The 72089-nt window shown below is 43.0% G+C and overlaps 1 protein-coding gene across 1 annotated transcript; it reads right to left on the bottom strand.

Annotated features, from left to right (window-relative positions):
* Positions 1 to 35786: 35786 nt before the first annotated feature.
* Positions 35787 to 63307, bottom strand: LOC122935388 (G-protein coupled receptor family C group 6 member A-like). Its single transcript, XM_044291159.1, has 6 exons — positions 63189 to 63307; positions 58514 to 58811; positions 55493 to 56350; positions 53418 to 53624; positions 47688 to 47805; positions 35787 to 36838 (listed from the first exon to the last, which is right to left on the bottom strand). The coding sequence occupies exons 2-6, from the start codon at positions 58793 to 58795 to the stop codon at positions 35787 to 35789; spliced, it is 2517 nt and encodes an 838-aa protein (XP_044147094.1). The 5' UTR covers positions 58796 to 58811; positions 63189 to 63307.
* Positions 63308 to 72089: the final 8782 nt, after the last annotated feature.

The following is a 72089-nucleotide window of genomic DNA, read 5'->3' as shown; positions in this document are numbered from 1 at the left end:
AGGCCTCAAATTTATATCCTGCTAAATCTCTCGTTAACGCTGTCCTGTTGTGGCTGGGAAAGTTATTTAGTGTCCGTCAAAGCACATTTTTTGTTCTGGGTTTAAATACAATTCCCAATTTAACAATTTCATAATTTAGTGGTTTCTGCTATATCAGAGCTATTTGAAATCTATCCCTAAAAGGGTATATAATATTCAAGGTGCACATTGGGTCATTCAGAATAACTTCACACACACCCGCTACTGTGTATTTCCAAGTCTAATTCTGTCACTAAACCCATACCTGTCACCCAGCGCCTAAATACTAGGCCTCAAATTTATATCCTGCTAAATCTCTCGTTAACGCTGTCCTGTTGTGGCTGGGAAAGTTATTTAGTGTCCGTCAAAGCACATTTTTTGTTCTGGGTTGAAATACAATTCCCAATTTAGCAATTTCATAATTTAGTGGTTTCTGCTATATCAGAGCTATTTGAAATCTATCCCTAAAAGGGTATATAATATTCAAGGTGCACATTGGGTCATTCAGAATAACTTCACACACACCCGCTACTGTGTATTTCTAAGTCTAATTCTGTCACTAAACCCATACCTGTCACCCAGCGCCTAAATACTAGGCCTCAAATTTATATCCTGCTAAATCTATCGTTAACGCTGTCCTGTTGTGGCTGGGAAAGTTATTTAGTGTCCGTCAAAGCACATTTTTTGTTCTGGGTTGAAATACAATTCCCAATTTAGCAATTTCATAATTTAGTGGTTTCTGCTATATCAGAGCTATTTGAAATCTATCCCTAAAAGGGTATATAATATTCAAGGTGCACATTGGGTCATTCAGAATAACTTCACACACACCCGCTACTGTGTATTTCTAAGTCTAATTCTGTCACTAAACCCATACCTGTCACCCAGCGCCTAAATACTAGGCCTCAAATTTATATCCTGCTAAATCTCTCGTTAACGCTGTCCTGTTGTGGCTGGGAAAGTTATTTAGTGTCCGTCAAAGCACATTTTTTGTTCTGGGTTTAAATACAATTCCCAATTTAACAATTTCATAATTTAGTGGTTTCTGCTATATCAGAGCTATTTGAAATCTATCCCTAAAAGGGTATATAATATTCAAGGTGCACATTGGGTCATTCAGAATAACTTCACACACACCCGCTACTGTGTATTTCCAAGTCTAATTCTGTCACTAAACCCATACCTGTCACCCAGCGCCTAAATACTAGGCCTCAAATTTATATCCTGCTAAATCTCTCGTTACCGCTGTCCTGTTGTGGCTGGGAAAGTTATTTAGTGTCCGTCAAAGCACATTTTTTGTTCTGGGTTGAAATACAATTCCCAATTTAGCAATTTCATAATTTAGTGGTTTCTGCTATATCAGAGCTATTTGAAATCTATCCCTAAAAGGGTATATAATATTCAAGGTGCACATTGGGTCATTCAGAATAACTTCACACACACCCGCTACTGTGTATTTCCAAGTCTAATTCTGTCACTAAACCCATACCTGTCACCCAGCGCCTAAATACTAGGCCTCAAATTTATATCCTGCTAAATCTCTCGTTAACGCTGTCCTGTTGTGGCTGGGAAAGTTATTTAGTGTCCGTCAAAGCACATTTTTTGTTCTGGGTTGAAATACAATTCCCAATTTAGCAATTTCATAATTTAGTGGTTTCTGCTATATCAGAGCTATTTGAAATCTATCCCTAAAAGGGTATATAATATTCAAGGTGCACATTGGGTCATTCAGAATAACTTCACACACACCCGCTACTGTGTATTTCTAAGTCTAATTCTGTCACTAAACCCATACCTGTCACCCAGCGCCTAAATACTAGGCCTCAAATTTATATCCTGCTAAATCTCTCGTTAACGCTGTCCTGTTGTGGCTGGGAAAGTTATTTAGTGTCCGTCAAAGCACATTTTTTGTTCTGGGTTTAAATACAATTCCCAATTTAACAATTTCATAATTTAGTGGTTTCTGCTATATCAGAGCTATTTGAAATCTATCCCTAAAAGGGTATATAATATTCAAGGTGCACATTGGGTCATTCAGAATAACTTCACACACACACGCTTCTGTGCATTTCCAAGTCTAATTCTGTCACTAAATCCATACCGGTCACCCAGCGCCTAAATACTAGGCCTCAAATTTATATCCCGCTGAATTTGAATACAATACATTGGGCCAAATAATATATTTGTTGTTGTGGTGAACCATAACAATGAGAAAAACATCTAGTAAGGGACGCGGACGTGGACATGGTCGTGGTGGTGTTAGTGGACCCTCTGGTGCTGGGAGAGGACGTGGCCGTTCTGCCACATCCACACGTCCTAGTGTACCAACTACCTCAGGTCCCAGTAGCCGCCAGAATTTACAGCGATATATGGTGGGGCCCAATGCCGTTCTAAGGATGGTAAGGCCTGAGCAGGTACAGGCATTAGTCAATTGGGTGGCCGACAGTGGATCCAGCACGTTCACATTATCTCCCACCCAGTCTTCTGCAGAAAGCGCACAGATGGCGCCTGAAAACCAACCCCATCAGTCTGTCACATCACCCCCATGCATACCAGGGAAACTGTCTCAGCCTCAAGTTATGCAGCAGTCTCTTATGCTGTTTGAAGACTCCGCTGGCAGGGTTTCCCAAGGGCATCCACCTAGCCCTTCCCCAGCGGTGAAAGACATAGAATGCACTGACGCACAACCACTTATGTTTCCTGATGATGAGGACATGGGAATACCACCTCAGCATGTCTCTGATGATGACGAAACACAGGTGCCAACTGCTGCGTCTTTCTGCAGTGTGCAGACTGAACAGGAGGTCAGGGATCAAGACTGGGTGGAAGACGATGCAGGGGACGATGAGGTCCTAGACCCCACATGGAATGAAGGTCGTGCCACTGACTTTCACAGTTCGGAGGAAGAGGCAGTGGTGAGACCGAGCCAACAGCGTAGCAAAAGAGGGAGCAGTGGGCAAAAGCAGAACACCCGCCGCCAAGAGACTCCGCCTGCTACTGACCGCCGCCATCTGGGACCGAGCACCCCAAAGGCAGCTTCAAGGAGTTCCCTGGCATGGCACTTCTTCAAACAATGTGCTGACGACAAGACCCGAGTGGTTTGCACGCTGTGCCATCAGAGCCTGAAGCGAGGCATTAACGTTCTGAACCTGAGCACAACCTGCATGACCAGGCACCTGCATGCAAAGCATGAACTGCAGTGGAGTAAACACCTTAAAACCAAGGAAGTCACTCAGGCTCCCCCTGCTACCTCTTCTGCTGCTGCCGCCTCGGCCTATTCTGCTGCTGCCGCCTCGGCCTCTTCCTCCGCCTCTGGAGGAACGTTGGCACCTGCCGCCCAGCAAACAGGGGATGTACCACCAACACCACCACCACCACCTCCGTCACCAAGCGTCTCAACCATGTCACACGCCAGCGTTCAGCTCTCCATCTCACAAACATTTGATAGAAAGCGTAAATTCCCACCTAGCCACCCTCGATCCCTGGCCCTGAATGCCAGCATTTCTAAACTACTGGCCTATGAAATGCTGTCATTTAGGCTGGTGGACACAGACAGCTTCAAACAGCTCATGTCGCTTGCTGTCCCACAGTATGTTGTTCCCAGCCGGCACTACTTCTCCAAGAGAGCCGTGCCTTCCCTGCACAACCAAGTATCCGATAAAATCAAGTGTGCACTGCGCAACGCCATCTGTAGCAAGGTCCACCTAACCACAGATACGTGGACCAGTAAGCACGGCCAGGGACGCTATATCTCCCTAACTGCACACTGGGTAAATGTAGTGGCAGCTGGGCCCCAGGCGGAGAGCTGTTTGGCGCACGTCCTTCCGCCGCCAAGGATCGCAGGGCAACATTCTTTGCCTCCTGTTGCCACCTCCTCCTTCTCGGCTTCCTCCTCCTCTTCTTCCACCTGCTCATCCAGTCAGCCACACACCTTCACCACCAACTTCAGCACAGCCCGGGGTAAACGTCAGCAGGCCATTCTGAAACTCATATGTTTGGGGGACAGGCCCCACACCGCACAGGAGTTGTGGCGGGGTATTGAACAACAGACCGACGAGTGGTTGCTGCCGGTGAGCCTCAAGCCCGGCCTGGTGGTGTGTGATAATGGGCGAAATCTCGTTGCAGCTCTGGGACTAGCCAATTTGACGCACATCCCTTGCTTGGCGCATGTGCTGAATTTGGTGGTGCAGAAGTTCATTCACAACTACCCCGACATGTCAGAGCTGCTGCATAAAGTGCGGGCCGTCTGTTCGCGCTTCCGGCGTTCACATCCTGCTGCTGCTCGCCTGTCTGCGCTACAGCGTAACTTCGGCCTTCCCGCTCACCGCCTCATATGCGACGTGCCCACCAGGTGGAACTCCACCTTGCACATGCTGGACAGACTGTGCGAGCAGCAGCAGGCCATAGTGGAGTTTCAGCTGCAGCACGCACGGGTCAGTCGCACTACAGAACAGCACCACTTCACCACCAATGACTGGGCCTCCATGCGAGACCTGTGTGCCCTGTTGCGCTGTTTCGAGTACTCCACCAACATGGCCAGTGGCGATGACACCGTTATCAGCGTTACAATACCACTTCTATGTCTCCTTGAGAAAACACTTAGGGCGATGATGGAAGAGGAGGTGGCCCAGGAGGAGGAGGAGGAGGAAGAGGGGTCATTTTTAGCACTTTCAGGCCAGTCTCTTCGAAGTGACTCAGAGGGAGGTTTTTGGCAACAGCAGAGGCCAGGTACAAATGTGGCCAGCCAGGGCCCACTACTGGAGGACGAGGAGGACGAGGATGAGGAGGAGGTGGAGGAGGATGAGGATGAAGCATGGTCACAGCGGGGTGGCACCCAACGCAGCTCGGGTCCATCACTGGTGCAGTGGCTGGGGGGAAAGGCAGGACAATGAGGATACGCCTCCCACAGAGGACAGCTTGTCCTTACCCCTGGGCAGCCTGGCACACATGAGCGACTACATGCTGCAGTGCCTGCGCAACGACAGCAGAGTTGCCCACATTTTAACCTGTGCGGACTACTGGGTTGCCACCCTGCTGGATCCACGCTACAAAGACAATGTGCCCACCTTACTTCCTGCACTGGAGCGTGATAGGAAGATGCGCGAGTACAAGCGCACGTTGGTAGACGCGCTACTGAGAGCATTCCCAAATGTCACAGGGGAACAAGTGGAAGCCCAATGCCAAGGCAGAGGAGGAGCAAGAGGTCGCCAAGGCAGCTGTGTCACGGCCAGCTCCTCTGAGGGCAGGGTTAGCATGGCAGAGATGTGGAAAACTTTTGTCAACACGCCACAGCTAACTGCACCACCACCTGATACGCAACGTGTTAGCAGGAGGCAACATTTCACTAACATGGTGGAACAGTACGTGTGCACACCCCTCCACGTACTGACTGATGGTTCGGCCCCATTCAACTTCTGGGTCTCTAAATTGTCCACGTGGCCAGAGCTAGCCTTTTATGCCTTGGAGGTGCTGGCCTGCCCGGCAGCCAGCGTTTTGTCTGAACGTGTATTCAGCACGGCAGGGGGCGTCATTACAGACAAACGCAGCCGCCTGTCTACAGCCAATGTGGACAAGCTGACGTTCATAAAAATGAACCAGGCATGGATCCCACAGGACCTGTCCGTCCCTTGTCCAGATTAGACATTAACTACCTCCCCATAACCATATATTATTGGACTCCAGGGCACTTCCTCATTCAATCCTATTTTTATTTTCATTTTACCATTATATTGCGAGGCTACCCAAAGTTGAATGAACCTCTCCTCTGCCTGTGTGCTAGGCCTAAATATATGCCAATGGACTGTTGCAGTGGTGGCTGACATGAAGCCTGATTCTCTGCTATGACATGCAGACTAATTCTCTGCTGACATGAAGCCAGATTGTCTGTTACGGGACCTCTCTCCTCTGCCTGGGTGCTGGGCCTAAATTTATGACAATGGACTGTTGCAGTGGTGGCTGACGTGAAGCCTGATTCTCTGCTATGACATGCAGACTGATTCTCTGCTGACATGAAGCCAGATTGTCTGTTACGGGACCTCTCTGCTCTGCCTGTGTGCTAGGCCTAAATATATGCCAATGGACTGTTGCAGTGGTGGGTGACGTGAAGCCTCATTCTCTGCTATGACATGCAGACTGATTCTCTGCTGACATGAAGCCAGATCGTCTGTTACGGGACCTCTCTGCTCTGCCTGTGTGCTAGGCCTAAATATATGCCAATGGACTGTTGCAGTGGTGGGTGACGTGAAGCCTCATTCTCTGCTATGACATGCAGACTGATTCTCTGCTGACATGAAGCCAGATTGTCTGTTACGGGACCTCTCTGCTCTGCCTGTGTGCTAGGCCTAAATATATGCCAATGGACTGTTGCAGTGGTGGGTGACGTGAGGCCTCATTCTCTGCTATGACATGCAGACTGATTCTCTGCTGTCATGAAGCCAGATTGTCTGTTACGGGACCTCTCTGCTCTGCCTGTGTGCTAGGCCTAAATATATGCCAATGGACTGTTGCAGTGGTGGGTGACGTGAAGCCTCATTCTCTGCTATGACATGCAGACTGATTCTCTGCTGACATGAAGCCAGATTGTCTGTTACGGGACCTCTCTGCTCTGCCTGTGTGCTAGGCCTAAATATATGCCAATGGACTGTTGCAGTGGTGGGTGACGTGAAGCCTCATTCTCTGCTATGACATGCAGACTGATTCTCTGCTGACATGAAGCCAGATTGTCTGTTACGGGACCTCTCTGCTCTGCCTGTGTGCTAGGCCTAAATATATGCCAATGGACTGTTGCAGTGGTGGGTGACGTGAAGCCTCATTCTCTGCTATGACATGCAGACTGATTCTCTGCTGTCATGAAGCCAGATTGTCTGTTACGGGACCTCTCTGCTCTGCCTGTGTGCTAGGCCTAAATATATGCCAATGGACTGTTGCAGTGGTGGGTGACGTGAAGCCTCATTCTCTGCTATGACATGCAGACTGATTCTCTGCTGACATGAAGCCAGATTGTCTGTTACGGGACCTCTCTCCTCTGCCTGTGTGCTAGGCCTAAATATATGCCAATGGACTGTTGCAGTGGTGGCTGACGTGAAGCCTCATTCTCTGCTATGACATGCAGACTAATTCTCTGCTGACATGAAGCCAGATTGTCTGTTACGGGACCTCTCTCCTCTGCCTGGGTGCTGGGCCTAAATTTATGACAATGGACTGTTGCAGTGGTGGCTGACGTGAAGCCTGATTCTCTGCTATGACATGCAGACTGATTCTCTGCTGACATGAAGCCAGATCCTCTGTTACGGGACCTCTGTCCTCTGCCTGGGTGCTGGGCCTAAATTTATGACAATGGACTGTTGCAGTGGTGGCTGACGTGAAGCCTGATTCTCTGCTATGACATGCAGACTGATTCTCTGCTGACATGAAGCCAGATCCTCTGTTACGGGACCTCTCTCCTCTGCCTGGGTGCTGGGCCTAAATTTATGAAAATGGACTGTTACAGTGGTGGGTGACGTGAAGCCTGATTCTCTGCTATGACATGAAGACTGATTCTCTGCTGACATGAAGCCAGATTGTCTGTTACGGGACCTCTCTCCTCTGCCTGGGTGCCGGGGCCTAAATATCTGAGAATGGACTGTTCCAGTGGTGGGTGACGGGAAGCCAGATTCTCTGCTATGGAACCTCTCTCCAATTGATTTTGGTTAATTTTTATTTATTTAATTTTTATTTTAATTAATTTCCCTATCCACATTTGTTTGCAGGGGATTTACCTACATGTTGCTGCCTTTTGCAGCCCTCTAGCCCTTTCCTGGGCTGTTTTACAGCCGTTTTAGTGCCGAAAAGTTCGGGTCCCCATTGACTTCAATGGGGTTCGGGTTCGGGACGAAGTTCGGATCGGGTTCGGATCCCGAACCCGAACATTTCCGGGATGTTCGGCCGAACTTCTCGAACCCGAACATCCAGGTGTTCGCTCAACTCTATTTAAGAAATTAAGGTCAGTCAGTCCGAAAAATTGGGAAAACTTTGAAAGTGTCCCCAAGTGCAGTCACAAAAACCATCAAGCGCTACAAAGAAACTGGCTCACATGCGGACCGCCCCAGGAAAGGAAGACCAAGAGTCACCTCTGCTGTGGAGGATAAATTCATCTGAGTCACCAGCCTCGCAGGTTAACAGCAGCTCAGATTAGAGACCAGGTCAATGCCACACAGAGTTCTAGCAGCAGACACATCTCTAGAACAACTGTTAAGAGGAGACTGTGTGAATCAGGCCTTAATGGTAGAATATCTGCTAGGAAACCACTGCTAAGGACAGGCAACAAGCAGAAGAGACTTGTTTGGGCTAAAGAACACAAGGAATGGACATTAGACCAGTGGAAATCTGTGCATTGGTCTGATGAGTCCAAATTTGAGATCTTTGGTTCCACCCACCATGTCTTTGTGCAACGCAGAAAAGGTGAACGGATAGACTCTAATGCCTGGTTCCCACCGTGAAGCATGGATGAGGAGGTGTGATGGTATGGGGGTGCTTTACTGGTGACACTGTTGGGGATTTATTCAAAATTAAAGGCATACTGAACCATCATGGCTACCACAGCATCTTGCAGCGGCATGCTATTCCATCCGGTTTGAGTTTAGTTGGACCATCATTTATTTTTCAACAGGACAATGACCCCAAACACACCTCCAGGCTTTGTAAGGGCTATTTGACCATGAAGGAGAGTGATGGGGTGCTGCGCCAGATGACCTGGCCTCCACAGTCACCATACCTGACCCAATCAAGATGGTTTGGGGTGAGCTGGACCGCAGAGTGAAGGCAAAAGGGCCAACAAGTGCTAAGCATCTCTGGAAACTCCTTCAAGACTGTTGGAAGACCATTTCAGGTGACTTCCTCTTAAAGCTCATCAAGAGAATGCCAAGAGTGTGCAAAGCAGTAATCAAAGCAAAAGGTGGCTACTTTGAAGAACCTAGAATATGACATATTTTCAGTTGTTTCACACTTTTTTGTTATGTATATAATTCCACATTTGTTAATTCATAGTTTTGATGCCTTCAGTGTGAATCTACAATTTTCATAGTCATGAAAATAAAGAAAACTCTTTGAATGAGAAGGTGTGTCCAAACCTTTGGTCTGTACTGTATCTTCTGCTCTATCATGTGCCTGGAGCTTTGCAGGAAAGGACGTCTGCCTAATTGCTCTGTAATGTGGCAGGAATTTGGCTTCTGCTCTGTCTATCTTCTGCTGTGTGGGGACTGACTAGTTGAGGAGCAATTTGGCTTCTCCTGGGTCTCTGGACTGCACTCACAGCTATCATCACAGGGTATGCTTCTTCCTGGAGTTCTGGAGTTGTCTGCTTGCTTCTTCCAGCTGAGGCTGCAAGGCTCAGGCTGGGGATGATGATCAATTGTCTCAGCCGAGACAAGATCCTGGCTTGGATCCCTATAACTGGGAGCTCCTACACGCACAGCCTTCCCCAAGCAGAGGTGGTTTACACATTAACTCAATTTCCTTCCCTCCCCATGAGGCAGGATATGGGCGCAGCCCACTTCTGCTCACAGAAGGGGGAGCTGAACTGGAATGTACTATGGCAGAAACACTAAACTGGCTCTAATCCCTGCTAACGCATTGCTGCCACCTGCTGGTGAACATGGAAATCACAGCAATATACAATTAACAAAGCTTTCAATGCACATTTGTGAGGGTATAATATGAAATTACACAAGATGACAATGTAAATGCTCTTAACAGGTTGTAGTGGGGTAAAAAACTTTAGTAACACAACTCGGGGGTGATATACAGGGAGTGCAGAATTATTAGGCAAGTTGTATTTTTGAGGATTAATTTTATTATTGAACAACAACCATGTTCTCAATAATCCCAAAAAACTCATTAATATCAAAGCTGAATATTTTTGGAAGTAGTTTTTAGTTTGCTTTTAGTTTTAGCTATTTTAGGGGGATATCTGTGTGTGCAGGTGACTATTACTGTACATAATTATTAGGCAACTTAACAAAAAACAAATATATACCCATTTCAATTATTTATTTTTACCAGTGAAACCAATATAACATCTCAACATTCACAAATATACATTTCTGACATTCAAAAACAAAACAAAAACAAATCAGTGACCAATATAGCCACCTTTCTTTGCAAGGACACTCAAAAGCCTGCCATCCATGGATTCTGTCAGTGTTTTGATCTGTTCACCATCAACATTGCGTGCAGCAGCAACCACAGCCTCCCAGACACTGTTCAGAGAGGTGTACTGTTTTCCCTCCTTGTAAATCTCACATTTGATGATGGACCACAGGTTCTCAATGGGGTTCAGATCAGGTGAACAAGGAGGCCATGTCATTAGATTTTCTTCTTTTATACCCTTTCTTGCCAGCCACGTTGTGGAGTACTTGGACGCGTGTGATGGAGCATTGTCCTGCATGAAAATCATGTTTTTCTTACCTTGCAGACTTCTTCCTGTACCACTGCTTGAAGAAGGTGTCTTCCAGAAACTGGCAGTAGGACTGGGAGTTGAGCTTGACTCCATCCTCAACCCAAAAAGGCCCCACAAGCTCATCTTTGATGATACCAGCCCAAACCAGTACTCCACCTCCACCTTGCTGGCGTCTGAGTCGGACTGGAGCTCTCTGCCCTTTACCAATCCAGCCATCTGGCCCATCAAGACTCACTCTCATTTCATCAGTCCATAAAACCTTAGAAAAATCAGTCTTGAGATATTTCTTGGCCCAGTCTTGACGTTTCAGCTTGTGTGCCTTGTTCAGTGGTGGTCGTCTTTCAGCCTTTCTTACCTTGGCCATGTCTCTGAGTATTGCACACCTTGTGCTTTTGGGCACTCCAGTGATGTTGCAGCTCTGAAATATAGACAAACTGGTGGCAAGTGGCATCTTGGCAGCTGCACGCTTGACTTTTCTCAGTTCATGGGCAGTTATTTTGCGCCTTGGTTTTTCCACACGCTTCTTGCAACCCTGTTGACTATTTTGAATGAAACGCTTGATTGTTCGATGATCACGCTTCGGAAGCTTTGCAATTTTAAGAGTGCTGCATCCCTCTGCAAGATATCTCACTATTTTTTACTCTTCTGAGCCTGTCAAGTCCTTCTTTTGACCCATTTTGCCAAAGGAAAGGAAGTTGCCTAATAATTATGCACACCTGATATAGGGTGTTGATGTCATTAGACCACACCCCTTCTCATTACAGAGATGCACATCACCTAATATGCTTAATTGGTAGTAGGCTTTCGAGCCTATACAGCTTGGAGTAAGACAACATGCATAAAGAGGATGATGTGGTCAAAATACTCATTTGCCTAATAATTCTGCACGTAGTGTACATATAAGCACTAAATGGTCAGGCAATATACGTAGTCAGGTAACAAACCGAGATAAGGGCAGGCAGAGTTTGTGTGTAACCAAGAAACTAGTCTGAGTTCAGGATCGGTGGCAATGGATCAATAAGCAAAACAGGCTAAAATCAAGACAGACAGCAGGGGAAGTTCAGTACACAGGCAGTCAGTCAAGATAGCGCACCTTCATTGGTAACTAGCGAACTACAGTAGGAAACCTAAAGTTTAGGCACCCTTGCCTAGGGGAAGGTGTCTTAAATACCCAAGTAAAACCAGCCATAGGCTGGGGGAGAATTTAGATGTGCATGCCCTGACTCTATAAGAGGCTGAGAAAAAGCATTTGCACGTCCTATGGAAAAGACCTGGAGATCTTCTCACTGGAAATCCGGCCGCAGCCTGCCAAGTTATTTAGGTTGCTGGCGTCCAGGACCACTGCAGCTGAAGGCAAAGTATAAGTGGGACCGGACCACCGGGACAACAGGGAGGCTGGCTGGGTGAATAGCACTGTGTCCGTGCCTGCAAGGAGGAGTGGGGCAGCGATGGGCACAGGCAGGGCCGATGCAAGGACTTTTGCCAACACAAGCAAAGCTACACTTTGGCTCCCCCCCCCCTCGCATCTCACCTGGACCTGGTCCCGTCTGCAGAAGCTGGCCTCTGTGTGGTCCTGGTATCTTCTCTCTGCTTCAGACAATCGCTGGTTTGAGGACCGTATTTTTGCCCTCTAAGACAGGTTTTAAAGGAGGATAATAAGAAAAAAATATTTTCTATTACACCTCAGGTCAGACCAGCAATCAGACCCCCAATGTTAATCAGACCTCAGCTAACAGCCCCAATCAGACCCCCAATGTTAATCAGACCTCAGATCAGACCCCCATGTCAGACATCAGCCCCCATCCATCAGCCCCCCATGTCAGCCATCATGCCCCCATGTAAGCCATCATGCCCCCATGTAAGCCATCATGCCCCCATGTAAGCCATCATGCCCCCATGTAAGCCATCATGCTCCCATGTAAGCCACCATGCCCCCCATGTCAGCCATAAGCCCCCCATGTCAGCCATCAGCCCCCCATGTCAGCTTTCAGACCCCCATGTCACATTTCTCCCCCTCCATGTCAAATCACCCCCCTTTGTCACATCAGCCCCCATGTCACATTTCTCCCCCTCCATGTCACATTTTTCCGCCCTCCCCCAGGGTGCGCCCTAAGGCAGCCGCTTGGTCTGCCTTATGGTAGCACCGGCCCTGGGCGCAGGTTGTCATCGCAACAGCTAAAAAGAGAGAGCAGTGCAGTGAAAATCTTAGCATGGGGCTGATTCAGTCAGCCCAATTGAATGTGAGGAGATTCAGCCATCCTAGGAGTCTAGGGGTATGTCAAGTGAGTCTGTGGAAAGCCATCTGCTGCCTTTATAATTGTAACGTGTTCAAGAACTGTGCCCTCGACTTGTGGAGTGAACTGTATCTGCTAAGCATAAAAACCTTTTATATACAGGAAAAGACGAACAGAAGTGGAATTCATATAATCAGTAGGGATGAGCGAACCCGAACTGTATAGTTCGGGTTCGTACCGAATTTTGGGGTGTCCGTGACACAGACCCGAACCCGAACATTTTTGTAAAAGTCCGGGTTCGGGTTCGGTGTTCGTCGCTTTCTTGGCGCTTTTTGAAAGGCTGCAAAGCAGCCAATCAACAAGCGTCATACTACTTGCCCCAAGAGGCCATCACAGCCATGCCTACTATTGGCATGACTGTGATTGGCCAGTGCAGCATGTGACCCAGCCTCTATTTAAGCTGGAGTCACGTAGCGCCGCACGTCACTCTGCTCTGATCAGTGTAGGGAGAGGTTGCAGCTGCTGTTAGGGCGAGATTAGGCAGTGATTAACTCAACAAAAACACTTAATTTAGTGATCGATCTACAGCTGTGGATCATTGAACTGCTGCTATTTAATTGCTCACTGTTTTTAGGCTGCCCAGAGCGTTTTTCTGTCACTTTTTTCTGGGGTGATCGGCGGCCATTTTGTGTCTTGTGGTGCGCCAGCACAAGCTGCCACCAAGTCCATTTAACCATCAATAGTGTGGTTATTTTTTTGCTATATCCTACATCAGGGGTTTGGCAGTGCTTGATATTTTATTGAGGGGTGAAATACAATTGCCAAAATAGCAGTACCCTAAATCTGGTGTTTCAGCTGTGGCTAGCCAATTGTAATACTGTCTGCTGTCTGGCAATGGATATATTTTTGTTCTGGGTTGAAATACAATTCCCAACTTAGCCATTCCCTAAATCAGTGGTTTCTGCTGTATCAGGCCAACTTTAAAACTATCCATAAAAGGGTATATTAGATTGAAGGTGCGGATAGGGTCATCCTCAATAACTTCACACGCTACCGTGCATTTCCAAGTTTAATTCTGTCCGTAAACGTATACCTGTCACCCAGCGCCTAAATAATAGGCCTAAAATTTATATTCAGCTAAATCTGTGTTTATTGCTGAGGCTGGTCAATTCATTTAGTATCAGCCAAATCACAGTTTTTGTTATGGGTTGAAATACAATTCCCAACTTAGCAATTCCCTAAATCAGTGGTTTCTGCTGTATCAGGCCAACTTTAAATCTATCCATAAAAGGCCATATTAGATTGAAGGTGCGGATAGTGTCATCCTCAATAACTTCACACGCTACCGTGCATTTCCAAGTCTAATTCTGTCCGTAAACGTATACCTGTCATCCAGCGCCTAAATAATAGGCCTAAAATTTTTATTCAGCTAAATCTGTGTTTATTGCTGAGGCTGGTCAATTCATTTAGTGTCCGCCAAAGCACAGTTTTTGTTCTGGGTTGAAATACAATTCCCAAATTTAGCAATTCAATAAATCAGTGGTTTCTGCTGTATCAGGCCAACTTTAAATCTATCCATAAAAGGGTATATTAGATTGAAGGTGCGGATAGGGTCATCCTCAATAACTTCACACGCTACCGTGCATTTCCAAGTCTAATTCTGTCCGTATACGTATACCTGTCATCCAGCGCCTAAATAATAGGCCTACAATTTATATTCAGCCAAATCTGTGTTTATTGCTGAGACTGGTCAATTCATTTAGTGTCCGCCAAAGCACAGTTTTTGTTCTGGATTGAAATACAATTCCCAACTTAGCAATTCCCTAAATCAGTGGTTTCTGCTGTATCAGGCCTACTTTAAATCTATCCATAAAAGGGTATATTAGATTGAAGGTGCGGATAGTGTCATTCTCAATAACTTCACATGCTACCGTGCATTTCCAAGTCTAATTCTGTCCGTAAACGTATACCTGTCATCCAGCGCCTAAATAATAGGCCTACAATTTATATTCAGCTAAATCTGTGTTTATTGCTGAGGCTGGTCACTTAATTTAGTGTCCGCCAAAGCACAGTTTTTGTTCTGGGTTGAAATACAATTCCCAACTTAGCAATTCCCTAAATCAGTGGTTTCTGCTGTATCAGGCCAACTTTAAATCTATCCATAAAAGGCCATATTAGATTGAAGGTGCGGATAGGGTCATTCTCAATAACTTCACACGCTACCGTGCATTTCCAAGTCTAATTCTGTCCGTAAACGTATACCTGTCATCCAGCGCCTAAATAATAGGCCTAAAATTTATATTCAGCTAAATCTGTGGTTATTGCTGAGGCTGGTCAATTCATTTAGTGTCCGCCAAAGCACAGTTTTTCTTCTGGGTTGAAATACAATTCCCAACTTAGCAATTCCCTAAATAAGTGGTTTCTGCTGTATCAGGCCAGCTTTAAATCTATCCATAAAAGGGTATATTAGATTGAAGGTGCGGATAGGGTCATTCTCAATAACTTTACACGCTACCGTGCATTTCCAAGTCTAATTCTGTCCGTAAACGTATACCTGTCATCCAGCGCCTAAATAATAGGCCTACAATTTATATTCAGCTAAATCTGTTATTATTGCTGTGGCTGGTCAAGTTATTTGGTGTCCGTTAAAGAACAGTTTTTGTTCTGGGTTGAAATACAATTCCCAACTTAGCAATTCCCTAAATCAGTGGTTTCTGCTGTATCAGGCCTACTTTAAATCTATCCATATAAGGGTATATTAGATTGAAGGTGCGGATAGGGTAATTCTCAATAACTTCACACGCTACCGTGCATTTCCAAGTCTAATTCTATCCGTAAACGTATACCTGTCATCCAGCGCCTAAATAATAGACCTAAAATTTATATTCAGCTAAATCTGTGTTTATTGCTAGGCTGGTCAATTCATTTAGTGTCCGCCAAAGCACAGTTTTTGTTCTGGGTTTAAAATACAATTCCCAACTTAGCAATTCCCTAAATCAGTGGTTTCTGCTGTATCAGGCCTACTTTAAATCTATCCATAAAAGGGTATATTACATTGAAGGTGCGGATAGGGTCATCCTCAATAACTTCACACGCTACCGTGCATTTTCAAGTCTAATTCTGTCCGGAAACGTATACCTGTCATTCAGCGCCTAAATAATAGGCCTAAAATTTATATTCAGCAAAATCTGTGTTTATTGCTGAGGCTGGTCAATTCATTTAGTGTCCACCAAAGCACAGTTTTTGTTCTGGGTTGAAATACAATTCCCAACTTAGCAATTCCCTAAATTAGTGGTTTCTGCTGTATCAGGCCAACTTTAAATCTATCCATAAAAGGGTATATTAGATTGAAGGTGCGGATAGGGTCATTCTCAATAACTTCACACGCTACCGTGTATTTCCAAGTCTAATTCTGTCCGTAAACGTATACCTGTCATCCAGGGCCTAAATACTAGGCCTACAATTTATATCCAGCTAAATCTGTCGTTACTGCTGTGCCTGTATTAGTGTAATACGGTACCTAAAAAAGATAGCCAGATAGTGTTAGGTGTCTGTAAAAAAAGGCCTGAATTTGAATTCAATACATTGGGCCAAATAATTTTTTTCTCACTGTGGTGAACAGTAACAATGAGGAAAACATCTAGTAAGGGACACGGACGCGGACATTGTCGTGGTGGTGTTAGTGCTGGCAGAGGACGTGGCCGTTCTGCCACAGCCACATGTCGTAGTGAACCAACTACCTCAGGTCCCAGTAGCCGCCAGAATTTACAGCGATATTTGGTGGGGCCCAATGCCGTTCTAAGGATGGTAAGGCCTGAGCAGGTACAGGCATTAGTCAATTGGGTGGCCGACAGTGGATCCAGCACGTTCACATTATCTCCCACCCAGTCTTCTGCAGAAAGCGCACAGATGGCGCCTGAAAACCAAGCCCATCAGTCTGTCACATCACCCCCATGCATATCAGGGAAACTGTCTGAGCCTCAAGTTATGCAGCAGTCTCTTATGCTGTTTGAAGACTCTGCTGGCAGGGTTTCCCAAGGGCATCCACCTAGCCCTTCCCCAGCGGTGGAAGACATAGAATGCACTGACGCACAACCACTTATGTTTCCTGATGATGAGGACATGGGAATACCACCTCAGCACGTCTCTGATGATGACGAAACACAGGTGCCAACTGCTGCGTCTTTCTGCAGTGTGCAGACTGAACAGGAGGTCAGGGAGGAAGACTGGGTGGAAGACGATGCAGGGGACGATGAGGTCCTAGACCCCACATGGAATGAAGGTCGTGCCACTGACTTTCACAGTTCGGAGGAAGAGGCAGTGGTGAGACCGAGCCAACAGCGTAGCAAAAGAGGGAGCAGTGGGCAAAAGCAGAACACCCGCCGCCAAGAGACTCCGCCTGCTACTGACCGCCGCCATCTGGGACCGAGCACCCCAAAGGCAGCTTCAAGGAGTTCCCTGGCATGGCACTTCTTCAAACAATGTGCTGACGACAAGACCCGAGTGGTTTGCACGCTGTGCCATCAGAGCCTGAAGCGAGGCATTAACGTTCTGAACCTTAGCACAACCTGCATGACCAGGCACCTGCATGCAAAGCATGAACTGCAGTGGAGTAAACACCTTAAAAACAAGGAAGTCACTCAGGCTCCCCCTGCTACCTCTTCTGCTGCTGCCGCCTCGGCCTCTTCTGCTGCTGCCGCCTCGGCCTCTTCCTCCGCCTCTGGAGGAACGTTGGCACCTGCCGCCCAGCAAACAGGGGATGTACCACCAACACCACCACCTCCGTCACCAAGCATCTCAACCATGTCACACGGCAGCGTTCAGCTCTCCATCTCACAAACATTTGAGAGAAAGCGTAAATTCCCACCTAGCCACCCTCGATCCCTGGCCCTGAATGCCAGCATTTCTAAACTACTGGCCTATGAAATGCTGTCATTCAGGCTGGTGGACACAGACAGCTTCAAACAGCTCATGTCGCTTGCTGTCCCACAGTATGTTGTTCCCAGCCGCCACTACTTCTCCAAGAGAGCCGTGCCTTCCCTGCACAACCAAGTATCCGATAAAATCAAGTGTGCACTGCGCAACGCCATCTGTGGCAAGGTCCACCTAACCACAGATACGTGGACCAGTAAGCACGGCCAGGGACGCTATATCTCCCTAACTGCACACTGGGTAAATGTAGTGGCGGCTGGGCCCCAGGCGGAGAGCTGTTTGGCGCACGTCCTTCCGCCGCCAAGGATCGCAGGGCAACATTCTTTGCCTCCTGTTGCCTCCTCCTCCTACTCGGCTTCCTCCTCCTCTTCTTCCACCTGCTCATCCAGTCAGCCACACACCTTCACCACCAACTTCAGCACAGCCCGGGGTAAACGTCAGCAGGCCATTCTGAAACTCATATGTTTGGGGGACAGGCCCCACACCGCACAGGAGTTGTGGCGGGGTATAGAACAACAGACCGACGAGTGGTTGCTGCCGGTGAGCCTCAAGCCCGGCCTGGTGGTGTGCGATAATGGGCGAAATCTCGTTGCAGCTCTGGGACTAGCCGGTTTGACGCACATCCCTTGCCTGGCGCATGTGCTGAATTTGGTGGTGCAGAAGTTCATTCACAACTACCCCGACATGTCAGAGCTGCTGCATAAAGTGCGGGCCGTCTGTTCGCGCTTCCGGCGTTCACATCCTGCCGCTGCTCGCCTGTCTGCGCTACAGCGTAACTTCGGCCTTCCCGCTCACCGCCTCATATGCGACGTGCCCACCAGGTGGAACTCCACCTTGCACATGCTGGACAGACTGTGCGAGCAGCAGCAGGCCATAGTGGAGTTTCAGCTGCAGCACGCACGGGTCAGTCGCACTGCGGAACAGCACCACTTCACCACCAATGACTGGGCCTCCATGCGAGACCTGTGTGCCCTGTTGCGCTGTTTCGAGTACTCCACCAACATGGCCAGTGGCGATGACGCCGTTATCAGCGTTACAATACCACTTCTATGTCTCCTTGAGAAAACACTTAGGGCGATGATGGAAGAGGAGGTGGCCCAGGAGGAGGAGGAGGAAGAGGGGTCATTTTTAGCACTTTCAGGCCAGTCTCTTCGAAGTGACTCAGAGGGAGGTTTTTTGCAACAGCAGAGGCCAGGTACAAATGTGGCCAGCCAGGGCCCACTACTGGAGGACGAGGAGTACGAGGATTAGGAGGAGGTGGAGGAGGATGAGGATGAAGCATGTTCACAGCGGGGTGGCACCCAACGCAGCTCGGGCCCATCACTGGTGCGTGGCTGGGGGGAAACGCAGGACGATGACGATACGCCTCCCACAGAGGACAGCTTGTCCTTACCTCTGGGCAGCCTGGCACACATGAGCGACTACATGCTGCAGTGCCTGCGCAACGACAGCAGAGTTGCCCACATTTTAACGTGTGCGGACTACTGGGTTGCCACCCTGCTGGATCCACGGTACAAAGACAATGTGCCCACCTTACTTCCTGCACTGGAGCGTGATAGGAAGATGCGCGAGTACAAGCGCACGTTGGTAGACGCGCTACTGAGAGCATTCCCAAATGTCACAGGGGAACAAGTGGAAGCCCAAGGCCAAGGCAGAGGAGGAGCAAGAGGTCGCCAACGCAAGCTGTGTCACGGCCAGCTCCTCTGAGGGCAGGTTTAGCATGGCAGAGATGTGGAAAAGTTTTGTCAACACGCCACAGCTAACTGCACCACCACCTGATACGGAACGTGTTAGCAGGAGGCAACATTTCACTAACATGGTGGAACAGTACGTGTGCACACCCCTCCACGTACTGACTGATGGTTCGGCCCCATTCAACTTCTGGGTCTCCAAATTGTCCACGTGGCCAGAGCTAGCCTTTTATGCCTTGGAGGTGCTGGCCTGCCCGGCGGCCAGCGTTTTGTCTGAACGTGTATTCAGCACGGCAGGGGGCGTCATTACAGACAAACGCAGCCGCCTGTCTACAGCCAATGTGGACAAGCTGACGTTCATAAAAATGAACCAGGCATGGATCCCACAGGACCTGTCCATCCCTTGTGCAGATTAGACATTAACTACCTCCCCTTAACCATATATTATTGTACTCCAGGGCACTTCCTCATTCAATCCTATTTTTATTTTCATTTTACCATTATATTGCGGGGCAACCCAAAGTTGAATGAACCTCTCCTCTGTCTGGGTGCCGGGGCCTAAAAATATCTGACAGTGGCCTGTTCCAGTGTTGGGTGACGTAAAGCATGATTCTCTGCTATGACATGAAGCCTGAATCTCTGCTATGGGACCTCTCTCCTCTCTCTGGGTGCCGGGGCCTAAATATATGACAATGAACTATTCCAGTTTTGGCTGACGTGAAGCCTGATTCTCTGCTATGACATGAAGACTGATTCTCTGCTGACATGAAGCCTGAATCTCTGCTATGGGACCTCTCTCCTCTGTCTGGGTGTCGGGGCCTAAATATATGACAATGGACTGTTCCAGTTTTGGCTGACGTGAAGCCTGATTCTCTGCTATGACATGAAGACTGATTCTCTGCTGACATGAAGCCTGAATCTCTGTTATGGGACCTCTCTCCTCTGTCTGGGTGCCGGGGCCTAAATATATGACAATGGACTGGTCCGGTTTTGGCTGACGTGAAGCCTTATTCTCTGCTATGACATGAAGACTGATTCTCTGCTGACATGAAGCCTATATTTCTGTTATGGGACCTCTCTCCTCTGCCTGGGTGCCGGGGCCTAAATATATGACAATGGACTGTTCCAGTTTTGGCTGACGTGAAGCCTGATTCTCTGCTATGATATAAAGACTGATTCTCTGCTGACATGAAGCCTGATTCTCTGCTATGGGACCTCTCTCCAATTGATATTGGTTAATATTTATTGATTTTATTTTTATTTTTATTCATTTCCCTATCCACATTTGTTTGCAGGGGATTTAACTACATTTTGCTGCCTTTTGCAGCCCTCTAGCCCTTTCCTAGGCTGTTTTACAGCCTTTATAGTGTCGAAAAGTTCGGGTCCCCATTGACTTCAATGGGGTTAAGGTTCGGGACGAAGTTCGGGTCGGGTTCGGATCCCGAACCCGAACATTTCCGGGAAGTTCGGCCGAACTTCTCGAACCCGAACATCCAGGTGTTCGCTCAACTCTAATAATCAGCATACAAAATCCAAGCAGTAAAAGGTCTCTATGCAGACTTCTGTTTGTCTCTTTCTGCATATTACATAGTAACATAGTACATAAGGCCGAAAAAAGACATTTGTCCATCCAGTTCGGCCTGTCATCCTGCAAGTTGATCCAGAGGAAGGTAAAAAAAACTCTGTGAGGTAGAAGCCAATTTTCCTCACTTTAGGGGATTAAAAATTCCTTCCCGACTCCAATCAGGCAATCAGAATAAATCCCTGGATCAATGATCTCTCTCTAGTAGCTATATCCTGTAATATTATTACACTCCAGAAATACATCCAGGCCCCTCTTGAATTCCTTTATTGTACTCACCATCACCACCTCCTCAGGCAGAGAGTTCCATAGTCTCACTGCTCTTACCGTAAAGAATCCTCTTCTATGTTTGTGTACAAACCTTCTTTCCTCCAGACGCAGAGGATGTCCCCTCGTCACAGTCACAGTCCTGGGAATGAATAGATGATGGGATAGATCTCTGTACTGTCCCCTGATATACTTATACATATTAATTAGATCTCCTCTCAGTCGTCTTTTTTCTAAAGTGAATAACCCTAATTTTGATAATCTTTCAGGGTACTGTAGTTGCCCCATTCCAGTTATTACTTTAGTTGCCCTCCTCTGGACCCTCTCCAGCTCTGCTATGTCTGCCTTGTTCACAGGAGCCCAGAACTGTACACAGTACTTCATGTGTGGTCTGACTAATTATTTGTAAAGTGGTAGGACTATGTTCTCATCACGGGCATCTATGCCCCTTTTGATGCAACCCATTATCTTATTGGCCTTGGCAGCAGCTGCCTGACACTGTTTTTTGCAGCTTAGTTTGCTGTTTATTAAAATTCCTAGATCCTTTTCCATGTCTGTTACTGAGTGTTTTACCATTTAATAAGTACGGGTGACTTGCATTATTCCTTCCCATGTGCATAACTTTACATTTGTCAGTGTTAAACCTCATCTGCCACTTATCTGCCCAAGCCTCCAATCTATCCAGATCGCTCTGTAGTAGTATACTGTCCTCTTCAGTGTTAATTACTTTACACAGTTTAGTGTCATCTGCGAAAATTTATATTTTACTATGCAAGCCTTCTACAAGATCATTAATAAATATATTGAAGAGAATAGGGCCCAATACTGACCCCTGAGGTACCCCACTAGTGACAGTGTCCCAATCTGAGTATGTACCATTAATAACCACCCTCTGTTTTCTATCATTGAGCCAGTTACTTACCCACTTACAGACGTTTTCTCCCAGTCCGAGCATTCTAATTTTATATACTAACCTTTTATGTGGTACAGTGTCAAATGCTTTGGAGAAGTCCAGATACACGACATCCATTAATTCGCCACTGTCAAGTCTAGAACTTACCTCCTCATAGAAACTGATTAAATTTGTTTGACATGACCGATCCCTCACGAAGCCATGCTGATATGGCGTTATTTGGTTATTTCCGTTAAGATGCTCTAACATAGCATCTCTCAGAAAACCTTCAAACAGTTTACCCACAACAGATGTTAAACTTACCGGCCTATAGTTTCCAGGCTCTGTTTTTGGACCCTTTTGAATATTGGCACCACATTTGCCAAGCGCCAATCCTGTGGGACATTCCCTGTCAATATAGAATCTGCAAATATCAGAAATAAGGGTCTGGCTATGACATTACTTAATTCCCTTAGGATACGGGGGTGTATGCCATCCGGTCCTGGCGATTTGTCTATTTTAATCTTTTTAAGTCGCTGTTGTACTTTTTCCTGGGTCAGACAGGACACTTTTAATGGGGAATTTATTTCAACATTCGGCATGTCATCTGACAGTTTATTTTCCTCAGTGAATACATTGGAGAAAAAAATATTTAACAACTTTGCTTTCTCCTCGTCGCTCTCTGCGACTCCCCCCTCATTACTGTTTAACGGGCCAACACCTTCAGATTTATACTTTTTAACATTTATATAATTAAAGAACATTTTAGGGTTAGTTTTACTCTCTTTGGCAATTAATCTCTCGGTCTCTACTTTGGCCGCTTTTATTTGTTTTTTACATGTTCTATTTTTTTCCTTATAGTTTTTCAGTGCTTCCGTGCTACTCTCCTGTTTTAGTGTTTTATATGCTTTCTTTTTGTCATTTATTGCTTTCTTTACAGTTCTGTTTATCCACATTGGTTGCTTTTTGTTCCTTAACCTTTTATTCCCATACGGTATGTACCTCTCACAATGAGATTTTAGGATGCTTTTAACCACTTCAGCCCCGCTAGGTGAAACCCCCTTCATGACCAGGCCACTTTTTACACTTCGGCACTACACTCCTTTCACCGTTTATCGCTCGGTCATGCAACTTACCACCCAAATGAATTTTACCTCCTTTTCTTCTCACTAATGGAGCTTTCATTTGGTGGTATTTTATTGCTGCTGACATTTTTACTTTTTTTGTTATTAATCAAAATATAACGATTTTTTTGCAAAAAAATGACATTTTTCTCTTTCAGCTGTGAAATTTAGCAAAAAAAACGACATCCATATATAAATTTTTCGCTAAATTTATAGTTCTACATGTCTTTGATAAAAAAAAAATGTTTGGGCAAAAAAAAAAATGGTTTGGGTAAAAGTTATAGCATTTACAAACTATGGTACAAAAATGTGAATTTCCGCTTTTTGAAACGGCTCTGATTTTCTGAGCACCTGTCATGTTTCCTGAGGTTCTACAATGCCCAGACAGTAGAAAACCCCCACAAATGACCCCATTTCGGAAAGTAGACACCCTAAGGTATTCGCTGATGGGCATAGTGAGTTCATAGAACTTTTTATTTTTTGTCACAAGTTAGCGGAAAATGATGATGATTTTTTATTTATTTTTTTTTCTTACAAAGTCTCATTTTCCACTAACTTGCGACAAAAAATAAAAAATTCTAGGAACTCGCCATACCCCTCACAGAATACCTTGGGGTGTCTTCTTTCCAAAATGGGGTCACTTGTGGTGTAGTTATACTGCCCTGGCAATTTAGGGGCCCAAATGTGTGAGAAGAACTTTGCAATCAAAATGTGTAAAAAATGACCGGTGAAATCCGAAAGGTGCACTTTGGAATATGCGCCCCTTTGCCCACCTTGGCAGCAAAAAAGTGTCACACATGTGGTATCGCCGTACTCAGGAGAAGTTGGGGAATGTGTTTTGGGGTGTCATTTTACATATACCCATGCTGGGTGAGAGAAATATCTTGGCAAAAGACAACTTTTCCCATTTTTTTATACAAAGTTGGCATTTGACCAAGATATTTTTCTCACCCAGCATGGGTATATGTAAAATGACACCCCAAAACACATTCCCCAACTTCTCCTGAGTACGGCGATACCAGATGTGTCACACTTTTTTGCTGCCAAGGTGGGCAAAGGGGCACATATTCCAAAGTGCACCTTTCGGATTTTGCAGGGCATTTTTTACACATTTTGATTGCAAGGTACTTCTCATACATTTGGGCCCCTAAATTGCCAGGGCAGTATAACTACGCCACAAGTGACCCCATTTTGGAAAGAAGACACCCCAAGGTATTCCGTGAGGGGCACGGCGAGTTCCTAGAATTTTTTATTTTTTGTCACAAGTTAGCGGAAAATGATGATTTTTTTTTTTTCTCTTTTTTCCTTACAAAGTCTCATATTCCACTAACTTGCGACAAAAAATAAAAAATTCTAGGAACTCGCCATGCCCCTCACGGAATACCTTGGGGTGTCTTCTTTCCAAAATGGGGTCACTTGTGGCGTAGTTATACTGCCCTGGCAATTTAGGGGCCCATATGTGTGAGAAGTACTTTGCAATCAAAATCTGTAAAAAATGACCGGTGAAATACGAAAGGTGCACTTTGGAATATGCGCCCCTTTGCCCACCTTGGCATCAAAAAAGTGTCACACATCTGGTATCGCCGTACTCAGGAGAAGTTGGGGAATGTGTTTTGGGGTGTCATTTTACATATACCCATGCTGGGTGAGAGAAATATCTTGGCAAAAGACAACTTTTCCCATTTTTTTATACAAAGTTGGCATTTGACCAAGATATTTTTCTCACCCAGCATGGGTATATGTAAAATGACACCCCAAAACACATTCCCCAACTTCTCCTGAGTACGGCGATACCAGATGTGTCACACTTTTTTGCTGCCAAGGTGGGCAAAGGGGCACATATTCCAAAGTGCACCTTTCGGATTTTGCAGGGCATTTTTTACACATTTTGATTGCAAGGTACTTCTCACACATTTGGGCCCCTAAATTGCCAGGGCAGTATAACTACGCCACAAGTGACCCCATTTTGGAAAGAAGACACCCCAAGGTATTCCGTGAGGGGCATGGCGAGTTCCTAGAATTTTTTATTTTTTGTCGCAAGTTAGTGGAATATGAGACTTTGTAAGGAAAAAAGAGAAAAAAAAAAAAATCATCATTTTCCGCTAACTTGTGACAAAAAATAAAAAATTCTAGGAACTCGCCGTGCCCCTCACGGAATACCTTGGGGTGTCTTCTTTCCAAAATGGGGTCACTTGTGGCGTAGTTATACTGCCCTGGCAATTTAGGGGCCCAAATGTGTGAGAAGTACCTTGCAATCAAAATGTGTAAAAAATGCCCTGCAAAATCCGAAAGGTGCACTTTGGAATATGTGCCCCTTTGCCCACCTTGGCAGCAAAAAAGTGTGACACATCTGGTATCGCCGTACTCAGGAGAAGTTGGGGAATGTGTTTTGGGGTGTCATTTTACATATACCCATGCTGGGTGAGAAAAATATCTTGGCAAACGACAACTTTTCCCATTTTTTTATACAAAGTTGGCATTTGACCAAGATATTTTTCTCACCCAGCATGGGTATATGTAAAATGACACCCCAAAACACATTCCCCAACTTCTTCTGAGTACGGCGATACCAGATGTGTCACACTTTTTTGCAGCCTAGATGCGCAAAGGGGCCCAAATTCCTTTTAGGAGGGCATTTTTAGACATTTGGATCCCAGACTTCTTCTCACGCTTTAGGGCCCCTAAAAAGCCAGGGCAGTATAAATACCCCACATGTGACCCCACTTTGGAAAGAAGACACCCCAAGGTATCCAATGAGGGGCCTGGCAAGTTCATAGAATTTTTTTTTTTTCGCATAAGTTAGCGGAAATTGATTTTTTTTTTGTTTTTTCTCACAAAGTCTCACTTTCCGCTAACTTAGGACAAAAATTTCAATCTTTCATGGACTCAATATGCCCCTCAGCAAATACCTTGGGGTGTCTTCTTTCCAAAATGGGGTCAGTTGTGGGGTGTTTGTACTGCCCTGGCATTTGAGGGTCTCCGCAATCATTACATGTATGGCCAGCATTAGGAGTTTCTGCTATTCTCCTTATATTGAGCATACAGGTAATGAGATTTTTTTTTCCGTTCAGCTTCTGGGCTGAAAGAAAAAAATGAACGGCACAGATTTCTTCATTCGCATCGATCAATGTGGATGAAAAAATCTCTGCCAAAAAAAAAAAATGGAGGGGAAAGGCGTCTGCCAGGACATAGGAGCTCCGCCCTACATCCATACCCACTTAGCTCGTATGCCCTGGCAAACCAGATTTCTCCATTCGCATCAATCGATGTGGATGAATAAATCATTGCCGGGATTTTTTTTTTATATATATATATATATATATATATATATATATATATATATATATACAAAATGCTTGCCAAAGCATAGGAACGCCGCCTCCTCCTCAGCTCGTATGCTTCGGCAAACGTATCTGTCACTGCAGAGGAGAAAATCCCGTCTTGCAGCGCCGCATACACCGACTTGCGTGTAATCTGACAGCAGCGCAATGCTTCTGTCAGAATGCACATCGGTGCTGCAGCTAGTTCATCGGTTGGTCCACCTGGAAGGTAAAAAGACAAAAAAAAAAAAAAAGAAAAAACCAGGCCACAACGCAATAATTTTATTAACTTTGGAACAGAACATGTAACTTTAACTTTTGGAACTAAACATTAACCTGTTTGCTTACCTGTTTTTTTTTTTTTTTTTTTTTTTTTTTTTTACCTTTATAGAACAAACCTCTCCTCCCCCATGGGTCAATGTGCAAAGCGCAAATCGCCCAAAGATGTGGCGAAGTGCGTTATGCACTTTGTCCCATGTGAAAGGAGACGTTTGCAGCAGCTGTGTGAGTGAATGGGCCCTAATAGCCCTGTGTGCCTATCCTGGTGAGATGTGATCCCTATGCTAGGTGTACCTGTGTGTGGTACTTTCGGAAACAATCCCCTAAGCATAGGGCAGGGTGGTCAGGACAGTCAGGACAGAAATACCGGGTGTCACGCCTTATTCCACTCCTGCTACAGACACGACATCTTTTTCGGGGTGACGGTTGGGTTGAGGTACCAGCAACGACATTGGGGAAATGTCGCTCGTGTAGACGGCTAACTACACTGGTGGATGGGGCCACGGAACCTTCTGGATACAGGAGGTTCTCAATGATCTCTTCCTGAAATTTGAGGAAGGATCCAGTTCTCCCAGCCTTACTGTAGAGAACAAAACTATTATACAGCGCCAATTGAATCAAATATACAGACACCTTCTTATACCAGCGTCTGGTTCTGCGGGAAACTAAATACGGAGACAACATCTGGTCATTGAAGTCGACCCCTCCCATGTGGAGGTTATAGTCGTGGACTGAGAGGGGCTTTTCAATGACACGGGTTGCTCGCTCAATTTGTATTGTCGTGTCTGCGTGAATGGAGGAGAGCATGTAAACGTCACGCTTGTCTCTCCATTTCACCGCGAGCAGTTCTTCGTTACACAGTGCGGCCCTCTGCCCCCTTGCAAGACGGGTGCTAACGAGCCGTTGGGGGAAGCCCGCGCGACTAGTTCGCGCGGTACCACAGGCGCCAATCCGTTCTAGAAACAAATGCCTAAAGAGGGCCACACTTGTGTAAAAATTGTCCACATAAAGATGGTACCCCTTGCCGAATAAGGGTGACACCAAGTCCCAAACTATCTTCCCACTGCTCCCCAGGTAGTCAGGGCAACCGACCGGCTCCAGGGTCTGATCTTTTCCCTCATAGACACGAAATTTGTGGGTATAGCCTGTGGCCCTTTCACAGAGCTTATACAATTTGACCCCATACCGGGCGCGCTTGCTTGGGATGTATTGTTTGAAGCCAAGGCGCCCGGTAAAATGTATTAGGGACTCGTCTACGCAGATGTTTTGCTCAGGGGTATACAAATCTGCAAATTTCTGGTTGAAATGGTCTATGAGGGGCCGAATTTTGTGGAGCCGGTCAAAAGCAGGGTGGCCTCTGGGACGGGAGGCGGTGTTGTCACTAAAGTGCAAGAAACGCAGGATGGTCTCAAATCGTGTCCTGGACATTGCACCAGAGAACATGGGCATGTGATGAATTGGGTTCGTGGACCAATATGACCGCAATTCATGTTTTTTTGTCAGGCCCATGTTGAGGAGGAGGCCCAGAAAAGTTTTAAATTCGGAAACTTGGACTGGTTTCCACCGGAAAGGCTGGGCATAAAAGCTTCCCGGGTTAGCGGTTATAAATTGTGTGGCATACCGGTTTGTCTCTGCCACGACTATGTCTAAGAGCTCCGCAGTCAAGAACAGCTCAAAAAATCCCAGGGCCGAACCGATCTGAGCTGTCTCAACCCGAACTCCAGACAGGGCGGTGAAAGGGGGAACTACAGGTGCGGCTGAAGTTGGGGGCTGCCAATCAGGGTTTGCCAGCACCTCTGGGATTCTAGGGGCTCTACGGGCACGTCTTTGCGGTGGCTGCGACGGGGTCACTACTGCTCGTGCCACCGTACCAGCTTCAACTGCCCTTCTGGTGCTCGCTACTTCACCAGGTTGTACGGCAGTGCTGGTACTAGGTCCAGGATGGGCTGGTCTGCTGGTGTATGCCTCACCACGTAATCCGGCAGCACCAGCCCCACTCTGATGCTCTTGAAGCGGATCCTGCGCAACCTGCGGTCTAGCAACACGGGGCCGGGTACGCCTGGTTCTATCAGGGACCTCAGCCTCCTCGTCCGAACTTTGGGTCAGAGAGCCGCTGCTTTCTACAGGTTCGTATTCTGACCCGCTGGATTCATCAGATGAGGGTTCCCACTCCTCATCCGACTGGGTCAGAAGCCTGTAGGCCTCTTCAGAGGAATACCCCCTGTTTGACATGTGGGCAACTAAATTTAGGGGTATTCCCTGAGACTACCCAGGTAAAAAAAGCAAGCCTGTCTTACAAAGGGGAGGCTAGCGAAGTACCGGAGGCCGCTGCGGTTGATAAAAAATATCAAAGTGATTTTTTTATCGCCGCAGTGCGTGTAAAGTGGATGTGCAGCGATCAAAAAAAAATTTTTTTTTGTCACTGCGGTGGGGCGGGTGTGGGCGAACGCACGTGTGGGCGACCGATCAGGCCTGATCGGGCAAACACTGCGTTTTGGGTGGAGGGCGAACCTAAAGTGACACTAATACAGTTATAGATCTGACCGTGATCAGTTTTGATCACTTCCAGATACTATAAAAGTACAAATGCTGATTAGCGATACGCTAATCAGCGAATAACGGACTGCGGTGCGGTGGGCTGGGCGCTAACTGATCCCTAACTACCTAACCAAGGGACCTAAACTATACCTAAAACCTAACGGTCAATACCAGTGAAAAAAAAAAGTGACAGTTTGCACTGATCACTTTTTTTCCTTTCACTAGTGATTGACAGGGGCTAGAAGGGGTGATCAAAGGGTTAATAGGGGTTCAGGGGGGTGATCTGGGGCTAAGTATGTACTGTTGGTGTACTCACTGTGAAGCCTGCTCCTCTGCTGGATCCAACCGACGAAAAGAACCAGCAGAGGAGCAGGCAGCCATATAACAGATCATATTTACAAATATGATCTGCTATATGGCTCTGTGATTGGCTTTTTTGAAAATCAGCAACCTGCCAGCCAATGATCGCTGGCTGGCAGGTCCTGACGAAATACTCCTCTATGAAATGCCGGCCCGCGATGCGCATGTGCGGGCCAGCTGCGGCGAAATCTCGCGTCTCGCGAGATGACGCGCCGATGCGTCCAGGAGGAGAAAAGCAACCACCTTCCGGACGCATCGGCGCGTTAGGCGGTCCGGAGGTGGTTAAAGATATCCCATTTTGTGGCTGTATTTTTATTTGTGAGGACTTTATCCCATTTAGTTAGGCCTATGGCCTCTCTTAGTTGGCTAAATTTAGCTTTTTTGAAGTTTTGTTTTTTTGATCCTCCCTGTAGAAACGCTCTCTTGAATGATAATTGGAAGGTTATTACTTTGTGGTCACTATTTCCCAGGTGTCCCCCAACCTGCACGTCTGTTGTTCTGTCAAGCCTATTGGTTAATACTAAGTCCAGTATGGCCGTCCCTCTAGTCGGGTCCTGAACCAGTTGGGAGAGGTAATTGTCTTTGGTTATTGCCAAGAACCTGTTTCCTTTATGAGATATACAAGTTTCAGTTTCCCAGTCTATATCTGGGTAGTTGAAGTCCCCCATAGTAACCACCTCATTATGATTTGCTGCCTAGTCAATCTCATTTAGTAGTAGATTTTCTGTGGACTCTGGTATATTAGGTGGTTTATAGTAAACTCCTATTAGTAATTTATTATTGTTTTTAGCTCCATGTATCTCTACCCACAGTGACTCCACATGTTCATGTCCCTCACTTATATCTTCACGGAGTGTGGGCTTTAGACCGGACTTTACATAAAGGCAGACCCCTCCCCCTCTCCGGTTTTGACGATCCTTTCTAAACAGACTGTAACCCTGTACATTAACTGCCCAGTCATAGCTATCATCCAGCCATGTCTTAGTTATTCCCACTATGTCATAGTCCTCCTCACACATCACTAATTCCAGTTCACCAGTTTTATGAGTCAGGCTTCTGGCATTAGTATACATACATTTGAGAGGCTTATGTATATTTTTTACCCTACACCTTTCCTTCTGAACTGTTCTAGTCCCTCCTTCCATTCCTCCCCCAGTCTCACTACCTTTCCCCCGGTCTCTATATGCACTATCTTCCCATGCTATAACATAATTACCCTCCCCCCCAGTCCCTAGTTTAAACACTCCTCCAACCTTCTAGCCATCTTCTTCCCCAACACAGCTGCCCCTTCTCCATTGAGGTGCAGCCCGTCCCTACAATAGAGCCTATAGCCGATAGAGAAGTCGGCCCAGTTCTCCAGGAACCCAAACCCCACCTTCCTACACCAGTTCTTGAGCCACTTGTTAATGTCCCTAATCTCCCACTGCCTTTCTTGTGTGGCCCGTGGTACAGGTAGTATTTCGGAAAATACTACCTTTGAGGTCCTTGCCCTAAGCTTTTGACCTAAATCCCTGAAATCATTTTTAAGGACTCTCCACCTACCCCTAACTTTGCCATTGGTTCCGATATGGATCATGACCGCTGGATCTTCTCCAGCCCCTCCCAGTAATCTGTCAACCCGATCCGCGATGTGTCGAACTCTAGCGCCAGGAAGACAGCACACTGTTTGGCGATCACGGCCTTTGTGACAGATTTCCCTATCTGTTCACCTAATAATTGAGTCTCTCACTACCAGCACCTGTCTGGCCTGCCCTGCTCTCCTGGTCCCCTGCTTACCGCAGCTGGCATTCCCCTGACTGGCAGAGGAAGTGTCTGGCTGCGGCAGTGCCATCCCTGGACTGACATCCCCCTCATCTGCCAAACGTGCAAACTTGTTGGGGTGTGTCAGATCAGGGCTAGCCTCCCTGGCACTCTTCCCTCTACCCCGCTTTCTAACTGTTACCCAGCTAGCTACCTCACTTTCCTCAGCCTCCTCTCTGTCACCCTCCCCCTCATCTACCCCAAAGAGTGCTTGCTCGGTGAGAAGCAAACTCTTTTGCAAATTGTCAATGCCTCTCAGTGTTGCAACTTGCCCATTTAGAGACTCGATTTGCGATTCCAAACGGGTAATTTGCTCACATCTTGAACAAAGATATGCACCCGAACTCCTGTTCCAGGACGGCATACATCATGCAAGATGTGCACTGGACTGCGTTGTCAATTGTGCAACACATACTAAATGGGGATTACACCACAAAAGCGAAAAATACAATATAATGTAATACTAAGAAACTGGCTAATTACAGTCCCCCACTGAAGTCCCTGAATCTAAAGTCACTTAATCTTAAGTCACACACTTACGCAACCACACGTAATCAACCACGCGTCGCTGTCAAACTCGCGTTATATAGCTCCTTATATAAATAAATATAGATGCAGCTCACTACACCAGCCTGGTTTGTTTTCCCTCTGGATTCAAAAATTGCATTACTGGATTGCATTACTTATGCTTGTATAAACTGTTTGAAATATGTTTTCTGTCAGTGATACACTATACTTGAACAAACCCTGTTAACTAGGGTTGACCTATTATACCATCACTGCTATACCACTGTTGGTGCCCCTCTATAGGTACAGTATAAATTATTTTTAGACATAAAGATACATCACTGTAATCACTGTAAAGTTTTTTCCCCATAATGATATAATGGGCATCTTTTACCATAGATAATAAAATGCAGACACCAATCTGAAACATGTGGTCTCTACTGTTTCATGTTTATTAATATACATTTTTAACATATGTATACATTTACAGAAGCATAAAAATTTACCATAGTCTTACAATAGCAGTTTTAACCCTTTATTTTCTATATGTTAGTTTTCTTCGACTCATAACCACAACATTTCACATACTTTTGACAAGGTTAATTAAAATATTTTACAATTACAGATTAAATGAAAAAACCTCACAACCATATACCGTATTAGTATAGTCATTCTTAGTAATTTACATCTGGTACTTCTATCTTTATAATCCACATTGTACTCACATATTAAATAGATATTTATGTATGTATATAATGTGTCTATATAACATGATTCACATTAAAAAAAACATAAAATCTTTCAGAGACAAAAATAAACAAGAAAACTAATATAAGTCAATAAAGCATTGTCTACACCTCCAAAACTGCCTTCACCAAAAGCAAAGATTAATGGGGTTGTCCAAGATAAAAATTTCAGACAACCACTATAATGTATTAAAATAAAACATAAAAAATTATACACTCAAGCACCATTCTCTGTGGCGCTCCTCTGGTACTACTGCTGTTATTTGTATTCAGAATTGCAGCAGTGACATGCCTGGATATGGCATGTGACAGCTGCAGCCAATCACTGTCCTCAGTGTTCTTATAGTGTTATCATAGGATAGTGTTTGGCTGCAATGGGGAAGTGCATGCCAAAACAAGGCATGCCACTGTTCACATTACAGTAGTTGGTAACTTGTACAGTGCCATTTTTGGATTCAGCACCACACCACTGAAACCAATCACTGTTATGACAGAACTACCCATTAAGAGGGCAGATACATTTTTTTTTAACCATCCCTGCCTTCCCCATTGCTGTATACATAATGCTGCTTCCTGGTCTAGTCCAAGCTATCAAAGGATGGCTAGAACCCCAAAACTGCACTGGCTGCTGGGTCTTAGCAGAACCAGATAAGCAATGCAGTGCATGTCAGTAAGCTGTAGTCTCAGCAATAAAAAGATTGAAATGTTAAATGCCCCCCAAAAATCTTGAATTACCTTATGGGCAGCACAATAAAAAAATTAAGAAAACAAATAAAAGTTAAAAGCATTTTAAAAAGGAATGCCTCCCCTAGGCCACAGCTTCTAGCCCTGCCCTGATGACCATAAACTATATATCCCCTATTTAAAAACAACTGTAATATTAAGGGGACATACAGGGAGTGCAGAATTATTAGGCAAATGAGTATTTTGACCACATCATCCTCTTTATGCATGTTGTCTTACTCCAAGCTGTATAGGCTCAAAAGCCTACTACCAATTAAGCATATTAGGTGATGTGCATCTCTGTAATGAGAAGGGGTGTGGTCTAATGACATCAACACCCTATATCAGGTGTGCATAATTATTAGGCAACTTCCTTTCCTTTGGCAAAATGGGTCAAAAGAAGGACTTGACAGGCTCAGAAAAGTCAAAAATAGTGAGATATCTTGCAGAGGGATGCAGCACTCTTAAAATTGCAAAGCTTCTGAAGCGTGATCATCGAACAAACAAGCGTTTCATTCAAAATAGTCAACAGGGTCGCAAGAAGCGTGTGGAAAAACCAAGGCGCAAAATAACTGCCCATGAACTGAGAAAAGTCAAGCGTGCAGCTGCCAAGATGCCACTTGCCACCAGTTTGGCCATATTTCAGAGCTGCAACATCACTGGAGTGCCCAAAAGCACAAGGTGTGCAATACTCAGAGACATGGCCAAGGTAAGAAAGGCTGAAAGACGACCACCACTGAACAAGACACACAAGCTGAAACGTCAAGACTGGGCCAAGAAATATCTCAAGACTGATTTTTCTAAGGTTTTATGGACTGATGAAACGAGAGTGAGTCTTGATGGGCCAGATGGATGGGAACGTGGCTGGATTGGTAAAGGGCAGAGAGCTCCAGTCCGACTCAGACGCCAGCAAGGTGGAGGTGGAGTAATGGTTTGGGCTGGTATCATCAAAGATGAGCTTGTGGGGCCTTTTCGGGTTGAGGATGGAGTCAAGCTCAACTCCCAGTCCTACTGCCAGTTTCTGGAAGACACCTTCTTCAAGCAGTGGTACAGGAAGAAGTCTGCATCCTTCAAGAAAAACATGATTTTCATGCAGGACAATGCTCCATCACACGCGTCCAAGTACTCCACAGCGTGGCTGGCAAGAAAGGGTATAAAAGAAGAAAATCTAATGACATGGCCTCCTTGTTCACCTGATCTGAACCCCATTGAGAACCTGTGGTCCATCATCAAATGTGAGATTTACAAGGAGGGAAAACAGTACACCTCTCTGAACAGTGTCTGGGAGGCTGTGGTTGCTGCTGCACGCAATGTTGATGGTGAACAGATCAAAACACTGACAGAATCCATGGATGGCAGGCTTTTGAGTGTCCTTGCAAAGAAAGGTGGCTATATTGGTCACTGATTTGTTTTTGTTTTGTTTTTGAATGTCAGAAATGTATATTTGTGAATGTTGAGATGTTATATTGGTTTCACTGGTAAAAATAAATAATTGAAATGGGTATATATTTGTTTTTTATTAAGTTGCCTAATAATTATGCACAGTAATAGTCACCTGCACACACAGATATCCCCCTAAAATAGCTAAAACTAAAAACAAATTAAAAACTACTTCCAAAAATATTCAGCTTTGATATTAATGAGTTTTTTGGGTTCATTGAGAACATGGTTGTTGTTAAATAATAAAATTAATCCTCAAAAATACAACATTTTAAAAGTCTTTTTTCTATTTTTTTCTGGATATAAAATATAAAAAATAAAATAAAAATGACATAAAATAAAACCTTATGTATGAAAAAAGATACAAAACGTAGACCATCTGTACTGAAAAAAAAATGTCTGGTAAGGAAGGGGTGGGAAGGTGTTGCCATTAACTGACAAATGACAGGTATATATTATAAACTGGATAATCCAATTTAATCTGTTCACATGTGTCTTTGCCATAGGGATAATGATGACAAAGTTGGTCCCATATTTCCTATGGGGGTCAGTTTTGTGTAATGTGGCAACAGTTGTGATGCCAGGTATCTACTGAAAGCAGCCAGAAGTGATGCATGCAACCTGTCTCTGTCTGGCTATGGAAGTTGGAATGTACAATTTTTCCAACAGTTGTACCTTTCTGAAGTAAAAATGAACAGGCTGGACACAACCAATAGATGTGAATGCAATGCATCCCAACTAACATGATACATTTAACATATACTACATGATTTTACATGGATTCTCATATAACATTATAGTAAATATAGAAATAATCTATATATTCAGCACAGCCAGAATAATACACTTAGTAAATCAATACTCCACCCCCGACCTGAGACATTTTTTTTTTTTTCTATTAACAGCTATTATGTCTTTTTCTTACTATCAATGGATAACCCAAAGTTAAATGTGGTACCTGAGTAGTTACAACATTTGGCTTTAAGGTGGCAGCAGGAAATTTTACATTTAACTTGGCTTTACAAAATGTCTGCACATTAGTTCTAGCTCTAAAAAATGATAAAGTACTCTGCAGGTATTTTTCTCGTGTGCAAGTTTCTCTTTTAAAAATCAAGATGTAGCAACCTGGCAAAAGGTGACAGGTTATAAGTCCATATATTGAGGCTAGTATGGCCACAGCTTGTACAGCTGAAAGATACATACCGCTTGTGGTGTTGATATAGATTGGGATAAAGAGGATCCACACAAACATATAGACCAGCATGCTGAAGGTGATGCATCGAGCCTCATTGTACTTCTCAGGAAGCTTTCTGCCTTTGTAAGCTAGAATGAAGCAAAGCAATGCAAGGAACCCAATGTAGCCAAGCATGATGCCAAATGCTGCATATGAACCTTCATTACACTTTAGTATTATGAGGTCATTCATTGTATCATCTTGACGGTAAGGTCCATTCATCAGGAGCCATAATGTACAAATAATCATCTGGATACTACTTAATGTAATAATAACAACTGGTGATAGGTATTTTACTGGAGCTAATACTTTGCATCTTTTGGCAGATTCAAACGCTATCAGAATTTGGATTGATTTCATCAAAATGCAACATACAGAGATGGTGAAGCTGATACCAAAGAGAGGTTGTCTGACTTTACAGAGAGTTTCAGTAGGTTCTCCAATAAAAAAAACTATGCTCACCAAGCTAGAAAGCAATGATATCATCAATAAGAACGTGTAGTACCCCCCCGCTGCTTTAACTGCTGGGGTATCAAAGTGATAAATAAACAAAACTCCTGTGATTAGCACAAGTAGAAACCCAACGACTGAGAAAACCACCAATGTAATGGAATATGGGTCTTTCCAAGCAAAATACTCAATTGTCCTGTTTGTACATCGATCACTTCCATTAGTTGACCATTGCAAGGATGAACATTTTAGACATTCAGTCATATCTAGAAGAAAAAAAAGTCAATTAGATATAACAGTCTTGTATTTAAATATAAACAGCCATATCTGACAGACAGAAAAATATTTTCTTGGCACTAACCATGCAGATGTCACTTAGTCAACTAATGAATCGATCCCAATTCCTAAATATATGTTCATAGAGAATCAGTCACTGAATTTGTGCCATAGTGTATGGTCCTGTCCCAGCTAATGGACAGCTAAAATTACAACTAAAGGGGTATTTCTGATGTTACAAGTTACCCCCTTTCCACTGATCATAAGAATGGGGGCCCATCTGCCTTGCAGCACCCCTAAAAAAGAATGGAGAGGCTAGTCGCACATGTGTGTGGATGCTTCATTCAATTCTATGGCGGACCCATTGGTAGGACCACCACTGATCTAATAGTTATCCAGTACCCTGTAAATAAGGGATAACTTGGTATAACTGGAATACCCCTTTAATTTAATTGTATTCTGTGTTATACCTGTTATCAACTATACGTAATGTGCTTTGCTGCCCTCTGGTAGCCATTGTTCTAATTGTTTAGGTAAGTTATCTGTGGTTATAATTTCATTATGCCATTCATCTTTTAACTCCTCCTCTTCTGCGAGATTATATCCTGTGTCCTGCAGTCTTTTCCTGTTTGTCAGACATGCATCACAGATCTGGAAAGGGGATTTTCTTTTGACCTCTATCTTATAATTTCTCAAAGTGCATTCAATAAGTTACCTAAAGGCATATCCATTGCATCTCCCTCACTTGAATTCTACATGTAAATGATTTTGATAGGTGAGTGACTATAGTGTTTTCACTATCTTCCATTATTTGTACAAGAGATAGCCACTCACACACATCAGAGATTTCTCTCATGTATATGGGTGGCAGAATCGTCAAAAGAAACCTAAGTCAACATTTTTGCATGTATAAACATAGGGGTTCATTTATTAAGCTGATATACTCCTATATTAGGTGTATTTCAGGCACAGATTGCAGCACAACAGCTAGTTGCATGGCAATCTGCGACTTCTCCCCACTCACGCCTGGTCTAAAAAAGTGGGCGTGGTGTGGGTGGGGAAGAGCCAGCAGGCCCATCTCATTTACCATTTTTTTATGCCTGTTTCAGGTGTAGACAAATGTCTAAATGTAAGACAGCTAGGAAGTTGTCTTACACTTAGAACTGGCGGAGGATCCGCCAAAGTTATGAAGGGTTTATTAAGACTGGCATTTTAAACACCAGTCTTAATAAATGTGCCCCATAGTCTACAAGCAAGCTTAGAGTCATCTGCCATCTCTGGCCATATCCTGACCACAGTTCTGTATCTGTGAGCAAGCAGCGGTTCTGTCTTAAAAAGACAGTACCTTTCTGAAAAAAGCAAAACATGACAATGAGCGCTGTGGATTCTTCTGGCATAGGACCAAGAAAAATGTGTCATGTTTCTGATAACTTAGATGTACTGATGAAGCAGATCTAAAATTAATGGTTTACACGTTAAGTAAACAATGGCAAGAAAATGTAAATTGAATTTTTCAATGGATTTCAATAGCTTTTGTCAAAAGATAACACTGTGATAACACAGAGTTCCTTTTAGTGCGGCTACACCTATTGCAGAACAAAACATATAATCTAACTTTGTTATTAAGCCAACAAAAAAGATTAGAGAGAACTTTGAGGCAACCAGAGATGAGTTCCATAAAAATCTAAATGATTTATGGGAATGAGCTGAAAACTACATAGCATGTCTTGAACGCTTTAACAATGATGCAGAAGAGTTAGCCACAGCTTTCAATCATCTATCTGCCACCTATGATTTCTACCAGTTATTGTCCGCAAAGTATATCACATTTCTGAGCAACTCTGCTATAGAGGATGCCTCAGCAGAGGTAGCTAAAGAAAGCTTGTACTTCAAAGAAGGGATGCTTTTACGGGCATGTTACCAACAATGGTGTATTGTGCCAACTAACTGGTGTGACATTGGGCTAGACCTGATGGCGCTATCCTAGTGGTCCCTGGTTTTCACCCTTTAACCGCTCTTCAGGGATCTGGACTTTTCTGCAGGGGAGCCACCAAGCCACTAACTCTTGGAATAGTCTCCAAGTGCAGTTGTCAACTGACACACTCCATCAGAACTACCAGTGCAAGCCACAAGGAAGAAAGCCCTCACAATAAGGGTCCATTCACACGTCCGTGTTTGTTTTGCGGATCCACGGATCCGCAAAACACGGACATCGCCGGCACTTAATAGAAAATGCCTATTCTTGTCCGCAATTGCGGACAAGAATAGGAAATGTTCTATTCTTTTCGGGAACGGAATTGCGGACCCAGAAGTGCGGATCTGAAATTCTGGATCAGGGCAGCACATCGTGCGGCCCCATAGAAATTAATGGGTCCGCAATTCCATTCTGAAAAATGAGGAACGAAATTGCGGACGTGTGAATGGACCCTTAAGGACTGAGAGGTAATATAAGCATATATGCACAATTCACTCCACAAGAGACCAATGTCATGACACACAGAGCAGAACTGCCATTGAACACAAACCAAACCCACAAGTGGTCAACTCTGGCATGCATGGTACAATGGCAACAAGTGCCAGTACAAGATGCCAAGAATAAAATAGAACTCTGCATCACACACTTGCGAGAGGTAGGATCACATTGATCAGCCTCCAACAAACTTGCATCTCAATCTTCCAGATAGTCTAATTAGGTCAGCATTATGTGTCAAGCTAATAGAATTCCATGCCAATGCAGAAGAAGCTAGTGTTAGAAGTTCCTTTGCCAAGATGGAAGCAGAGGTAAGGGCAAAAATAGAAAAGAATGAAGCAGAGGTAAGGAGAAAGAGGGCCCAGATGGAGGCAGAGTCAAAAGCCCAGTTAAAAATTCTCTGAATGGAAAGTGAAGAAGCAGCCGCCTTAGCTAAACTGAGAGTCCTTGAACAAGCATTCTGCCAAGACACTGACCTGGACTGCTTCATCCTAGGAGAAGTGGAAGACCCAGCTAATCGAGCTACTGATTAGGCGCTAAAGCAATCATCACCTATATCTCCTGTTGCACATGCCAGAGTCACTTCTAATCTACTGTACCACATGGATGTACTCATACAGCAACAGATTCTACCATCTCCAAGTAACAAAGTAACTTCCAGCACTAAGCCATCAGATCCTCCAGAGAGAAAACCACAGCTGTACCCTTATGTTACATCATTTTGTCCTGATATATCTCAGCCTAATACGCCAGAGAACGTATGTAGTGTATCCAAGTTGCCCCAAAGGCTAATCCTGCAACAAGGGATGGGAGATCAGACATATCATATCTGAAGAAGTCAGACATGATTCATGCATGGAGCAACTAAAAGGGGATCGGTTTACTAAAAAGGGTTAAGAATATGTAATTTTCATGTGCCATTTTTATCCAACTTCAAACTTTTTTTAACAGATGCAGTACCCCAGACCTGGGGGTATATAATTATTTAATGTTTTATATGTATTGTATTATGTATTGTTATGTAATGTCTTGTTATTTTCATGTTTTGGCCGTTAGTTCCAACAGAAGAGGTATAACCACCCTGTTCCTCCCCTCTTGGTAGCAGTGGCCTGGTCCTACTTCATGCCAGGAGGGGGAGTTCCAGGTCAGACAGAGAAGGAAGAGCAAGCACAGGTCAATGCTCATACTCCTAGGTACCATATCCAGTTCTCCTGTGAGATCATCACTCCAGAGAGATCTCCAGAATTAAGAACATTGCTTACAGAAATCATCAGTGGGACAAGATAGCAGACTTATCAGCAAAATTGCGGTTTTACAGACACTGCTGCAATGTGAGGGACTATGGCTCAGACACCCATCACCCAAACCACTGCAGGCCCAGTTACTCTGCAGGGGCCTAAAATAAAAGTCTACAATTGTATAACCCCTTTAAATTCCATCCTGAGGATTGTGAAGATGGGGTTAACACCAGCTTGTTAGCAATTGTAGTGAGGAGGGGCTGCTCAACCTCCCCGTAGGGAGAGGTTGTTTGCTGAGAGTGAGTTCAGTCTTGAGTATGAGATAGGAAGAAAAGAAGCAGAAATCACCCATGGGGGGGGAATGAATACTAGCCAGCTTGGAAAAAAAAGACAGAGCTACAAGACAAACCTCTAAGGAAACAATTTAGAAACATCTGGGAGTAAATCAATCTGTGTAAAGAGGTGCATGCTAACAACTGTGGAGAGAACCTGCATATAGCTGTGTGGCTACATAGCATATTTCCTCAGAGAGAAAAGCAGCTTCTCTAACCAGGCATAGTGTTGAAACAGCCTGTTATAAACTGCCACGGCAGTGGGTATAGCAGAAATACTTATTGAGCTAGCTGGGCATTGTAGTGTCACATTTTGAGAGATTCAGCAACCTGTCCGATGGTTGAACAGAGAAAAGTGCAGAAAAGTCTAAGAGAAATATTGCACATCTGTGGTTGTCTGTGAGAGAGAGAAAGTAGGGCTTTGGGAAGATTGACTCAGGAAGCAATTATCTAGGCCTGTCTTCCCCAACAAGGACAGTTGTTTGTTGCAAAGCAACACTTTTGGGAATCCTGTCTTGCACCTCAAAACCTAACAGCACCAAGGGGTCCCCATCATCACACCAATCACCATTAGGCAGGATAATCCCCAAAGCCAGGGAGTGCTCCAAAGTTAACAAAGATGCCCATCACTGTATGCCAGCCCAGGGAGTAACGGAGATACAGCCGTCCTCGTGAGTTCAACCTCTGCAGACTGCGGAATAGTCATTACATGTGGTAAAGAGTCTGGTCTAAAATGCTGTGCCAAGGTGTCTATTCTGATCTAGGTCTACCCAGAATGGAAACTTGAGAAAGACACCAGAATGTATGCCATTATATATGAACAAGGCAAGAGGTCTGTAGCAAAACAAAATTCTTCTAAATCTTTGATATACAGGGGCGAGAGATAGCATATATCCTCAGCACCTGCTCTGGTCATGTAGTGACTTTCGGCAGACAGTCACAAACCGTCTGAAGTTAACTAGTTTTAAACGTGTGTGTTCAAAAATGATTGTTATGCCATGCTCTGATCATTGTGAGGTGAAAGCAAGGCTCTCTAACCTCTTCCAGGCTTCAGATGTCATTCCTACCCCTTATGATGATGACTTGGGGCAATCAGTGTTTTGGATTACACAAGATAACAAAATAGCCTTGTCCACATAAGACAAAAAGTTTATTAAAATAATGGACAGTGGATTCTCTAATAATAAAGCTAACTACTGGGTTACATTCATTTATCATTCAATGTCACCTTCATGATTAGAAATGAGCGAAGTTTTAGAAAATTCGATTTGGCTGCTTTGCTAAATTTTACAAATAGATTTTGCTTTGTTACGAATTGTGGAGCACCTTTCCCCATGATTGTACCCTTCAGATGCCGTGTTCATACATGAACGATTTTTTTTGAGAATATCGCAACTTCGAAAATTCGCAAATATTTGGAATATAGTGCTACATTCGCTATATCGTATATTCTGCATTTTTTTACATCTGAAAACATGATTCCTCACTGCTTCTTGCTTGTGGGCCAGTCATTGGCCCACAAGCAACTTAAAGGGAACCTGTCACCGGGATTTTGTGTATAGAGCTGAGGACATGGGTTGCTAGATGGCCGCTAGCACATCCGCAATATCCAGTCCCCATAGCTCTATGTGCTTTTATTGTGTAAAAAAAAAGATTTGATACATATGCAAATTAACCTGAGATGAGTCCTGTACATGAGATGAGTCAGGGACAGGACTCATCTCGGGTTAATTTGCACATGTATCAAATCAGATTTTTTACACAATAAAAGCACACAGAGCTATGGGGACTGGATATTGCGGATGTGATAGCGGCCATCTAGCAACCCATGTCCTCAGCTCTATACACAAAATCCCGGTGACAGGTTCCCTTTAAGCAGGAAGGAATCATGTTTTCATATGGAAAACAAATTGACGAATATTCTAAAAAACAAATATATAGCAATATAGCAAATATATTTGTTATTTAGAATATGAAAAAAAAAAATTCTATCTGTACAGTTGTTCGCATACTCCTCCCCGACAAGCGTCCTCGTCACCATGGGAACACCTGTGGGTTAGAAAAAAACTTGAAAACTCAGATCCGATGGTATATTCTAACCCACAGCCATTCCCATGGTGACTGGGTTGCTTGTTGGGGAGGAGTATGCCAAAGTGGAATAACAGTACACAAAATTTGAAATAACTAATATATTCGCTATATTGCTATAACTTCATTTTTTAGAATATTCATCATATTTAAAACAAGAATATATAGCAATATAGCGAATATTTGTAAAATACACATATAGACTGCAATTAAAGGGAACCTGTCACCTGGATTTTGTGTATAGAGCTGAGGACATGGGTTGCTAGATGGCCACTAGCACATCTGCAATCCCCAGTCCCCATAGCTCTGTGTGCTTTTATTCTGTAAAAAAAACGATTTGATAGATATGCAAATTAACCTGAGATGAGTCCTGTCCCTGACTCATCTCACGTACAGGACTCATCTCAGGTTAATTTGCATATGTATCAAATCGTTTTTTTTACACAATAAAAGCACACAGAGCTATGGGGACTGGGTATTACGGATGTGCTAGCGGCCATCTAGCAGCCTATGTCCTCAGCTCTATACCCAAAATCCCGGAGACAGGTTCGCTTTAAGGTAATACAGTGATATAAACTTTTTTTCATAGTCGTAACCAAATAGTCTGTCACCCTGGAACAGTTGCGCCATAGCGTATTTGGTGGCAGCCAAAGATCTGCAACAGAGATTTCGTAGGAGAGGGTATCCCCAACATGTGCTCGCTAAGGCACATCAGCATTCATTAGCGGCTGACCGTAACACTTTACTAGTTCCACGGGTGAAAACAATGGAGGATGAGAAAATGCGTATTATCGCAACCTTTGATGATGCCCATGAATCAGTTTGAGCTATTCTTGCCCAATTCTGGGGAATTCTACAATCGGACCCAGATGTGGGTCATTTGGTGGGTGATGAGCCGAGCATTACATATCGCAGGGGGAGAAATCTGCGCGATAGGTTGGTGCACGGCTTATACCAATCCCCTGTGGCACCTACCTGGCTAGGGACTAGACCAGTGGGCACTTTTCGCTGCAGCGGTTGCGTGGCATGTGGCACCATTCAGACTGGGAACAGCTTTATTAGTAATGTCACGCAAAAGCAATACGCAATCAGGTCATTTATCAACTGTAAGACCCGAGGCATTGTGTACCTGGCAACCTGCAATTGTGGGATGCAGTATGTTGGAAAGACGATCCGAGAATTCCGGAGAAGGATCGGGGAGCACTTAAAGGACATTCGAAAGGGTGCGGATACTCCCATTGCACGTCACATTGCTTCTACTCATGATAATGACCTGGATTCTATTCATTTCCAGGGAATTTAAATAGTAAGGAGATCTGTGAGAGGTGGTGACCATGACAAAAGAATATTACAGACAGTGCGTCCGAAGGGGCTCAATGATTTTATTTATTTTGCCTGATTCATTTGATATGGTCCTAAGTGTACCTTATGTAATCAATTGTCTGGTGAATGTCCCATCTGGTGATCCCCCTTTAAGCCATTAGCAGTAATATGTGGAGGGCTCCCATCTTGGAATCCCATCTTGGGATCCCCCTTTAAGCCATTAGCAGTAATATGTGGAGGGCTTATTGACTTCAGGATCCATACTTATCCTTCTCACTTCTCATCATCATTTTTTGTAGTCATATAAGCTTCTGACAGCCCTCCCCATTCTCGGTGAGGGCGCATAGGACTCAGTGCTATGTAATGTGATCAGATGCAAAGGGAATAACACTGTTTGCTCCATCTAACTCCACGTCCAGCATATTTTGCTGCAGTCTAATGCCGTCCTGCTTCTAAAAGAATCGCCAATACATTCCTTTTATTATTTCTGGTGTTTTGACACCCAGGATGATTCACCCCTGAAGTGGGCCGTTCAGCATGGGGGCGGTGGTTTGCGATGCAACCGCACCTCTAGCCCCTTGATTGGCCGTCTCAGGGATGATGGGAGTGGCCTAGGTGACTTAAACAGCTGCTCCCGGCGCCCGCGTCACGGCCATCTTAGCGCCGATGCTGCCGTCTCCACAACTGAGAGGGACAGTTCTATGTGTTTGTCTGCTATACGTTGTGTGTCTAAACCCCGGCTCCTGATGATATACGTTATAAGAAATGCGTCGAGCAAATAATGGGCATACCATAGACATACACAAACGCTAGCTGCTAGGTTCAAGGCGATGTGCCGTCCCGGGCACTGAATTATCTGTAAGGAATTATTTGGGGCTGAATTAGGAGTAGCTGGGGACCTCGGAGTAGCTGTGCAGGATGAGCATACAATAAGGCTCTGAATTTTACTGCAGACAGCACCCTGGCCCATGTCTCTCCTGGTTACAATTCCCCTCCCCCACCCCTCTCTTAGTGCTCGGTTTCTGCTGATTTACTTGTGGTAGCATCACATCAGAACTCTGGTGGATGCTTCACAATTGATAGGGGTTTATCTACCTTGTAAGCTTGTGTCCGGCGGATATGTTCACCCCATGTACCTCATACAAGTGAAAGGGGTGTAATATATGACTGGCCGGAGCTAGTGCCTTTTCTGGCATTTTTTGCTAAACAAGGGATAACCCCTATTGTGAATACTAGTCCCTTTAGGACATCACTCTCATTCTATATTTTAAGGTATACCAATAAAGTCTAACATTTTGAGTATACAACAATACAAACGTTCAGTAGTTCAGTGATCAGTATCCCTCCAGGAACATCAACCCTGTTACAAATCTTTGTGTCATCAGCAAAAAGACACAACTTGCCATCGAGGCCTTCTGCAATTTCGCTAATAAAGATATTAAACAATATGGGTCCCAGAACAAATTCCCTGAGGTACCCCACTGGTAACAAGACCTTGGTCTGAATATACTCCATTGACTACAACCCTCTGTTGTCTGTCCCTCAGCCACTGCCTAATCCATTCAACAATATGGGAGTCCAAGCCCAAAGACTGCAATTTATTAATAAGCCTTCTATGTGGGACAGTATCGAAAGCCTTACTAAAGTCTAGATAAGCGATGTCTACTGCACCTCCGCCATATTGTTTTAGTCACCCAGTCAAAAAAATCTATAAGATTAGTTTGACATGATCTCCCTGAAGTAAACCCATGCTGTTTTTCATCTTTCAATCCATGGGATTTTAGATGTTCCACAATCCTTTCCTTAAGTATAGTTTCCATTAAATTTCCCACTATTGATGCTTATAGTTGCCCGATTCCTCCCTACTACCTTTCTTGTGAATGGGCACAACATTTGCTCATTTCCAATCTTCTGGGACGACTCCTGTTGCCATTGATTGGTTAAATAAATCTGTTAATGGTTTTGCTAGTTTTCCGCTGAGCTCTTTTAAGCTTTGGGTGTATCCCATCAGGCCCCTGTGACTTATTTGTATTAATTTTAGACAGCTGACTTAGAATCATAAAAAAGATGCATAAAAAAATGCATTAGTCTTCCTTTTCCATAATTTTCCTTTGTAAAAACTGATGGCTAGGGGCTGACATGAGGCTGGGGGCTGATATATGAGGCTGGGGGGCTGATATATAGCATTGGGGGCCTATATGAGGGTCTTGTTAACATTGGGGGTCCGATTGGGGCTGTCAGCTGAGGTCTAATTAACATTGGGGGTCTGACTACTGGTCTGACCTGAGGTGTAATGGAAAATATATTTTTCTTATTGTCCTCTTCTAAAACCTAGGTGCATCTTATTGGCCGGTGCGTCTTATAGGGCGAAAAATACGGTAGTTTCTTTTTTTTTTACTGTGTTCCTTTTATAGGAGGAACAGTGTGCAGTTAAAAATTAAATAAAAAATAAAAAGAGTATACCAATGCAAACTGGTCCAATGTATGCCTAAATTAAAATCTGTTGGCATATGCCTGGTACATGGTGTCTTATATATACATTCAGTGTGTATGTGAGGACCTTTCCCAGGCATTACACTGAAAGAACAGCAAGTAAAAAATTTGATGCGAAGAGCATTCATGCTGCCAATCCACCCTTCATGGGCTCTGCCCTTTAACTTAGCTTCCTTTTTTTCTACGATAGATGGAAATAGATAATTAAGAAGGAATATATAGACAGACAGATAGTTTTGAAAATACAAAACGTTGTACATACTGTATATGTGGTATCCTCATAATTCCGAATAATACAGTGAATTGTAAAACACATGCATGATGATATATTATTTAAGGAGGACCTCTTACCGCTCTGGAAATGCCTGTTTTAATAGCTTCATGCATTCCCCATGTAATGACAGTTCTGGAGCAGCTATTCTTATGGCTTTATGTTCTGCCGTTCCTTTATTATAATTTCAACTAGAAGTTATAACTGAATTGCTATTAGCCTTCAGTAAGGGTACAGAGCGGAGGTAACCAGTTGGGGGGGGGGGGGGTGTACCTGCACAGACTCACTCTATCCAATCAGTGCTGCCATATTTAGACTCTGCAGGTACACCCCCTCCCCCCCAACTGGTTACCACTCTGTACCATTACTGAAGGCTAATAGCAATTCATTCATAACTTCTAATAGAAATAATAAAGGAATGGCATAACAGATACATAGGAATAGATGTTCTATAATTGTTATTACATGGGGAATGCATGAAGCTATTAAAAGATAAATTATCATGGGTGGTGAAAGGTCCTCTTTAAGTAACCACTCCGATGACCCATAGTCCACATGTTTAGAAATCATGCTAATATAAGAAGGTCAAGGCAGTGCAATTCAAGAGAACTAACACATACTTACCAGCCATAGGGGAGTAGTAATCCTTAGGACAAGGGACACATTCATAGCAACAACTTATGTAAGAATATTTTCTAAAATACCCAGGAATACAAGATTTGGAGCAATTTGAAAAGGGGACCTTTAAAATAATAAATACAAATATTTAGAAAAAAAACATTTAAATTACACATGTACATCATTTTGTACTACATACTAGCAATACACACTGTGGACGCACAAGTCCACCAATTCCAACCCGCACCTATCAGACAATAGGGGCATATCCTAGCGATAGGCCCCCATTGTCTAAGATGGGATAACCCCTTTAACATCATCCGATTATGATAAAATTATACACAGTGCACCAAAGATAGAATTGCCAATAGGAATGACAAAATATGAAAAGCAAACAGGTGGAGGCTCACCTTGAGTGGTTATGCTAAATAGTCATAACTCTAATGAAGGAAAAAATCTAAGCTGATCCAATGAGGAGGTGAAATGAGGAGTTGGAGCTGCACCGCCAGTTTACTGGAACAGAATCTTGCCGCTATCGTTCAAGATAAAAGCTTTATTGGTGACAATCTATTTCAGCAGTGGACCAGTGCATTCATCAGACTCATGGGTATAGACAGACATTCTACTGGAGGCTCCAACTCCTCATTTCTCCTTCTCACTGGATCAGCTTAACATCATCTAGTCTGTCTATGATTACATAAAGAGACAGAAGGATTTGAGCAAGCCTTCATTGAAAACTGCTTGCAATTAATTCACAAATTCTAGAAGGAATAATAAAGGGTCATAAGAATAGATGCCTGAGAATTGGCATTACATGTAGAATGCAATTTGTTGTTAAAACAGACATGTCAGTAAGAATTCCTACGGAAAATTGTATTCTCTGACCTGTTAGAAAGGTACATGATGTAATCTGTAGTGAAGGTAATCTTCTTACCAGTGTCTGTATTTGTGAGTTATAACCTCCATTCTGCTTCTCGGCTGTGTCATGTGACCAACACTCTCCAAATAACACAGCACCTTATGTGTGGACAGGAAGTCAGTTTCTCCATGTATTCCTAGGGGAGCCTTATTGTCAGTCTCATAGAACAAATGGACTTCCTGTCCTGTGTTTGTTGGAGATCAGAGAGTTGGTCACATGACACATCTGAGAATTAGAAGGTAGGGGATAACTCACAAATACAGACACTGATGAGAAGATTACATTCCCTGCAGATTATAGCCTGTATCTTTCTAACAGGTCAATGAATAAAACATTTTTGTGGGAATGCTACTTTAAGCATCCTTTGACAAGGGTTCATAAATTGCCATGACAGGTGGCGTACAAGAATATAAAAGTTACTTGCAAGTAGTCAAGAGCATTTTATATATTACAATTGCATGTTTTTGTATTATTGCAATTAGGATGTTCCAAGGTACCACTTAGAGCCGAACCCGAGTTCGGGAAATGTTTTTTTACAGTACAAATTAATTTATGAAGTTATAACCCGAAGTCTCACGAGACTTCACAAAGCAATAACTTCTGCTCATCTAAGCCAATACATTCTAATACTGTACGGAGCTCCTGCTCCGTACAGTATTGGAATGAAGTTTTGTGCAAATCGACTTTGGATATTTCTTCTGAAGTTGATTCGCTCATCCCTAATTGCAACCATTTGTCTGTCATCCCTCTCATGTCAATTGAATTATAAATGGCAATCAGATGTGTGGATGTCCTGCAACAAATGAGATCGGCATAAAAGGTGCAATCAACAGCAAACAAGTGACTTATCATTGACCGTCAATTTCTAGCTATGCAGTACTCTAACATGCATTCATTGACAAAAAAAAACCCATAAATAACACATCCAGATATGAATGTCAGATTGCTGCAAAACTCAGCATTCATTTACTATATGTCTGGGGCAGATGCATAAATGATTACAGGTGTGATCTGATTTGACACTGATGGGGTCATTTATCAAACTGGTGTAAAGTAGAACTGGCTTAGTTGTCCATAGAAACCAACCAGATTTGACCTTTCACTTTCTTAAGGAGCTGTCAAAAATGAAAGGTGGAATCTGAATTGTTGCTAGGGGCAGCTAAGCCAGTTCTACTTTACACCAGTTTGAGAAATGACCCACAAAAGGGTGTAAAAGTGCTTCCTCTTTTGCCCTATTAAAAATCTCTTAGAGGCTACTTTTGGCTAGTGTACCCCTTGGAAGTTTGCTGACTCTATGACAAATGTTAAGACATTTGCCTAGATGACAGGGCACATCATTGGATTGAGAGAAGCAGGATGGTCATTTTGACAAACTCCACACCATCTGACTTAGTTCTTAGGAGGTGTGGGGAGTAGTAGTTATGTGAGGGAATGCAGACGCAGCAAACAGGCTCCAGATGGCCCAGACAGACCACCAGTAGAGATGTTCATTTGATCAGCGGACAAGCACAAGCATTTCCAGAAGTTTCATTGTCCCCTGTCCAGACACCGGTGGCACCTTTATTACACACACTGGGCCATTTTCGGGCACTTAGCAGAAGGAAATTTGGTGTCACTGTGCCATTGACAGTCTGCTACCTTTGCCTTCGTTTGCAGTGGTGTCATGATTGAAAACTACACTGCCATGGATTGGAACAGAATATTCTTTAGCAACTTATTCAGGTTCTGTTTGGGATCTGACAACAATTTGGCTTGAGTATGTATAATTTGAGGTGAGCCCTTCAGTTCTACCTTTGCTGTGGGGTAATACTGTGTCCAAAGTGCTGGTGTGCTGATCTGGGGAGCCATCTCATATGACTGTTGGTTAACCAAGCAGTGATACAAGGGACGCTCAGCTAAGCAATAGGTGCAGAACATGCGGTCACATGCGTTGGCAGAGCTTCCAACAGGCATTTTTCAGCAGGATAATGCCAACACAAGGCAAGGGTTTCCCAGGAATGTATCTGCCAGATTGCAAAACTTCCTTGGCCTGCCCGTTCATCAGATTTTTTGCCAATTGAGGATTTATGGGACCAGCTGGGACGCCTGCTTCGGCAACCTATAAGTGTATAGGATTTTCAGGCCCAACTGCAACGTCTGTGGGCAAATGTACCATAGGATACTGTACAGAACCTGTATGCCCAACCGTACCTTATCTTTAGTGTTAGGCGCTAAAATTTAAATCGTGAATATTAATTGCGAATATTGGCACTTCGAGAATTCGCAAATATTCACATATAGTGATATATATTCGTAATTTCGAATATTCTAGATTTTTTTTCAGCAGTTAACTCCCTTCTTGCTTGTGGCCCAATGAGAAGGCTGCAATGTGTTTGTCTGAGCTTAGCAACATCCTTAGGAACCAATAGAAAAGTTGTCTACCCCTTACTATATAAGAACCTCCCCAGCAGCCATTTTCGACAGTTTTTTAAAGTTCTGAAAGAGACAGCAATGTCATTGCTGTGCTCTATGCTTTCCACACTACATTAAATCGATAGTTAGATATATATAATACAGATAGTTAGTGGGAGATAGTCAGTGTAGGTTATATCCTGATATAGTGTAGCTGTTGCAGTGTAGTGTGCTAGGTAGTGTGATATGTTCTGCTGTCCATACATACATGCAGACCTGCTAGAATGTGAAGTTTCACGCATTGCACCAAAATATTTGCATCATTAATACCGATTTGCGCAATCATGAATATATTGGAGCACTCTATCTGCATATAAAGCCATGTTTAATGTTCTGCCGTGCCAACCATTTTCTCCAGTCTCAGGAAACTTCTAGCAGCTTGGAAAATGTAGCAAAAGTGACCCACGCCAGGGTATATATTCATGAAATATCGCGAATTCGAATATAGCCTCTGCCGCTCATAACTAGAGATGGCCTTGTGATTCGCCCGGTGGTAGTTTTGCGGCGAACTTTGCTCGTTTGCGATTTGCCGAACATGCGAACATATGGAGAAGTCCACCGGCGCCATATTCTTTTGCATTGCGCCGAACCTTGACCCATGACACATCCATCAGGTGGGACAGGACAGTCAATTGAGATGTTTTAGCACATGGATACACCCCCTACCCTATAAATAAACCCGATCTGGCCGCCATTTTATATTCAGTCTTTTGCCAGTGTAGGGAGAGGTTGCTGTGTGGGGCAGGGACAGATTGTTAGGGACACCAAATGCTAGCTAATAGGACCACAAAAGTCCTTTTAAGGACTGGTATAGGTGTGCTATCGATAGGTGTGAGATACTGAGGGGAGTGATATACTTATAATATACTTTCTAACATAGAATTTTTTTTATAGTTCATTTGCATTGTGCAGCAGTTGTGTGCGGTTCTGCTAAGATACTGCAGCTATACAGAGGGGAAAACGCTATTGGAATAACTAATTGCAACTGGTGTGATATACCAGTTGCTCCCAAAAAATCTGATTGAGGCAGGGGTGTGATATACCTATAATATAATTTCTATATAGTGCATATATATTGTGCAGCAGTTGTGGGCTGTTCTGCTGCGAGACCGCAGCTATACAGATGGACAAACACTATTGGAACAACTAATTGCAACTGGTGTGATAAACCAGTTGCCCCCCCAAAAAACTGATTGAGGCAGGGGTGTAATATACCTATAATATACTTTCTATATAGTGCATAATTTTTGGGGCCTATAATGTAACTGGTCAACAGTAAAATTGTTATATGGTGACCGCCTAATGTACCTCTAGCCACATTATCAATGGTTCTTTTCTGTACGGTGAATGAATAATTCTTGGGGCCTGTACTCCACTGGCCTGCAGTAAAATTGATATCCAATGACCGTCTAATATACCTCCAGCCACATAATCACTTGATGTTTTCTGTCCGGTGAATGCCTAATGTTTGGGGCCTGTAGTCTACTAACCTGCCCTAAAATTGATATCCATTAACCGTCTAATATACCTCCAGCCACATAATCACTCGATCTTTTCTGTACGGTAAGTGCATAATTTTTGGGGCCTGTAATGTAACTGGCCAACAGTAAAATTGTTATACGTTGACCGCTTAAGATACCTCCAGCCACAATATCAATTGTTCTTTTCTGTACGGTGAATTAATTTTTGGGGCCTGTAGTCCACTGGCCTGCAATAAAATTGATATCCAATGACCGTCTAATATACCTCCAGCCACATAATTACTTGATGTTTTCTGTTTGGTGAATGCCTAATGTTTGGGGCCTGTACTCCCGTGGCCTGAAATAAAAAATGTCTAGGCTCCAGCAGGGCACATTTTTTAGATTTTCCCTTTCAGATGCATAAAAATGGCCCCTGATTAAAATACATATTTTTTGTGGGAATTTTTGCCATTGATCCCCCTCTGGTATGTCACTGTCCATGTTGAGGGATGATTTGTGCACTCCTAGAAAGTATTTGGTGGCTGCAAATATGACCTGAAGGTTTTTCAGGTTTACCTGCCATTAAAGTGAATGCGTCCGCTTGATTGCGAATCATCCTGGCCGATGTTCGTCCATCACTACTTATCTTGTATTCAGGCCAGAGGCGGCCCAAAAGGGTACTAGAGCCTCCTTTCACTTGTACAGTTTTCCCCAATAAACTTCTTCTTTATCTCTAATATTTTTATCACTTTCATATCTCATCATTACCTTAACACGTAGAAAGTTTCATTGGATTCCAACAACTCCTTCTTGGTGAATTATTTTTGTCAATGACTATATTAACATTGGCTCATTGACCTTTACAATGGTTTATAGGGAGTTATTTTGCCAGCTGTTATTTTTTACCTGATTAGTTTCTGTGTTCCACTGAATTAATCTTCTGTTTATGCTGATCTTGTTTTCTGATATTTCATATTTACCAACAATCTCAATTGTACTAGTCGACAAGTTCCATGCTAACACATCATATCCAATTAAGGCATCTCCAGATGAGTCAAAGTTAAAGGTTTCACCATTGAAGGAAAAAGTCTCATTCTTTAGTTTTTCCAGTAGCTGCATAAGAGAATATTATATTTAATTATTATTATTATTATTCCAGAAATATCATAGATTAAAGGGGTTCTGCAGATGGTATATATTGATGACCTATCGTCAGGATAGGTCATCAATATCTGATCAGCTGGGGTGCAACACCCTGCAGATCAGCAGTTTGAAAAGCTGTTTGGCTCTCCATGTGAGCGCTGCTTCCTCTTCATTACATTGCATGTTATCTCTGTGTGTAATTACAAGTACTCGCTCAATTCACTGCTGCTGCAATTGAGACAATGCATAGTGTAATGAAGAGTATACGGCGCCGACATGGAGTGCCAAACAACTCTTCAAACTGCTGATCTGCAGGGGTGTCTGGTGTCGTACCTCTCCCAATCAGATATTGACGACCTATACCGTGGATAGGTCATGAAGATATACTGCCTGCACAACCAATTTAAGATGAAAAGTTATAGGAAGTTACATACGCAAATTAAATGCAGTTGTTGTTTCAGGTAATTTTTCAGAATAAGCTACCATATGGATGCTTATGAGGAATAACACTGTTTCTGGTAATTATATGGATTGTATCTGACATTTTTAACAGTTGTCAGATACAACCCTGTGCAATCTGTCTTCCATTATCATTTTTTTAATCTGGTAAATGGAGACTAGTTGGTTTCATGTTTGTCCAGACACAGGTAATGAATAAGGATAATCTTCTTCCAAACTCTCCATAGCACACTCTCAGAAGCAGCCGGACCTTATATAGAGTGGTTTAGATGTAAATTATAAAAATGAAACAAAAGTTACTCTTTAACCAATTCATGACCGTATATGTATGGTGCAGGGGAAAGGGAGTTCTCGACCAGCGCCATACATGTACGGCGTGCTGATCGGGAGAGCATAGTTGCTGTGCTTGCCTTATCAGCAGCAGGAGCCCAGGCCCGTGCAGTAACCGGCAACATCGGTCAAAACTGTGATGCCGGCAGTTTAACCCTTAAATGCTGCGGTCCACTGCATCTATGGGGTTTACAGAGGGAGAGAGCTCCCACTCTGATCCCATTGAATTACGAAAGCCTTGGTACCTTCCAACTATGGAGGCCTACAGTATGACATCCAACCCTCACGCTGGGTCTCATAGGCAATAGTCAGTGTAATACTGACAGTCACAATACATTACAATACACAATAAATTGTCATGCAATATGCACTGTAGAACTCACATTAGACAGCTGAAGACAGATTGGCTGCAGCTGTCACTTGCCTTATACTAGTAAATCACCACTGCAGTTTTTAAATAAGCAGTGGCAGAAGACTGGACCAAGTCTGCAGAGGATGGGGCTGGAGAAAGCGGTGAGAATAACATGATTTTTTTATTTTAAGCTATTGGACGGCTTGTCTAAGATTATTTATCTTCTTTAATGGTGTACACCTAGGATCTAGTGGTTACTCACTTCTCTAGGCTCCAGCATTGGCCCTGCCATAACTTACTGTCTGCTCCTTGCACTGATCATACAGAGAAGTATGATAGGGAAATTATCTCTATGATCAGGCAGAGAGACTCAGAAGCACTCTCCTCGGTAATTAAGGGGAGAGTGACTGTGTGCAGAGGGCCACCCTTGCTAAGAGGGTCAATATCAACCAGTTATGACCCCGTTGCAATCCTTATAACTACAACACTGCTGCAGCCATATTTATTGCATTGCACCGATACAGCAGTGCTTACTTCTAACAAGTTGTTCCTGTTAAGGCTTTCATGAACTTCAGTTAGTAAAGACCGAGCAAGTGGTAGATATTAAGTTATGTTTTAATCTAAATATCAATTTAGCAGCATGAAAGAAATCCAAGTTACTCTATTGTTATACTCCTGTAATATGTATTCACCTTACCTGACTTGGCGAGAAGTCGAACCATTTTTTACAAACTCCATTTGTGCACAAAACCTTATCTAGAGCATTAGCTATTGCTAAAACTGCCAGATGTGTACTGTACGTTCTGCTCCATTCAATATTTTTCACCAAGTAGTCATCATTTGCGAAAGAGAAATTATCAATTTGGCATGCAAATGGAGACTTAATTTCTAAAGAACCATTGAAACTACAGTTTCCAGAAGAAGATTTAACACACTGCAGATATTCCCTATATTCTTCTGTACAGTCAAATCTTAATTCTTTATATTCTTCTAGAAAATGATTAACGGCTCCATGGCCTAAAGATTGCAAGTTGCTTAGATAGTCTTCAAATCCTATAACATGGCCCATTTTGAAATTTATTCCAAGAAAAGTACCAGCTTTTTCAATGTTTTTGATACTCATAACGTCCTTTGAGTCCGACCAACTGTCACTGGCAATCCAAATTTTGGAAATATTCAGTTTAATACATTCTTGAATAAGGTTGGCGACAATGGGATCTTTTGCAATTACAATTACAACTTCTGTAGAACTACCTCTGATGCTAGATAATGCACTTTCTAAATAATCTTTCAGAAGGGGATGACCTGCATAGGATGGCACTGGATTGGAGAAGGCTGTGCATATACCTTCTAGTTTAAAAAGACTATTCAAAAGTTCCTGAGCAGATCGGCCATACTGATCATCACTTGAAATGATTCCCACCCAGTTCCATTGAAATGTTTTTATTAGTTCCACAATTGCTCTTGTTTGATGTGTATCACTTGGGATGGTTCGTAAAAATGAAGGGAACTTTACTTTATCACTTAAGGTGGGAGCAGATGATGCTGGGCTTATCTGCATAAAGTAAAAACATAAATTCAATTATTTTCATATCATGAAGCTTATTGATAAAATAGTGTAACAAGTAGCATGTAACAAAGTACACGTATATAACAAATCATTTCAGTACCACATCAAAACGAGATCAATGTACAAATTCAAAACACAGATCATGTGAAAACAATGTTTCGAGTATGAGTGCCACAGGCAGAAATACCGGCACTTAAGCACCTTGGCATGCTATCCATCTTTGGGCCCTTTTAGACAGACACCCTTTACTGTTTACAGGGGAGGATTGACAATAGACCCTAGAGGGAAATTTTCCAGAGGGCCACTCAAGCCCTCTTGATGGCAGCAGGCCAGGTACATAATGATCTGATGCTCAATGGCCACAGTTACCCTCCTGAACTCAACTGTATTACAGTTCTCATGATGTTAATACAGTTGAATACTGTGATGAGGGTGGAAGTATTTTGTGCTGTCCTGTGGTATTTGGTTCTGTTGGGGCAGTATTCAGTACTGCACTATAGTGTTGCAGGCGCCGCCTACTTTGGTTGTTCATACTTACTTGTTTTGGCCTGTCTTCTGTCAGTTTGAACTCATCTACAACACGGGATGACGTTGTGTTTTTTTCCAGAGCCACTTTAAGTTCCCAATCTGCCCCTGCCTGCTTACATCCAGTATCACATGACTACTGCAGTTAATGACTGGCCGCAGAGGTGATGTGTCCCCCTTGCGTCATGTGACCCACTGATGTGACGCATAAGGGAGATGTCACCGATGGTATCATTCACTGGCTGTAGCAGCACATTTTTTATAATTAAGACAATGTGGAAAAGTAGTATTTAAGAGGAAAATCCAATGTGTTTCTCTGTTCAATAAATGAGGTCTCCCCCTCTGACCATTGGATTAACTCTCTTCACACTAAAACTTATGAGACCTGATAAATCTTCATTATGTGCAGCAGAAAAAAATATTTTGCTAGATTTTGTGTTTTTTTTATTTGTGCCATCTGCATCCCTAATTACATTCATTTTGGAAGGCCCTGAGGGGTATGGGGTCCCAATTCTCGTGATTGGTGATTTCCTCACAAACTAATTATTAACCCCTAACCTGTGGATAGTGAATGACTTGTGACAACCAGTCATTCACTATATGTTGTAATAAGAGGTGAGTGAAGTTGAAAATTTCGATTTGGCTGCTTCACAAAGGGCATTTCTTTGTATGAAGAGGGCGCAATGACGGGGAATGGCGATGGGGCATCTCTCGTTGTTGAACCCCTCAGATGTCGCGTTCATTGCTGATCGTGGCATCTGAGATTAACATTGAGGTCTTTCAGGGGTTAATTCGGTAAAAAAAAACTCTGCTTATCCATTTGATTCAGTAGAGGCCACTGCAGCCATCCTAATTGAAGACACCCCGCAAAATCTTGTGCTGTCACCGCGGTATCTTTAAACAAGATGGGCGCAGCAGCTTCTTCACGCGCAAATGGAGGAGGTGAGAATATATATGTTTGTTTTTGTTTTTACCACCAATGAAATTGATTTGTTACCACGAAGCGGGAGGAAATTCGGCTTTATGGCGAATCACATTTTTCCTCAATTTAGATCAAATTACACCTATGATACTTCGATTTGCTCAACTCTAGTTGTAATACATATTGCAACTTGCAGTGAACCAACATTTTAGCAGATTAACTTGACCCCTAGGAGTAATGCCTTACTCCTACTGCATTTATTTAACTGGAAACCCATAAAATAGGGGAATTGTTAATATATCGAAAAAACTCAGTTATAAAGCGTTATAAAGATGCTCATGTAATTAAAAAATGGGACCACCTACATGGGCTGTCCCTGTGACACCAGCTTAGTCCTATTATCATCACTTGGGCATAATGTTGATTTATCCCACTTGATGAGCATGCAGGGAAATTTGTTTTACATGGTCATGGTGGTGTATATGTAGTTTTTTTTAAAAACCAATACCGATTCAGATCAAGTCCGAAGTAATATTTATGAATAAAGTTTCAGATATATTTATCAAATACCTATATACTGATAGTCCTACTGCCTTTATTTAACTGGGAAAGAGTAGACCAAAAATGATCAATGTGATTTAGCCATCAATGCAATTATGCCAGTTGTCACATGCTTTATATTAAGTCAAGTGTATTCATACCTGTGGTATTAGATGAAGGCTGAGTATCTGCGAAATAGCAATGGAATTTTCTGAATAAATTTCTCCTACAACTGCTTTGACAGGCCGTGGGTTTTTTCTATTGCTGCAGTTTGAATCATTTTGTCTCATTGCAGAATCTGGAATAAACTTTAATGTTGATTCAACGGCCTTCAAAGGATAAGAACATGTGTCATATATCTCATAACCCAATTTAATTCCTTGGAGTAAGGTGGAATTATTAATCTTTTCAATGGCATAGATCATGGAAAAAGCTTCAATCATGCTTCGTACATAAAACCTGGAATAAACAAAAAAAAGTCAAATAAAAAACACGGGGACATTTATCATAAAGCCGATATTTTTTGAGTCTGCATTAGCGTACTTCGCACCTAATTTATCAAATTACACGCAACGTTTGTTAAATTTGGTGCATCTTTAAACCTAACACCTTGGGGGTAATGTATCAAGATGCAACTTTTTGGCCTTTTTTGGAGTGTTTACTTGGTTTGAAGCTAGTCTTTTTGCAGCCAATTTTCAAAATGTTGAATTTGTTACAGCTTTTATATTAGATTTTGTATGTTTGCATACCACGGGAACACTGGCATACACTTTTGCCAATTTTTGTGAAAAAGTCGCAATCATAAATCTGGCTAAAAATGTAGTTAAACCATAAACCAGCTGTTCGTCCTTTATTAAATACAAAAATTCTGCAAATACATTACAAATTTTGGACAAAAGCAAACTCTACAGACAAAACAGGCAAAATCACTCCACATTTCTTGTGCAGCACACGTTATACATCACCCCCTTAGTCTAGAAATGCTGCAACAGGTTTTTTTTTTATGCCACCTCCCTACTGGAATGACTGGAGCAACTTTTTTTGTGATTTTCTTCAAATAATCACAGTGATAAATCTGGAGTGAAATTCCTTAACATGACCAACCATGGCGTAGTGGTTAGCACTGGTGTCTTGCAGCATTGGACTCCTAGGTTTGAATCTGACCAAGGACAACATCTGCATGGAGTTCATATGTTCTTCCTGTGTTTGCGTAGGTTTCCTTCCATAGACATACTAATGTGGAACTTGGATTGTAAGCCCCATTTGGATTGCTACATATGTCATTGAAATATTAAATAACCATGCCAACTTTTCAAAATTGGAGTGAATGGTATAAACATACAAAGTTGTACAAAAAAGTTAAAAATTTCCTAGACCCCCTTTTTGTGACTTTTTGAAGCCAGGATTCTGGAGTGTAGAGTGTGATAAATTCCTTCCATTCAATATATCTGCTTTTATTAATGTCTTGCAAGAACTGGTTTAGTGTAGTGATAATAACAGCACCAAAACAATTCATACAAACAATATCTTCTGCTGCTGTTCGTTCTTTGTTGATGTAAGGGTGTCTTCACACGTGGCTGAAAATTCTGCCAGAAAATATGCAGGAGCGATTTTGATGCAGATTTCTATATGGATTTTATAGTGGATTTCTGTGCAGAGTACATCCCCCATTGACATTAATGGAAAAATCCTGCATTGGAAAAGCTATGATTATTTGCATGGCAGAATGTTATACCGAAGCAGGGCACATATAATGTGGAAAGTCTTTATGTGGCATATTTTTTGGCCGAATTTCGGTCACATGTGAAGTCACTCTAAAATGGTTTAAATTTTTTCTTCCTAATAACCACTAATAGGTCAAAACTGAACTGATTAATTTCTTAATATTTTTATATGGGCTGTAGCTCTGCTTCTTTTTTGCACTAGGAAAGGAATTTTCTTTTTAGATATCGCCATACCTAGCTTTCCAGCAAGTAAAGTCTACCCCATTGTACTATGCTGATTATCCAGCTTACATTTTGCGATGGTTGAAAGGCATATATCTTTGAAAGCCAAATTCTTTCCTGTTAAGGAAACCTCAGAGGCACCTCAACCTCAGGGGTATATCTGGATAACTATTATTAAAAATAAAAAAAAGCTTTCCAGGGAAAATCACATCTCCAGGCAGTTCTGGTTTTGTTTTAACAGTAATTCTTAAGGACTTATTGTTCATTAAGTGTTGATTGTTAATGGACAAGTAGTTTTTTTGCATAAAAACATAGCTCCCCTGTTTGTCATGTGTTTTGTGCAGACCTCACAGAAGTCTTGGCCATAGATTGGCTACTGATGGAGGGTGATGTGACCAGGCAAATCACCTCTATGTGATGCCTCTTCCATCTCTATTTGGACTGTTGGCAGTTTGGTGCAAGTGCAGTGTGTTTGGATGGAGATGACTGAGTAATGTGTGACCATCTTATGGATAGGATCTCTATGCTGATTGGTATTATTTTTGGGTACATATGACTTTTTGATTGCCTGGTATTACACTTTTTGTGATAAAATGTCACAAAAAAAGCCTTTTTTTTTACAGTTTTTATATATATTTTTTACAGTGTTGACCAGACAAGGTGGATCATGGGACATTTTTATATAGCAGGTTGTTACGGACACAGCAATACCTATTCTATTTTTTACAATTTTATATGTCTCTTTTTATGAGGAAGGGGCTTTTTTTATTGAACTTAAAAAATATATATATTGTTTTATTTCACTTTTATTATTTTTTATTTTTGTCCCACTATGGGACTTCAACATTTCAGGGTCTGATCCCTGTTTTAATACAGCACAATACATCTGTATTGTGCTGTATTGAACTGTCAGTGCCCTAGGGCTTGTTCACACAACCTATGTCCCTCCGTTGCCGTATTGCGGCCCGCATACGGTGGGTCTGCAATATACGAGCACATGAATGGGTCTGCAAATCCGAAGATGTGGTGCAGAATGGATGGAAGCACAGAATGGAACCCCACGGAAGCACTACGGAGTGCTTCCTGGGGTTTCGTTCCATGCCTCCGCACGGCAAAAAGATAGAAATTACTCTATCTTTTTGCGGAACGGAGGTATCGCGGACCCTTTAAAGTGAATGGGTCCGCGATCCGCATGCGGCTGGCCCACGGTCGGTGCCTGTGCATTACGGACCGCAAATTGCGATCCATTGCACAGGCACGGAGGGGCAACGGTCGTGTGAATGAGCCCTTACACTGTAAGATGCTAACAGTTGCCTAGGAGACCCAGCCCCGGGGCTGGATCTCTTGGGCTTCCTTAGCTGGCAGTCCCGATGCCTGTACAAGTCCCGGGCCTCATTGCGGCTTCCATAGCAACCATTGGGTCCCCGTCACCGCAGCACAGGGACCCGATGGGGATGTACAAGCTGCCGCAAACCCCCTGTTTGCCGCAGTCAGGGGGTTAATCCATCGGCATCAGTGTTTTCACCAATGCTGGCAGATACAGCAGGGGCCCGGTTGTCAGTATCAGCAGGGCCCCTGCTGATGATCGCAGTAGCACGTGTGGGGTAGCCAGTTAACCCTAGGATGGTAATGCTAGTCCTAAGGCATTAAGTACCGGCCAGTTAGGACGGACGAGCATTCTCATGCAAGGTCCTGCAGGTGTTAAGGCCTCAAGTACACTGTAGAGCTCAGTGCATTCAGAGCCCCTAAATCATAATTGTCAGTAGGAGGTCAGGAAGACATTTTTCAGTCATATGGCAAATTAGTCTGTACATTATGGTTTTTGCTTTCCTTTGGATCAAGTAAGGTTTTCTAAACACAGAATGTTTTACTTAAGGAGCCTTATATTAACCCCTTCACTACTGGGCCACTTTTCACCTTAAATCCCAGGCCAATTTTTGCAAATCTGACATGTGTCACTTTGTGGTAATAACTTTGGAATGCTTTTACTTATCCAAGCTATTCTGAGATTGTTTTCTCGTGCCACATTGTACTTCATGAAGTGGCAAATCTGAGTAGATATATTTCACCTTTATTTTTAAAATAATCCCAAATTTACCAAATTTTCAACAAAATTTCCAAAACCATTTTTTTTAGCACCAATTCAGTTATAAAGTGATTTTGAATAAGTGTAATACACTTATAGCCTTCCTGCCTGTGAGATCCAGGGGACTGGATCTCACAGGCTGTCACGGAAGGCAGCCACAATGCCTAAGGAAGGCATCGGGCTGCCTTCCCTGCCATCGGGTCCCTGTCACAACAGCGCAAAGACCCGATGGCCACCCCGCACCCGGCAGGATACCACATGTGCCATGGTCAGCGCTGAACACGGCAGTGGAAGGGTTAATGCACTGGAATTGGTGTTTTTACCAATGCCAGCGCATACAGCAGGGGTCCGGCTACCAGTGACTGCCGACCCCTGCAGCTGATCGGGCAGGCGCAGCTCCTGCACGGCGCTGGGATTTGACCCTTGATATCAGCGCCGTACATGTAAGGCGCTTGTATCCTGCAGGTTAAATAAGCGTGCATATAAATTATATAACAAATAACAAAAATGTATAATGTGATAGCAAAAAAGGTATCCCTATATAAATCAGATTTGCATTAGGTTCTGTAGACATCAAATGCATCTGCCAACCATTATATAATGTGCATTGCCAACTAAGCATTATGACAGTTTCTGGGGAGGTGGTCTCCCCACCAAATGTTTACCCAACATCCATCCTTTATCTAAACCTATTATTTAAGATCTTACAATTTACATATTTAATGGTAGTACGTTACCTAGATGTAAATGACACATTTTAGATTTCAATAACTATGATTATCTTATGAGCATATTACCACTAACCTGTCACACAGGAAATGATTGTTTTCTGTTTTCTCTTCTAAATTTGATATCGCTTTATGGATAGGAAACAGTCCTCCAATCACAATGTCTCCTGGTAGATAAGCTGCAGCGTCTTCAGTAATGTTATACATCTGCACAGGTGTCCAGCAGAGACCTATAGAAATTATATGAAGAAGCCGGTTCATGGTGATTGTGAGTTGTGAGCCCCACAGGCCAGTGTGTTCTCTCTGGGACATTTAGGCCTTAGGCAACGGCTGTGTGCAAGAGGCCTTTCTGTAACAATTCTGGTTTTTCCTCTTTAAAGAATAAAGCTTATTCCCTTTAGGCAGAAACTCAACCTATCCAGTCCTGCATCATCGTGACATACTAGTCTAGAATTTATTCCTGTAGTCAATTCTTGAAGTTACTAGAAAACTTGTTTTCATATTTTACATAATGACGAGTTATACAATAACAAAAGGACATTACGGACAATAATCAGGGAAACTTTAAAACATTTATTCTAATACACATTAAATAATTAGGTTTTTCCACATATTTTGTTCAGCCACGCAATCATATAGAAACATATGATGTAGGGGGATATTTCTCAAATAGAAAATATCAGCAAAAGTTACAACTCCACACCAGGCAACCTCCTACTTTTACACATATAGGTGTAAACCACATTACCATCAAGTCAAATATATTATAAAGGTGCTTCATTTCATAAATTTGGCACAGGCCTACAAAGCAAAGACAGACTTCAGCTGGGTTCACACGGACGTCACGTTTTGGCTCCGGATGCGTCCCGGGTGCAATGCGGCAAACCCGCGAGAGTAGGTATGCATATGCAGTCAGTTTTGACTGTGATTGCGTTCCGTTGTTCAGTTTTTATCGCGCGGGTGCAATGCGTTTTGCACGCGCGGGATAAAAAATGTACTGTGGTACCCAGCCCCAAACTTCTTTACTGAAGTTCAGGTTTGGGTTCGGTGTTGGTGACGTCACTGAGCTCATCACATGATCCAATCACATGGTCCATCACCACGGTGATGGACCATGTGATGTGACGTTACCACAGGTCCTTTAGCCGGTTGCTCATAATTAAAGAAGTAAGAAGAGATCGGCAGCTACGCGATCAAGAGGAGGAGGTGAGTTAATTTTTTAAAAAATTTTTAACCCTCAATTGACCTTCTACTAAGCATTCTGTATTAAGAATGCTATTATTTTCCCTATAACCATAGAGCATGCTGAGATTTTCACGCAACGCACAAGTGATGCATGAAAATCACCGCTCATCTGCACAGCCCCATAGAAGTGAATGGGTCCGTATTCAGTGCTGGTGCAATGCGTTCACCTCACGCATTGCACCAGCGTGGAAATATCGCCCATGTGAACTCAGCCTTAAAAGTAACACAAAATCAACTGCAAATGATGACAAAATCCTCCATAGTATAAATATAGTGGCAGACATACCTCCTATGCAGCCTATTTAGATGCACGGAGCCCATTGGTAACGGAGGCATGTCGCTGCATGACTAAGATGTTTGTTCCTAACTGAAAAGAAAAGGCTGCCACTGTTAGGCCCCTTTCACACGGGCGAGTTTTCCGCTCGGTGAACGCATTGCACCCGCACTGAATCAGGACCCATTCATTTCTATGGGGCTGTGCACATGAGCGGTGATTTTCACGCATCACTTGTGCATTGCGTGAAAATCGCAGCAAGCTCTATATTGTGCGTTTTTAATGTAACGCAGGCCCAATAGAAGTCACAGGGCTTGCGTGAAAATCGCAAGCATCCGCAAGCAAGTGCCCACATATTATGCATTCATATATATCAAAAGTATATATATATGATATATTCTAAGTATATATATATATATATATATATATATATAGATATATATAGATATTATATATTCTTCTAAATATATAATAATATATGTGAATATATTATGGCTAAAAACACACACACACATATATATATATATATATATATATATAATTATTTTTTTTCTGCCAGGATTCAAACTTCCAACCTTGTACATTAGAGGCAAGGATGTTAACCACTACACTATACAGCTACATGTTAGGCTACTTTCACACTTGCGCTTGATCGGATCCGTTCTGAACGGATCCGATCATATTAATGCAGACGGAGGCTCCGTTCAGTACGGATCCGTCTGCATTAATAACTTAGAAAAAATTCTAAGTGTGAAAGCAGCCTGAGCGGATCCGTTCAGACTTTCAATGTAAAGTCAATGGGGGACGGATCCGCTTGAAGATTGAGCCATATGGTGACATCTTCAAGCGGATCCGTTCCCATTGACTTACATTGTAAGTCTGGACGGATCCGCACGCCTCCGCACGGCCAGGCGGACACCCGAACGCTGCAAGCAGCGTTCAGCTGTCCGCCTGTCCGTGCGGAGGCGAGCGGAGCGGAGGCTGAACGCCGCCAGACTGATGCAGTCTGAGCGGATCCGCATCCATTCAGACTGCATCAGGGCTGGACGGAAGCGTTCGGGTCCGCTCGTGAGCCCCTTCAAACGGAGCTCACGAGCGGACCGACGAACGCTAGTGTGAAAGTAGCCTTAACCTGCACAGAAATATAAAATAAGTCTTCTGCTGAATAGGAATACTCACTACATCAGAAACTACTATGAGGTTACTCTGACACAGTTTAGCATTCAGCTTTATAGCTGAGTGGACAAGGTCCTTGCCTCTAATGTACAAGAGATCCCTGCAGAAACTTTTCAGAAATAAATGCTAAATTACATTTAAATACACTGACTCTCAAGCATTGCACTCGAGCACACGGGGTGTTCGGCCAAGCATGCTTGCCCAACACTAGTCTCTAACAAGTTTTAGCAGGTTGCGCTAGACATATATATTGATGCCACACACAACAATAGTCCTTAAATGGACTTTTGGGTCTATAACAAGTATAAAAGCTAAAATATTCCTATTTCACTCGGACGTTTTAGGACGTCTTTTCAGAGATAGCAGCTGCACGCTAATTGTGCATCTGCTGAGCAGGGGGCCCACTGTCAGTGACAGCAGGGCACCCCAGAGAGAAGGCAGGGACCGTTCCTGGGTGTCCCTGCCTTCTAGATTGTTGTATACGCAGAGTTGAACTAGCGCTGTGTATACAGCTGAGGAAGAGATATGCCACTTCCTGTCATGGCCCGGTAGTCATGTGACAGCCAGGGGAGTGCAGGAGATGACGGGTCTGCCACAGACCTCGATCAGCCCTACACCGAGGCTGTACTGTATAGTATAATTCTGTACAGCCTCTCTGAGGGGTGTATTTCCCCTGTAACTGGGGCTACTATGTCAGCCCCAGTTACAGGAGAAATCAATTGTGAAAAAAAAAAGTGAAGTTAAATGTCCCCCAGAGGTCTTGTATGACCTTATGGGGGACACAAAGTGTGAAATAATTTTTTTAAAAAATTTTAATAATGAAGTGTGTTATAAAAAAATAAGTTTCACATGAAAAAAAAAATAATTTCCCCAATTAAGTCATAAAAAAAAGTTAAAAATTAAATAAAATAGACATATTTGGTATTGCCGCACCCATGACGGCCGGCTCTATAAAAATATCACATGATCTACCCCATCAGATGAACACCGAAAAAAATAAACAAACATTAGCCAAAACAGCTTTTTTATTTACCTCACCTCTCAAAAAACATAATGTTAATCGATCAAAAAGTCATATATACCCCAAAATGGTTGCAATAGAAACTTCACCTCGGCCAGCAAAAAATGAGCCCCCACACAAGACCATAGCCAGAAAAAAAAATGCCTCTAAGGAAATGGCAACACAAAAACATAAAAACATGATATTTTTTCTAAAAATGCTCTCATTGTGTAAAAAGTAAAAAATAAATAAAAATAGACATATTTGGTATTACAGCATCCATAATAACTGGCTCTACCCCACCAAGTGAACGGCGTAAAAAAAAAAGAAAGCTTTTTATTAGTCACCTCAATTCCCCAAAAACGTAATATCAAACAAAAAGTCGTATGTAGCCCAAAATGGTAGCCATAAAAACGTCACCTCATCCCACAAAAAACAAGCCCTCACACAAGAACATAGCCAGAAAAATGTAAAAAATATGGCTCTAAGAAAATGGCAACACAAAAACATGATTTTTTTCTAAAAATTTTCTTATTGTATAAATCACACAAAAAAATGCACCAAACGGATATGCCACTGACTATACTAGCTAGTCATACAAGCAGATATTAAAAGCTGAGACTTTTGCCAATATATTCCTGTCAGGAACACATCGGAGCCCATCATGCACCACGTCACGGTCTCTCAGCATGGCAAGGGTCCTACTACTACACTAACTATGGTGTGAACACGGTCTGAAGGTGATGAAATACAGCTCACAGCCAAGCTTCCACACAACCGGATAGCAGGACAACTAATGCAATGTGAATAAAGCAAGACTGTAAGCCACTTATTGTGTAAAACGTAAAAATATAAAAACAAGACATATTTGGTATTGTTGCATCCGTAACGACCGGATATACAAAAATATCACATGATCTACCCTATCAAGTGAACGGTGTAAAATAAAATACTGAAATATTACACCAAATAGCTTTTTTTGTGAGTTCACCTCCTCTAAAAATGAGATAAAAAGCTACCAGAAAGCAAAATGTACCCCAAAAAGGTGCCAATAAAAACTACAGCTTCTCCCTCAAGAAATGAGCAGTCACGCAGCTCAGTCAACAGAAAAGTTATCGCTCTTAAAAACATGACATAAAATTTCATGCTAGAAAATTCAGATGCTGCTCCCTCCCTTAGGCCTCCTGCACACGAACATGTGCGCCTAGTGGTCGTGCTGCGGCCCACAAAATGCGGGCCGCAATGCATGAACACAGTCCGTGGGGCAGCCGGAGCCGATCGCGGACCCATTCACTTTAATGGGTCCGCGATGCAGCCATTCTGCAAAAAGATAGGACATGTTCTATCTTTTTGTGGAACGGAAGTATGGGACGAAAACCCACGGAAGCACTCCGTAGTGCTTCCGTAGGGTTCCGTTCCGTGCTTCCGTATCGCACCATTCCGCGTCTCCGGATTTGCCGGAATTCACACGGAACAGTGCCCGTGTATTGAGTATCCGCAAATGCGGTCTGCAATACGGCAACGGGAAGCACACATTCGTGTGCAGGAGGCCTTATGATCCCTGGCGTATACTCAAATAACAGTTTATGACCACAATTAGGGTATTACTGTATTAAGGAGAAAGTAGGTAACAAATTGGGGGGATAGTCTTTATTATTCATTATTATGTTATCTTTCGTGAAAAAGAAAGTTTGGGCCTAAAGCATCATTTTCTTGTAAAAAAAATAATTTCATTTTTCATTTTCACACCCAAGAATTATAAATTCTATAAAACACCTGTTGGGTCAAATGCTCGCTACACACCTTAAAAATTCCTTGGGTGGTGTAGTTTACAAAATGTGGTCACATTTGGGGGATTTTCACTGTGGGGGTACCTCAGGGTCTCTTGAAATGCAACTTGGCGCCCTAAGACCATTCCAACAAAATCTGCCCTCCAAAAACCACATAGCGCTCTTTGCCTTCTGTGCCTTGGCGTGTGCCCATACAGCAGTATACGACCACATATGGGGTGTTTCTGTAAACTGCAGAATCAGGGAAATAAATATTGAGGTTTGTTTTGCTGCTAACACATAATGTGTTACAGGAACAAAAAATTATTAAAATGGGAAAACTGCATAAAAAAGGGAAATTTTAAATTTCACCTCTATTTTGGTTTAATTACTGTGGAATACTTAAAGGGTTAACTACATTTCTAAAACCAGTTTTGAATAGTTTGAGGGGTTAAGTTTATAAATAGGGTTTTATGGGTGGTTTCTATTATGTGACCTCCTCAAAATAACTTCAGAACTAAACTAATCCTTAAAAAAATTAATCTGGGAAATTTTCTTACAAATTTCAAAAATTGCTTCTAAAATTTTAAACCTTTTAACATCCTAAAAAAAGAAAATTACATTACCAAAATGATGCCAACATAAAATAGACATATGGTAAATGTTATTTAATGAGTATTTTATGAGGTATCACTATCTGTCTTAAAAGCAGAGATATTCAAATTTAAAAAACTATTCTTTTTTTCATATTTTCATTTACGTTTGGATTTTTTTTTATAAATAAAGGTGAAATATATTGACTCAAAATTGCCATTAGCGTGATGTACAACGTGTCACGAGAAAACATTCTCTGAATGGCTTGAATAAGCAAAAGCATTCCAAAGTTACGGTATTACCACATAAAGTTACATATGTCAGATTTGCAAAATTAGGTCCTGGTCAGGAAGGGGGTAAATGGCCCAGTCTGGAAGTGGTTAATATATTTTTCCCAGAAACCCAGAGGACTGTTGACTGGCTTACAAAACTCCTTATGCATACTTGGCACCCTCCATAAGGAGAAACAGTCCTTCAACAAGGGCCCCTCAGGCAGACAAACATTAGTTTGCTAAAGGGTGGTTACCCAGAAACAGCTGGGTTCCTGGTATTCAGTTTTAGAAAGGAGATTAGCTTCCATGTCTTTCCCAGTGAAGTAGCATGTGAGAATGCAAGCACAGGAACTGATACAAAATTTTATTATGAAAAAGCACTGATCGAATAGTATGAGGCTACCGCCAAGAGAACAATTGATAATGAAAAAGTACTGATTAAACAGTTTGAGGCTACCACCAAAAACTTGAAGGGAAAATTAATCTATGAAGGGGATATGTATAAATATATGTAAATATACATAAGTGAGCAAATCAGTTCTATCAATTTGGAATTCATCATGAATTAAAAATATATATATTCTAACAGACCCAAATATTTTGCTATTAAATTCAAGCCAATCAATAGAAAGATCCACATGTGAAAAACACGTGATATTCAACTCTCTTTCTGAAAAGAGTTTTTCACAACTACAGCATAGCCTTCCAGTCATTGCTCACCCTTTTAAACAGGTTTCCTAGCATTGCTAGTAGAGATGAGCAAAGTTTTCAAAAAAATTGTTTTGCCTGCTTCGCCGAATTTTTCCAAATAATTTGCTTAGTTACAAATTTTTTGTCCAAATAAAAATATTTGTGCAGTGGCTCACCAGTTTAGTATTATGGAGTGAGAGTGTGAAAGGCACACTCTCACTAGTGTGAGAATGAACGGAATGAATTTGGAGAGGGTAATAGTAATAAAATGGTGTATTTTTATTTTTATAATATATAAAAAAATTGGTATAAAAAGGTAACAAAGCAGTAGAGGTGGAGGGTCTTGTCTTCATATTGGATATCTGTATTAGGATTTGGTATGATATCTATTGCTGGCTGAGTATACTGGATAGTGACGTATATTCGGCTAGGAATTGTAATATGTTTAGTTACAATTGTATATCATATCCACCTTCGCTGAATACATCAAATACATAAAGTGCCAAGTATTCAATATAGTGCTGGGTACATAAATATGCTGAGCACATATATATATATATATATATATATATATATATATATATATAAAAAGATAAACTTATACTAGATACATAGAGTGCCAGGTTTTAGCTGAATACAATATATATAAACGCTGAATAAAGTGCCAAGTGCTCAATATAGTGCTGAGTGCATAGATACATGGATATATAAACTTATACCGGATACATGGAGTATCAGATCTTGACTGAATGTATAAATGCTGAGTATTAATTAAAACCTCAGTAGAAATATAGGCTTTGGCTTTTTGGGACAGTACACAACAAATATTTCACAAAGATATTTGGCCTGTTTGAGTAATAGATATGATGTTAGTTCATGGGTGACAACACAATGAGTGTCATCAATCGCATAGTGTTGTCGATTCAGATTAGTAATTCACTTGTTTTCTAAACGTTGTGTAGAACTCACAGAAAAAGTCACATAAAAATCCTATAGACAATAAGTTAGTTCCACTTTGAATCGATAAAAATGTTGGGTTTATAGTCACTGAGGAAGGAGCAGCAATAGGCTCCGAAACGCGTTTGGTGAAAGGAACTCGAGGACTACACAAGTTAAGATTACTGGATTACTACCGCTGAACTTATTTGAAATTATTAGAAATTTTAGTTTTTGCCTCTTCCCGCAAGACCAAAAAAGCTAAGAACCAATCACAAACCGACAATCCAAAAGTGAATTTCCGCCCTGAAACTAAGGCCGAATCATATCTACCTTCGGGAGTGACGTGTTGCCCTGCCCTTGTCACGTGGGACGCCACGACATACGCACAACGGACCATGTGGGACACCACATAGGTCCTTGCAGTGCAAAAAGAGATTGTGGACGATACAGACGAGCAGAGCGGCACACAGCGGATTGGTAAGGTATAGAGTTGAGCGGATACCTGGATGTTCGGGTTCGGCCGAACTTCGGAAAAAAGTACTAAAATGGCTGTAAAAATGTAATGGAAAGGGCTAGAGGGCTGCAAATGGCATCAAAATATGGTTAAGAGCATGGCAAGTGCTCTGCAAACAAATGTGGATAGGGAAATGACTTTAAATAACATAAAATACATAAAAATAGAAAATAATAATCTTGATCTAGAAGGACGAGGTCCATATGGAGTAGGAGGTTGAGGAGGCGATGGATGTGGCGGTGTAGGTGGAAGCGGCGGAGGAGGAGGTGGCCTACACTGCTTTTTGGTTTTAAATTTATTTTTATTTTTTTAAATTAGGGTACAGCCAAAAACATTGGGAAGTATAACCTGTGATAACCCCCTGCCGTCGTGCTAAACACACGTTCATACAATACACTGGCTGCAGGGCAGGCTAGCACCTCCAAAGGGTAAAGGGCAAGCTCAGGCCATGTGCCCAATTTGGAGACCCAGAAGTTGCAGGGGCGGACCCCTGTCAATCAGTTT

Source organism: Bufo gargarizans, chromosome 4 (genome assembly GCF_014858855.1).
Source record: "Bufo gargarizans isolate SCDJY-AF-19 chromosome 4, ASM1485885v1, whole genome shotgun sequence".
NCBI lineage: Eukaryota > Metazoa > Chordata > Amphibia > Anura > Bufonidae > Bufo > Bufo gargarizans.
This window is presented reverse-complemented; position numbering and strand designations above follow the sequence as displayed.

What these genes read in the sequence shown, in the direction of transcription:
- LOC122935388 (XM_044291159.1), bottom strand. Translation starts at nt 58,795, where the DNA reads ATGATTGAAGCTTTTTCCATGATCTATGCCATTGAAAAGATTAATAAT. An exon ending in TCGACTTCTCGCCAAGTCAG is followed by an intron (nt 53,625 to 55,492) that starts GTAAGGTGAATA and finishes TCTCTTATGCAG; the next exon opens with CTACTGGAAAAACTAAAGAA. An exon ending in TTACTACTCCCCTATGGCTG is followed by an intron (nt 36,839 to 47,687) that starts GTAAGTATGTGT and finishes TTTTTCTTCTAG; the next exon opens with ATATGACTGAATGTCTAAAA.